The sequence below is a fragment of the Atractosteus spatula genome, chromosome 5 (genome assembly GCF_055471065.1).
Source record: "Atractosteus spatula isolate fAtrSpa1 chromosome 5, fAtrSpa1.hap1, whole genome shotgun sequence".
NCBI classification, from domain to species: Eukaryota; Metazoa; Chordata; class Actinopteri; order Semionotiformes; family Lepisosteidae; genus Atractosteus; species Atractosteus spatula.
The window spans coordinates 53953537-54007505 of NC_142710.1; the positions used below are offsets into that span (position 1 = coordinate 53953537).

General features: G+C 37.2%; 3 protein-coding genes across 7 annotated transcripts; 2 read left to right on the forward strand and 1 right to left on the reverse strand.

Annotated features, from left to right (window-relative positions):
- The first annotated feature begins 349 nt into the window (after positions 1 to 349).
- nr2c2 (nuclear receptor subfamily 2, group C, member 2) lies at positions 350 to 23041 on the forward strand. Of its 5 annotated transcripts, none has more exons than XM_088917021.1 (15): positions 352 to 538; positions 3303 to 3387; positions 10977 to 11087; positions 11498 to 11698; positions 12727 to 12829; positions 13087 to 13266; positions 15537 to 15684; positions 15916 to 16006; positions 16298 to 16431; positions 17506 to 17683; positions 18593 to 18714; positions 18905 to 19044; positions 19432 to 19569; positions 20172 to 20277; positions 20490 to 23041. In XM_088917021.1, exons 2-15 carry the CDS (start codon positions 3328 to 3330, stop codon positions 20662 to 20664), a joined length of 1887 nt encoding a protein of 628 aa, XP_088773147.1. In that variant the 5' UTR covers positions 352 to 538; positions 3303 to 3327; the 3' UTR covers positions 20665 to 23041. The 5 variants fall into 5 exon arrangements, with proteins under 5 accessions (XP_088773151.1, XP_088773147.1, XP_088773149.1 ...); XM_088917023.1 differs by having other exon boundaries at positions 17506 to 17671; XM_088917024.1 differs by having other exon boundaries at positions 13087 to 13224.
- A 2223-nt stretch (positions 23042 to 25264) lies between these two features.
- Positions 25265 to 29347, forward strand: LOC148835275 (small ribosomal subunit protein mS25-like). Its single transcript, XM_088916413.1, has 4 exons — positions 25265 to 25490; positions 25721 to 25827; positions 26744 to 26831; positions 28778 to 29347. The coding sequence occupies exons 1-4, from the start codon at positions 25357 to 25359 to the stop codon at positions 28965 to 28967; spliced, it is 519 nt and encodes a 172-aa protein (XP_088772539.1). The 5' UTR covers positions 25265 to 25356; the 3' UTR covers positions 28968 to 29347.
- Positions 29348 to 29487: 140 nt separating this feature from the next.
- Positions 29488 to 41910, reverse strand: LOC148835276 (rabenosyn-5-like). The gene is made up of 12 exons (XM_088916412.1): positions 41794 to 41910; positions 39200 to 39525; positions 38064 to 38198; positions 36621 to 36721; positions 36003 to 36048; positions 35755 to 35916; positions 34341 to 34585; positions 33812 to 33882; positions 33574 to 33660; positions 33076 to 33178; positions 32561 to 32665; positions 29488 to 32300 (listed from the first exon to the last, which is right to left on the reverse strand). The coding sequence occupies exons 2-12, from the start codon at positions 39360 to 39362 to the stop codon at positions 31179 to 31181; spliced, it is 2340 nt and encodes a 779-aa protein (XP_088772538.1). The 5' UTR covers positions 39363 to 39525; positions 41794 to 41910; the 3' UTR covers positions 29488 to 31178.
- Positions 41911 to 53969: the final 12059 nt, after the last annotated feature.

Sequence of the window (53969 nt, forward strand, 5' to 3'; positions counted from 1 at the left end):
TGGGATGCTTCTGCTTTTTCTCTCCGTTTTGTCATCAGTTCTGTCATGGAGAAGTACTGCGAAAAATAGATGTGTTCTCTATGCATATCACACAACCGCTTTTCCAGATCCTCCTTCTCGTTGTGGGCTCTCTCTTGACCTTGATATTTTTGCTAGTCAACGCCTGTTTTTTTTTACTCTCACTAGGTCTTTCTAGTTCTCCCAAACGCAAAGACAATATCCACTGACTCTCGCGTCCTTCCACACACACATAGAAAAAAAACTTGCATCATAAAGAATGAAAAGAAAGACATAGACGAATAGGTCGCGGCCAATCAGCGGCGGCCCACCCGTGGCAGACAGGCTGACGTCAGCGCTGTCTGGCTCTCGCTGCTCGGTGAGCGAGGAAGGAGAAGAGCGCTGGAGGAGGAAGAAGAAAAAACTCCCGGCACGCTGGCGGAACGGGGTCACGAACTATGACCTTTCACAGAAGAAAAACAATAACAAATAATTTTTTAAAAACCTGAGAACTAAAAACAACGCGGTTTCCCCCCAGGAGGTAAGACTTCACATCACTTTCATGCCCGTTTAATGGTATATTGAAACGCGTCGCGGCGAAAGGTGGTTAATTTCACTTTTAGTAGTCCCCCAGCTCCGGGAAGCTCTGCGCCAGGTCCGGTCGTTAAGGTTTTATAAACTGCTGTCCGGTCAGATTTTAGTTGAAACACTTAAATTGGAGATTTGGGAAGGAGTTTATGGGACAAACCCACGAAAATGCGTTTTAGTACGCGAAACGAAGGCAGAAGGGAGAGTCGGGCTGCGTTTGGTTTAAGACGCATCTGAACCCGACCCTTTTACCTTTGCCATCCCGGGGACAGGGGGCTGGTTTGCAGAGGTTGTATGCATAAACAGAGGCGGACGCAAGCCACTGTCTGCCAGGCTTTTCTCACGAAAAACGACACGTAGGACCACGGGCGTCTTGTGATTTTTACACGCATTTTTAAAATGCACACTTCAATGGCTGCTCGGCGCCACTTGGCGTTGTGCCAGATTCTCCATTTTGTTCTTTTTTTTGTCTTTGCATGCGATTTAAACTCGGCAGGGACAGATTGTTGAAGCAGTCCATGCATCCCACCAATCGCATAACGCTTGTATGGTGGCTATGAAAGCTTAAAACACCAATGACAGAGGCCGTAATAACGCAGTGTAGGAGCGATTATGGCTGTATTGACCCCTCCCAGTTTTTCGAAAATATGTATTTTGCTGCTCCCGTGCAGAAGAATGCGTTTTGACGAATAATTTATCAGATTCTATTGCATGTCACTTGTGCTGCAATTGAAACCGCATTTTTTTTTCCAGAAGAGAGACTCGAGCAGTTATTAAGCGAATCAGTGGAGTAATCTGACAGGGCAAAGTTGTACGCCAAGTTTGAATTATGATTCTGCTCCCTGTTAGTGAAATCGTTAGGTTTGATGTGTACAGATTAAAAACAAATGCTCTTGAATTAGAAACAACACAATTGTGTGTGATTAAGTAAAATCATCCCTCTTTTGGGAAACAAAAGAAATCGACCCATTTGACTGCCGATGCTCTTTTCTATTACATGTACTATGTCTAGTCTGTTACAAGTGAGTGTGCATTAAAGAGAACGAGAAAACAATTTACAGTAATTTATTGTCACGCATCTCGGTGAGTAGATGTATTTTTATTTTGATGAGCAAAAGAACTTTATGTTTAAGACCCACGAGAACCATTTGGCCTATTTCTTTTTCAGTTTTCCCCTAGAATAATTTATTAATGAAAGCTGTGGCATCTTACTTATGTTGCCATCTTGATAAACTGTAAGGTGAGAGGCTGCTTGGTTTATTTGCAGCGCTGAAGTGTGAAACTCTTGCCCTATGATATAATTCGTTTTGCACTTCGTTATATCAAGACTTTCTGTTTTCTTTGCAGTCTAACAGGATATAGCCCGTTATATATATTTAAACACTTAATATATTTTCATTGTAAAATGTGTAATATCAAAGCAGAGCAGAGACTGGTTTACGGTTCTTTTGACCCTGCAGTCTATGATAAGTCATATAACACACCACTATACTATTGTTCACTGTAAATATATAGGTCTGTATCTGTGAATTAACATACAAACATCTGCTATTGATTTAGAGCTATACAGACAGTACAATCACACGGCTATAGTGTGGGAGCAAAAAAACATGACTGAATCCTATTTATAAGGATATACACTATCCAAAAGTATCATGAGCTCAACTAGAACAAGCTTGTGTAAAATTGTGGATATGGCATAATAAGCTGCCACACCTCCTGACAGATCTAAAGCCTTTAGTGATACTAAAGACGTTTTATTTGTGAGAGGAGCTGATAATTAGTTTTCTCTTCTGGTCTTTTTTTTTAACCACTAATCAGGAAATCTATCAGCCTTGCATGAGGTCAGATACGAATTTAATATGCAAATTACATTTTATTGACTGAACCCTCTATAAGAGGATCCTGTGAAGAAGACAACCGTCAGAAGAGATGTTAATGAATTTAGCAGTGTGCAGAGTAGAAAAAATGGGGGAATACTACACGACGTTGTGAAAAGGAATCAGAGCTGACAAACGGAAGGACAAGGTCGATCCACAGGAATTACTGAAGTAGTGCGAGAAGCAATGGAAAATACTATAGACAACTAGTAGACAGTTGCAGAACTGGGTACAGACACTAAGCTTTGGCAGCAGAAGTACATAACTGGATAGAAGGCTGCGAAGGAGGAAGACCATACAGAAAGCAGCCAAGTGAAAATGACTTTGCATAATCCAAGGCCTCATGTGCATAATGCATAATTGCATTCATTATTAAAATGCATTGCAATGATTTCTTGCTGACATGAATGCTAGTGACTATACAGTGAAATGAACAATGTTTTGTGGTCAAGCCATTAATTCAAATAACAGGTGGGGAGGGCACTGTCACTTTATCCTTGAGCTTTACCCACATGGTTTCACCAAAACCACAAAACCACTCATCTGTATACATGGGTACCAAAATTTGGTTAAAAATTGATACAAGAATCAGCCAAATTAATAATAAAAATAACTTTAAAGTTCGTCAGTGTAGCACAGTGGAGGAATCGATTAGAGAGTTTAAAGAAGGTCCGTAGATTTTAATTCCTGCATTTAGATCTTCCGTCTAGGGTTTCTAAATATTGTGGTTAATTCTTACTTTTGACCAATGAAAGTGTTGTAGGATACTGTAAAGAAGAACCATACCAGCATAATTTTGCTTTGGCTGATAGAAGCTGCTGGCTTCTTTCCAAACAGGTTTCGCTAATGATCTTGCATCGCCATGGCAACCAATATGGAGGTGCTAGCTCAGCAGATAGTGGACACAGAGCAGGTGGCTGAGGTGAGTGACAGATGATACAGTACAAGTTGAAACACCTTGGGCTTCATTAGGATGGATATTCACAATGCATAGTGGTGCTGTGGCATTTTGTTTAGGTCTCCCATACATCTTTTTAAAAACTGTCTACCAATACAACACCGCTGCCAAATCTGAGTCGTGTCTTGGTATGATCTATGTGGGCAGATGAGCTTACTACAGTTAAGCTAGATATTACGGTTCCTGCAAAGTTGTTTTGTGGAGTCACGCAAAGCATAACATTAACGCATCAGTTAATGTTTAGTTTCCAGATTTCACAAGCAATACATATATTTTAAGCACATCACTTGAATTTGATACTGTTGCATTGTCTCTTTCATGTTGTCCATGCTGTAAAATTTTAATTTGCCCAGATGTCTAAGTCATATTGTGATGGTAGATTATGAATGTCCTGATCTACATTCTGCCTCAGGAGTGACAGTGATCCCAAACCCGTGTTTCTTATCTTGAATCTGATGTTTGAATACAACTTGATGGGGTCTAGTGAAACTTTTTTCTTAGGAGAGGTTCTGCATGCATTTGGTTGTCGCTCAGAGAGGATTGTTAACTGCAAATGCTGTGCGGTGTTTGAAAGTTTACTTAGCTCTCGAAAATGTCGTGTGTAGGATTATAATTCTTTTAGGTTTCCTATAAGGAAATTGCTACTTAAAAGAAAGAAAAGTGCAAATGGGAAGAGTGCAGTCTTACATCAATCTGATTCCAAGCAAGCTACAGTTAAATGGGAATTAACTGCTCAGTATAGAGCATCTGCAGAATAACATGGAACTTTAATGGCCTTTAATGCCCTGCCTTGTTTGAGGTCCCATTTTGTTAGACAGTAATTTTACTGCAGTGCTTTCTATTATTACCAACAAGGTGAGACTCATCTGACAAGACTATTATAGGCTTCATTAGCTTTGTAGGACATAGTGACTTCCTAACCATCACCATGCTGTTTTGTTTTGCTTCCTGTAGCTTTTGTGCTGTCTCATCAACTTAACAAGGAATTGAAAAAAAGGGGGTGGTTTGGAAAGATCAAGTTTCTGTCTTACGGAGGAGCCTGATGATTAAATTAACCTACAGATCATATATGTTTTACTCGTAAGACACACACGGGATACACTTTCTCGATCCAGTACCCAAAGCTGGGAGGAAGACCGTGCATGAAAATACATAATTGTATTTGATGCAGTGCTGCACTACAGAGAAAAAAATATTTTTCAGATTGTTAATACAATTTCACTTGGTGAAGGAATTAAATGTGTTGCAATTGGAAACAATAAGCTGATAACTTCCGTTAAGGTCTAATTGAGCAGAAAGACTTTTGTTTTTCCTCTGTGTGTAAGAGGTACATGTGTGTGCCTTTGATGGATCAGCTCCCTGCCCAGGGTTTAGTCCTGTTTTGCTCCTTAAAGCATCTGGAATATTATCCTCATGTGAAATTAGTAGCTTTCTGATTATGATTGGGTTTGTAAGAGTAATTACCTTGACCTGTGTTGTTTCCATTTTTCTGAAAATATATATTAAGAAAACAAAAGGTTTTGTTTAGGAAAAAAAAAACAGAATGAAGCCTGCCGTATATTATGTGATTACTGCTTGACCACATGGTTGTTTTATTTTTGATAGCGAAATGGTTTATAGGAAATTTAAATGTTTTGTCTTTGAATATTAACATTTATATTGTAACCCCATAGAGAAGGCACCCTGTTCATTTCTGTGAATAGTCCTTAGATGTGCTATGTATTAAATATTCTGAATTAATCAAGCCTGATAGATTTGCTTTGAAATGAATTCCAGCATGGCTGAGAACATATTTCATTTTTTATATTTGATTAATTATATTTGTTTCTTGTCTAACGTTGCTTTGTACTCCAAAGGATCTGCATATGATCAAGGTAATGCATCATGGAGCATTTATCCTAAGTATACGGGTTTAACAGATGTGTGTAATGTGGTGTGTGGTGTGACAGTAATGAGTTAAGACTCATGGAAGTAGAATGTGGAGAAATGATAGTGCTTTGCCTTTGCTATAGCAAGCAGGTGGAGAAGAGATCCATTTATTTGTCTTAGTCTGGAATGGATTGTAGCAGAGAATGCCTAAATGTTTTGTTACTTCTCTTCAGCTGTTTTTGTTTTCTGTATCAGTGTTCAATACTCAAAGGCTGTGTGTTAATGCAATTAGCTTCAAAACAAGCAAAGAGGATTTAATTTAAAACGCTTGAATAAACTGAATTTGAATAAAAGACCTTTCCCTGTATGTAGGGAATGTGACTTTGGATTTCTGTTACATATATATTTATAAGCCTTTTAAAGCCGAGGCTTCAGGTCTTTGAAATTAGATTCATTACATAAGTTATCGGTGTCTAGAAGTTAGTATTTTTGAAGTATGTGCTTCTGGACAGTGCTATTCCAGATAATTATAATGATGTATGCAATAAATGACGCCTCTACTACTTCATGAAAATTGGAATATTTCCATGTATACAAATGAGTTATCAGCCATGGATTAGCCATTCTTTGTCTGGTATAATAAGCTTGCATTTAATACCTGTCTCTGGGGAGCAGCTATGAGCAGCAGAGATGCTATGATTTGTCTTTGAGCAGGAACAGCAGCATGATTTTGCTCTCCTGCTGCATGAAATTTTCCTTCAAAATCAATTCCTTAGCCTATTTTAATTTTCACCGTTTCAATGGACTTGTAATTTGCATGCTTTTTTAATGGATTTATTACCAGGAAACCTGTCAGGAGTTAATTTTGACTATTTACAATTTCCATTAGCAAATAAGTCCAAAAGGGAAACTAAAACGAGCTAAATTCAGCTGGTAGTTTATAGGTAAATATGCCACGTTTCTTGCTTTCGGTGCATTATCTCTTTACCTTATTAAAATAATGTTGATTGCAGTAAGAGTTTAAGATGGAACAGAAAATCTAACCCTTTTTGTTCCCTGTAAAAGACCCCATTATAAGAATAACCTCCCCTGGAAATCCTGCAGGTGAAAATATCCAGAGCCACGGTGACCTGAGCTGATTCTCCCCAGATGAAATTAATCACATTATTAGACAAATTGCTTCAGCAGCTGGCAAAATAGGAGGAACACGTCGATTCTGCTTCCTTGGTTACCAGGGACTGATAGTGCACTTGACCTTCAGAGGAACAGGGTCACAGAGAGGGCATATTTGAACAATTCTGTCTGCTTTCCTGGGCTCTGTACTTTAAGCATATGGACAGCCAAAACAAGGATTATTATTGCAACCCAGCTGATAAAGCATTTATTTGGACATCTGGCTTTTTCATCTTGAAACATTTCACTGAGAAATATATGCCGTCCTGCAGAAGGCTTCTGACGCTGTAAGTACTGTAACCTCTACGCAGCCTTTCAGTTCCTGGAAGCACAATAGAGGAGTCTATAGGAAGCTTAACTGTTCATTCTGCAGTGCAAACCCTGCACAAGGCAAGCTATTTAGTACATGCTTAATTAAGGGGCACATACGATGACATGACTAGTATGGTCCTTGTAGCTTTGTTTTGTGGGCGAAATTGTTTTTTATTGTAAGTGAACAGAACAACAATAGAAGGATTCTGTAGTATGTAGGCAATAATGATTTTGAGAATGTATTACCACTAGTATAAGACGTTTCAAGAAAAAATCAATCTTTAAGATAGAACAAAAATATTTTAGGTAGAGTTTGTAATTTCAGCTTAAAGATTGTATAGGGATACATAATATCCCTGTAGATATTGTATATTTGTGCGTGCGCTGCTCATACAGAGTAATGTACAAGACCTAGGTCTTGAAAATTACCAGCTTCTGAAAATAAATCCGGCTATTCGTTAACTTGTTCCAGGGTATAATTTATATGTGGCAAAATTAAGCTAATGGACGTGGTTGTGAAAAGCCTTGCATTCAATTTCATTGCATGCCCATGAACATCGAATTGTTTCATAGGCATTTTCAGAAACAGCAAATGTAAAATTGGAGGCTTCTTCTGCTTATGATGATAAATACCTTTTACTATACACTGGGTAGTCACCTCTTGTGGCTTTGAAATTTATCTTTACTCAAAGGTCTGATAATAGCATGTACTGTAGAAAGTGACATAAAATATCTGCTGTCTTCTTGGTATTAGAATTTTCTGTCAGTGGGTTAAACAAAAGATTCTTTCCATGTTTTTATATAGCAGTGTCAACTGATATACAGTATGCATAATGTTACCATGGAGAAAAAATTTGGTAATAACAACAGTTTAATTAAGAAGCACGTATTGAGAGATTGTGACACATCTGAACAGAGATCAGAATTCTCGGAAGACCTCTGCATGACTCTGAGGCTTATTTGTTCAGACACAACTATCTTCTGGGCTGACGGCAGCACTTTCTAAATATTTCACTGCCAATTCCTTTTTACCAGGCTTAGACGTTTTATCTAAGAATAGAGAAATATATCCATATTTATAGTAAATCGTGTACAGAAATCATCATAGTAAGGGAAGTGTCTTTTTATGTTACTTTTTTGCACACTTTGATGTAACTGGTGTTTTTTGAAAATCACATGCAGGTGTCTTTATTTCAAGGTATTTAAAATTTGTCATTTGTGGTACAGTGACCATTACTGAAATTCTAAACAACAGTCAATGTGTTAGGCACTCTCAGTTATCGCCTTGGTACTGTACTTTTGACACTAAGCAGTATTGGTTAGAATTCAGCACACGTACATGTACTTGACCACATCCATCTATTGATTAATTGTTGTTCAATTTTAAAATTGAGATGTTTGCATTATCATTTTAGTTTGGAGTTTGTACCACCAAGTGTTAATGATACTTGCCGTTTAGCTTTGATGAAAGCTATTAGAGCTCTCAAAAATAGACATTAACTGTGTATATGATTGCTGCTTTTCTGGACCTGAACAATTCGTAATGATTTGTAATTTGTAACTGTTGACCTGTGTTCAGATGTATATATACAATCTGGCAATAGAGGTAGATATTCCATATTAACATGCTTAGCACTTTACATGAGATTTGCCTATTTTTATTTACCAATCTTGTATCCATTTCCAAACAACGATTTTTTTATTTCCTTAGTGTTACGTCCCAGTGTGGTCCGTGTATACACCAGCTGTTAGTTTTGTATCATAAAGTTGGTATGAAAGCATAAGTGCATTCCAAGATTAGTTCTGGGACCCTGGCCTTTGTTCTTTGTTCACCAGCATATTAGCAACATTATTTAACTTACATAGAATTGAAGTAGAGTACCGTCTGTTGAGTCAATAAAAACAAATTCTCTGCCTTTTAAAAAGTAAGAGCAGTTCTTCAACTTTTACTAAAAAATAGTAATGACATTAGCAATAATTATGAAAAGAGTAAAATTTAAGTTAACAGGATTTCCTCTAACTTCACCAGATTCAGTCCCAGTTCTTACCTGAGTCACTCAGCTAAGATGGATGCTAACATGCCACCACTGTTAGGACCATTCTGCACAAGATCTAATCCTATACTTCCATTTGGGATTAGGGCAACACCAAGGACCCAACCAACCAAGGAAAACTTTTGAAACTCTTAGCACTGCTACTCTCTGCTGCAGTGCTTGTCCCCCTGAGAACATCTAGCATCTTTGGCTAGTTCCACTCCCACAGCTGTGTCCAATTAATATTCTTTTTTCTCTTGGTACTGCAGGCTTACATGGTAATAAAATACCTTTCTTAACTACGTCACACAAAGCTATGCATACTCTCACACACTACTGGGGAAAAGTTTAGAAATAACTGGTGAGTCATAGAGGGGCTGTGGGAAGGGTAATATTGCCTTCTCTTGTTTACCATAATGCTTGACAGGCTTATATATTGGCAGCCCTGAATACACAACTGCCTTTGCTTTGAAAGTACACTTAGGCATTGATGAAAATGATGGCTCAAAAAAAGTAACGGTAGCTCCATTCATCTATTTTTTATTAAAAGTGGTAGAGTGAGGAGGAATTGTATTGGTTGATAAAAAACAATTATGTGGTTTTGTTGCAAAATGAATACATTAGCTTTTATGAACAGGGAAATGTCATGTCTTTCCAGTGATGGAGAGGATTTTAAAGAGGTATCTTTGCCAGAATAAGAGCCTCACAGTTTTTAATGCAAACAATATACACATTTGCAGTGATGATCATATTCTTCTACTGAACATCAGTGCTAAAACGTGCCAGCACTTTTAGTTATTTCTGTGTGTTTCTTTGCAAATAAAAGAAGACCTTCAGAGAGTAATACTCAATAAAGCTAATAGCCCTTGTGGCATGTTACATATAAAGCAATAGTGGAAAATACCTTCTCAATAACTTCTATTTGCCACATGAAAACCTGTTGCTTTTGCAAAAAACTGTAATTAACACCACCATAGGATAAACCTGATATAAAAGATTGAAACATCTGGGTTTGGCAGCTTGGTAATCTGTGATATGTGTTTTAAGGCTTTTTTGCATTGTTAATATCAGCAGAAGGTGAAGAATGCTTTTCATTAAATAGAAAAGGTTAGTTTCAGAACCACAGCAGGATGAAAGTGGTATATTAAGTAAGTTATGTTTACTTTTAAAAGCAGTCCATGTCTATTAGCTTAAATTAAAATAGTCTCCAAAAACTGAAATAATAAATTGTTAACTAATTCATAGCTGGTACGCTGTTGTTAAGGTATATTAAATGTTTGACCTGTAATACATATTAGTCCAGTCCAGTTACCTGTTCCAGCAGAAGAGCAACTTTTTGTACTTTTTTATTTCACAACTTTGACAGAACTGCTGTCCTTTCTATAACTCCCTAGCAACTGTTCATTTCCAACTTATCTTTTTTCTGTCTGGAACCTTTAGCAAAACAGTCTAAATAACCATGAAGGAAGTTAAACTCTTGTAGTCCTAAAGGTATGCAGATTATGCATGAGGCACTCAAAGTTTATTTTGCAGTTAATAGGGACTCCTCTCCACCACCACCTATGTGTAGTATGATGATGCAATCATCACAGCCAAAGTGACGTTCATTACACGTCAGCTGTCAGTGGACAGAAGAACAGAGTAATAAAGCCAGTTAGTACATGGGTATTATTAGGAGCCTGTGACTGGTAAAGGCCAAGGGGAGGTTTGGACAGGACACTGGGGATAACACATCTACTCTTTTTAAGAAATAAACTGAGATTTTTGATGTCGAGAGAGAGTCAGGACCACAGTTTTATACCTCACCTGAGGACTGTGCCATTTTTTTTACAATTTAGTGTCCACATCACTATACTGGGGCATTAGGACTCACACAGACCACAGGTTGAGCTCCCCCTGCTGTCCCCACTAAAACCTCTTCCAACAGCAGCCTTAGTTTTCCCAAGAGATCTCCCATCCAGGTACTAGCAGTGGGGTAGATTACTGAACACCGCTGAACATCATAGATGAGACATAAAATTACAGAATTGCAATATGTATATTGTCACTTGTTACATACATAAAGTTTTACATTTGTGTCTTTAAAAGGAACACATGGCCCATACTGGAAAAAAAACGTTTAAATAATGTGAGATTGACCTGTCTCTCTTGTGTGCTCATCTGCAGGTCCAGACTGTGCAGACCTCCACTCCAGACTCCTCAGTGATGAGCAGCTCCCCTCAGAGAATTCAGATCATTTCAGCTGACTCTGCAGTCACCTCTCCACAGCGCATACAGGTGTGACAGGGCTACCAGCTGAAGACCCATTAATCAATTTTTTGACTACATGTATACTTTGAACACCAAGCATAATATATGTTCTAAATGAACAGAAATCCATTTTTTTCTTTGCTTATTGGTATTATTTACATTCACTGTTCCATCTTATTTTTTAAAAAGCCTATTAATGTAATTAAGATTAATTTGATTGATGTTTTTATTCACAGAGACCTACATTTCTACCTATGTATATGAAATCCTATGCATTTTACTGAAGCAATGAGTAATGTATATTGCTCAAAGTTACAACAGTGGTACAGTGCTCTATCTAGGATTTGAACCTGCCTACAACATTCCAATTGAGAGTCCTAACCATTACTTCACACTGTCTTATAAGTGACAAATAGGTTAATTGTTTTGCCTTCCAGATTGTAACTGACCAGCAAACAGGCCAGAAGATACAGATCGTCACAGCAGTGGATCCGTCAAGCACTTCCAAACAGCAGTTTATATTGGCCACTCCCGATGGAGCTGGTGCAGGAAAGGTGATCCTGGCATCCCCAGAGACCTCAAACACAAAACAGCTCATTTTCACCACCACCGATAACATTGTGCCAGGTAGAATACAGGTAAGTTAAACTCCTCCTTCATTTAAAAAACAACATGAAGGACTTGACTGCCATGCTAATCAAAACAACTAAAGAAAAGCACCTGCCTTAAGGGGAACTGCAGTCCCAATTTCTCAGACCAGTTATCGAATCTCGGTTACAAAAATTCATTGATGGTATAGGAAAAAAAAATCAATTTTTGAATTAAGCACAATATTGTGAGCTTTGTGAAAGCACTGTAAGTCACCATGTTGTCTCAAACCCCTGGTCTTGCCGTGGGTGAGAGCATGAGTTCCCATTTAGTGGGACGTTATGCGGCTCTTCCTGCTCGCTAGTCACTGTAATAATATAATGTGATGTACAAGCGAATTAAGTACAGGTTGTGCAGCAGATATTTCACTGCAGAAAGTTTCCAAAGTAATCTGCATGCAGAGTTAACAAGCAAGTTCCATTTATCAGCCAAAACGTCTTTTTAAACCAACAGCAATATTTCTGTTGGATTAAAAGAGCATTATTCACAAGACTGGTTCTTTACAAAGTAATAGGGCTGCTTCACCTCACCATGCATAAGATTGGTTATATCAGGTATGCACAGCAGAATATGGTGCTGTGCATACCAGGGAATTTTGCTTATTTTGCAATGTAAATTGGATGTTTTAGAAGTTACTGTATACATTTTACTTTTATTGTGGTTTGAAATACACTCAATCAATGCTAATTCTTTCTAATCCCGAAATATAAAAATAGTTGAAGTTCATCTTGTAAGTGTCAGTCGCCAGTAATTGTTGTGGAAAAAAAAAACAAGTTCTCTTTTGATTTTGGTTGAAAGACCATCAGTTTTATTTTTGACACTATTAAGATGCAAAATAAGCTTCAAGCATAACAGCTTTCACAGAAATCCCTGCCTTACAAGAATAATATTTAACAGCGTAAATGAATGTGTGTGTCACTTACAAACAGATTAACAGATACTGTAGCAGGATATTTGTATTTTAGAGGTGCTAGATTAGCGTTTTTCTCCCAGTTGATAGGAAGTTGTGGTGTTTCAGATTGTGACCGATGCGGCTTCAGTGGAGCGTTTGCTGGGGAAAGCAGATGTGGGCCGGTCACAGCCTGTGGAGTACTGCGTCGTCTGTGGAGACAAGGCGTCAGGTAAGAAGGCAGCCCTGTCCACGCCAGAATGGGCATGACAGAAGCACCTTGCTAATCGCAGATTAATTCACAGTCAGTTAAGGGCAGTGACAGGTGAGCAGGATGGATGGCATTTTTTTGTGAATGTGCTTGCTTTCCAGAAACGCAGTGCAAGAATCCTGGTTCCCTTGGGGCGTTAGAAAATATGTATGGCGGTGTCATCTTGTAGTAAAGAGGCATACAGCTGATTTTTTTTTTGTTGTCTCTTTTGTTGATAGGTCGCCATTACGGTGCAGTGAGCTGCGAGGGGTGCAAGGGCTTCTTTAAGAGAAGCGTGAGGAAGAACCTAACCTACAGTTGCCGTAGCAACCAAGACTGCATTGTCAATAAGCACCACCGCAACCGCTGCCAGTTCTGTAGGCTGAAAAAGTGCTTAGAAATGGGCATGAAAATGGAATGTGAGTTCTGTCGCGGCACTACAAGCTGGCATCTAATAACAAACAGTGTTCATGAAGTTTCTTGAAGACACCAAGCAGACTTATCAGCCCCGTGGCTCATTTCTATTTGATCATTGTTTAAGAAGGAAATTTGAATATATATATCAAGGTGTTATTTTTATTTTGTCATTCCGTTTAACATATTAAATATATCATCTTGAGAGCTATGAAGACTGATATCCACCTGTTGTTCCCTTCCAAAAGTTGGTTTAACTTCTTTTTGTAATAAATTCATTTTTTTCCATTAAACAGAGGCAATTTGGGGATTATGAAGGTTATTGATGTATAATTATATAATGGTGTTATATAGATTAACTTAGCTCATAACAATACCATCTGTTCCTATTTTTATTAGTATTTTTGATGCTTTAGTTTGCTATTTTTGATATTTAGTTTGCAGTATAGTTACAGTTTCCTTCTTTAACTTACTGTTTTATTTGACACTCACAGTCACCCTGTTAATATGTTTTAGCACTAATGTCAGTGTTAAATAGTTTAAATAATTATGGCTTTATTGTGAGTGTACATTAACGTAATGTAAAATAGTTTCAAATTAACAATTGCACAATAATTACCTGTAGAAAATGGCAGAACTATATTATGAAGCACTGTATGGGACTTTGTAGACACTTCCTGGTGAGTGGCCATCAGGAAAGTACACACCTTCACAAATAATTAAAAGAATCTTCTCAAAATTATAAAAAGGATGAAAGTCAAATTAACTGAATATGTGAATATAAGATTGATTTAGGTTCTGCAGTTACTTTTAAAAAATTCATGAGCAAGTGTGGTACTGCGCTTATATGTACATGGTACCTGACTTATGTATAACATACTTGCAAGTACTAATTCTCATTGACTACTTAAAACCAGTCAGAGTCATAAGGATCTTATTAACCTATGTGTAATATGAGCTTTGCAGTGACAAATACTAATTACTACTTATAAAAAGTATTCAGATGCACTCACAAGCATGCCATCCTACTCCTCTAAACTATCTGTAACTGCTTAGGTTTTAGCAGCAAAATATGATGCTCAGATCACATTATAAAAGGTGCAGAGAGGCATATACCCAATTAGATTATGTAGAAATCATTAGATACATTTTCATACCACTGATTTCTGTAGTTCAGGGCAGAATCACATTGGTGTTCAAAGGCTGTTGTGGTGACCCACTGGAACCCCACTGAAACATTGAACAGTTAAGGTGAATTTTAGGGATTTGCATAGATCACCACACATATTTTTATAAGGAGAAAGGAGAATGAAGTCATATAAGAAATTATGTGGATTTAGGCACAGGGAGAGAATGACGACCAGAAGGGTGGAATTGGAACTGCTGAAAAAAATCTGAGTGGAGTTTGTGTTTTAGTATCAGTGTTTTTATTAGAACAATTTATTTTCGTATGCTGTCAGATGGCATGCCTAGAGTCATATACAAAACTGTACATATATGCTTCTTTTCCATGGATATGCTGTGAAGTTGGTGGTGAGCTTGTCATTATGAACCTCTGACTGGCCTTGTTGCTGGATTTGAAAGATTTAATGTGAAAGGCAATTAGCAGATAAAACTTTTATCTGTTAATTACTATAAAAAATTAAGCCATGCTCCTTGCTACAAATAGTATTTGGTAGACTATTTATCAATGGTGTTCAGCATTTCTCTGTATAACAAGACAACTGAAATGCAAACATATTTGTCTTTACCTTTTTAATTGTAATCCCTAAAATTAGATCACAGAAGATAATAACCTGTTTATGAGCACCAAATTAAAAACTGCTGGTGGTGCTAAATTTATATTCCTTGCAGGTTTTTAAGTATGATACTGTTACCTGACCCATACTCAACCAGGTAAAAATGCAGACAATGCATCCCCTTTGTAGAAACACATAGCTAATGGGAGAAATCATTATTGAGTAATCAAGTGTAAAGTTTAACATATTTATTTGACTAGCTATTTAGGTACAAATCATAAACACCAATGCAACCAAACCAGGACAGAAGATTTTAATATTCCAGTATATAACATCTAGCATATAGTTTTCACATTCCTTTTTTTCTGAAGTATTACATAGAAAATTAACATTAATCTAATCGGATTATGTGATGAATGAAAAGAAGTAACTGTATCAGTGTTCAGTTATTCCTTTATCATACCTCTACATGTTAACATACATGTTAGTGTTTTATAAGGTTGCATTGACAGCATTTTTTTTCTCCTTTTTTGTAGCTGTGCAAAGTGAGAGAAAGCCAATAGACTTGCCAAGAGAAAAGCCAGCTAACTGTGCAGCCTCAACGGAGAAAATCTACATAAGGAAGGACCTGCGGAGTCCCCTCATTGCAACCCCTACATTCATCACAGAGAAAGATGGTTCAAGGTAATAACGTTCTGGTGTATTGTTTCAATTTCAGAGTTTGAATTTCAGATGTTATCTGCATTGATGCCAATATAGAAGTATATTGCAGTGTCAATTTAAATGTTATAACAAGGCATATTGTTATTGCTGGTAATTCAATATTTGTGATCTTAAACTTGCAAAAGCGATCCTTAAGGAGATTCTCATTGTTGCATTTTTGACTGAAAGGAATCTTGTTTTAATTCATTTTAGGTCCAGCCTCTTGGATCCTGGTATGTTGGTGAACATTCAACAGCCATTAATACAAGCAGATGGAACATTGCTTTTAGCTACAGACTCAAAGGTAAGCAAAATATGTTAAGCCACTCTTGTTTAATTTATTCCGGATCCCTATTTTGAACACGGCTAACGACCCTGTCCAGTAAAAAACTAATGTTATGGAAATCTACATGCCAGAAGGCATAATGGGCAAACATCCATACTCTTTTGTAATCTTGCAATTTTAAAGTGCATGTTTTCTAGTAAATTTTTATCATAATTTATATATAATTTAATTTCTATAGTATAATTTCTTATATAATGTTGTTACAGTTGTATTGTACATGGAAATCTAAATCATTTGTTTTTGTTTAAGGCTGAATCGAGTCAAGGGGATTTGGGTACTTTAGCAAATGTGGTCACTTCACTTGCCAACCTTAACGAATCGCTTAACAATGGAGATGCCTCAGAAATGCAGCAGGAGGACCAATCTGCCAGTGAGATCACACGGTATTTACTATCCTAAATATGTTTGACATTTTCCATGGGGTTCACATTCTGGGTGGGACACTGCTGTTATGCCCTAACGCAAGGTACTGCATACAGATTACCCTTGTAAAGCGCCCAGCTGTATGAATGAGTAAAAATATAAGTTGCTTAAACAAAGTAAGTTAATATACCAATGTTGGTAGATACTTAGAAGGCTCTGTAAAATTTTATGAAAATTCAAACTCATAGATGTGCTTGTGTTGAGTGCGGCTCTCCCTTCTCCTGCGTGGATAGAATCCCAGTCAGTCATGGGGCTCCAAGCATGCACAGCTCTGCTTCCCAGACAGTGAACATCTCCACCATGCCAAAAGTCTCTGCCTGGACAGAGTACTCCAACTGTACATTTCAGGGAGGGGTGGTGTCACTTCTGCAGTCACCCAGTGTATGGAACCCTGCACTCTGCCCTGAGTTGGACTCTTCCCATCAAAATTTCCTTCTCCTCATAGACTGATAGACATCAACCTGGAAAACCTGAGTCATGGTCCCAGTATGACAAATGTAGCTCTGCCTGTGCTTGCCAGAATTCTATCCTAGTTACTTGCGAGCTCTGAGCACACACAATAGGCAGCAGATAACCGCACTACACCAAAAGACCAGTCCCCTGCTGCCACAGACTTCTGCAGTGTCTAGATTTCTGATTGGGGGGTAACATCAGGTCTGTAAATCATTCTGTGCTCTCAGCCCTGTTACATAATATAAGAAGCAATTAACTTTTTCAACTTTTGAATTTGGGGAGCATAGTGGTACAATGGTTGCCTTGCAGTGCTGGGGCCCTGGGTTCAGTTCCAGACCTGGGGAGCTATATACATGGAGTTTGTATGTTCTCTCCATGTTCATATGTGTTCACTCCAGGTGCTCCGGTTTCAACCCGCAGTGGTAGGTTAACTGTCTTGTGTAAAACCGGACCTGGTGTGAGTATGTGTGTGTGAATTGACTGTCACTAACTTTGCACCACCTGGGCTTCAGTTGTGGAAATGAAGAGGAAGAGCCCCATTTCTCATTTATGTTGTGATTTTTTTTCCTACCTATTTGCAGTGCCTTTGACACTTTAGCAAAAGCACTGAATCCCACAGACACCACTGCGGTGCAGAACCTCACAGAGGGGACTGACACAGGAGGGGGCGCCAGCATCCAGGTGATCAGCAGAGACCAGTCCACTCCCATCATTGAAGTAGAAGGACCTCTCCTCACTGACACTCATGTTAGTTTTAAGGTTTGTATTCCTATGATGAGAGCATTGTGCTGTGTTTTGTAAATGTGTGCAACAACAGGAAATAGATAGTTAAACTGCTTGAATTGGACACCTTAATAATGTCTGTGTTAGAAATAGCATGACTGTCTTCAAACACATTAAGGTGTCAGATTTCTAGTTAAAGCAGTTATTTCACTTTTTCAAAATTATGGTTATATTTCAGATTTTTGTGAAGTTACACTGACAAAAGACCATTGAGTTTAACTATACTGTTTAAAGGGAAAGTTTGTTTCAAAGGGGAATGGTTCAAATCACTAGAAATCCCCTGTCACATTAACCTTAAAGGAAGAAGTGAGTGAATATTGTTTTTTGTGAAATGTCTGAATTTTACGTTTTCTAACATTTAAATCTTTAATTTCAAAGTGTTGTAATGAAACACATATTCTTCTGTGTGGTCCAATGCAGTTATTGATATATCTTTTTCTTTTGAATCCACACTTTTAAATTTCGCTCACTCTCACACTGGTTCAGATCCCCATACGTTATTAGAAGAAACACACCACAATATGCCAGTATTTACCATTTACTGAATAGAGGTTTGTGTGGGGATTCATTGTAGTCAGGTGGCAAAAGACCCTTTAGCAATGTTCACTTCACAATAAGCATTTTTCAATTCAAATGGATTTCTGCATTAAAACACAAAGCCTTGCCTTCAACAAACAAGTTAATTCACCGGATGTCAGTGTTGTAAACAGTACAGACCAGATTTCTCCATGGAGACGAGATTTCACGGCAAATGCCACATTTTACACAGCTGCAAAATTGATAGGGTTTTAATTGTAGCTCTTATAGGGTCTTATGATTATCTATAATTATTTATAATAATTTAATGACTTGTCAGACTAACATAAGTTTTTTTTTCTGTTGTAGCTGACAATGCCAAGTCCCATGCCAGAATATCTGAATGTACATTATATCTGTGAATCTGCCTCTCGATTGCTGTTTCTTTCCATGCACTGGGCCAGGTCCATTCCTGCATTCCAAGCCCTGGGGTAGGAATTGTATGGTTACAATAGTAAATGAAGCAAAGTGGTACTAAATAGTTCCTGTTTGTTCTATTGGAGTTATTTTAACTGCACTCTGCACTTTGGTTTTTGGAGTACTTTTGATGTAGTTGTGACATTATACATGATGAATCTGCAGAAATTGAGAGATGTGACTCTCCAAATGTTTTCTCAACAGCCAGGATTGCAATACCAGTCTTGTCCGTGCCTGCTGGAATGAACTGTTTACACTAGGCTTGGCACAGTGTGCACAGGTTATGAGTCTTTCAACAATCCTTGCAGCTATTGTCAACCACCTACAAAATAGCATTCAAGATGGTATGTTGCCGTTTTTACTTTGTAAGCACAGAGCTGAAAATTGTTTTACCCTTTATAACAGCTGTAAACCTGACATTTTAAAACATGATCATTTTCATTACAGTTAAACACAATGTTGTATGTAGTAGCTCTGAAATCTGTTTTAGAATGATTTTGTGGATGCTTGGGCAAATGAGCTACTACACATAGCATAGCGAGACATTGCATTAGAATATTGGAAAAGACTAAAGATTTTGTGTAAATATGTACAAATACTCTATTGTTCATGCACAGCTTCTCTTAAATGTACATTTTTCCATATTTCACTGTACACCCTGGGGTGCTTACTCGATAGCTTAAACCTTTTGACCTCGGTATGTTTACGTGCTATATTTTGTTTTATTCTAGATAAGTTGTCAGGGGATAGGATAAAACTGGTGATGGAGCATATCTGGAAGCTACAAGAGTTTTGTAACAGCATGGCTAAATTGGAAATAGATGGATATGAGTATGCATATCTTAAGGCTATTGTATTGTTCAGTCCTGGTAAGTAATTCACTTCCAAATATGAACCTATATAAATATTTCTAATTTTATTTATATGTTTAATCTTATTTCCAACTATTTGTTTCTATCCAATGTCTTATAATAAAACATCTAAATCACTTATATTGTGTACAAAATTAAATAGTAAAGTTTAATAATATGTCATTCTGAACAAGTTTTTGAATACAAAAAGTGAACTGTAATTCAGTTTCAAAGTTTTCAAACAAGTACATACATGGGCAAAATGTATAATTTGTTCTTGTTTTGCGCTTGCCTTGTTTTGACCCTATTGTGGTGTCCTCTTGGATCTGGTATAGTGTGTATAGTCTTTTTTATAATCAACTGTATAAAATACTTTTTTTTCCCAAAGGAAATCTGAGTACGCTGTTTCATTGCTTCACTTCTCTATTACCTTCCAAATCATCTTTTTACTTGTATTATCATCATTTTTGATTTTCAACTTCACATGAGCAACATTTTGAGAAATCAGTGAGAATTAAACTGAATTGTTTCTATCTGCTTCTAAAAATAACAGAGAAAATCAAAACCGTAAAGACTGTGGAATGAGTCTTTAATCATGGTAAATAATTGCATTCCTTCAGATCACCCAGGTCTAAGCAGTACAAACCAGATTGAAAAGTTTCAAGAAAAGGCACAGATGGAGTTACAGGATTATGTGCAGAAGACATATCCAGATGACACATACAGGTATGGCCATAAGCATTGTTTTAAAGTACTGTGAGGATCATACACTTTTCCCAAGATATACAGTATATGAGTATAATCAAGGCTCTAGTTCTTCAAGGGTAGTTGGCAGAATATAGTGGGTTTACCATAAGTTTACAAGTAAAATGAGAAAAATGTAGAAAAATTACAACCTGGATTTTTGATCGTTCTAATTCTTATTTCTTCATTTCTAGATTAGCACGTATACTGATGCGCCTCCCAGCACTTCGGCTCATGAGCTCTGGCATAACAGAAGAGTTGTTCTTCACCGGCCTCATAGGAAATGTTCCTATTGACAGTATAATCCCCTACATTCTGAAAATGGAAACTGCAGAATACAACAGCCAGATCACAGGGACATCTGCATAGTCTGTAACTTTTAACAATTAGCCACTGTTTAAAGATGGCATTTCTATTTATTTTTTAAAATGTCTTCGGTTCTTTTTGCTTGAGGCAAAGAAGAGAAAAATATGTATCAGGGCTAGAATCAACAAGTCATTTTTTCGACATGTACACTCTTACAGTGTCCAAACTATTGTAAAGTGGAAACATGTTTTCCTGTTGTGAATACTATGTTATAAAATATGTTATAAAATAAGATAAAATAATGGAGATAGAAGATTCCTTCTGCACCTTTACTTAAAATTCCATGGATGGACCAGATTTTGAGTTTATACTTTGTATCAAAAAAGGAATTAATCTCATCAAGTGATGCTATTGCCTTTTTGTTCATTTTTTAATAATTCTGTAGCGACCATTGGCAGCAACAAAATTAATAATGAAACTTCAGTTTGTTAAGCCTTTTTAAAAGTTTTTCTTAACTTTTTTTATAAATAATACTAACAGTCCACATTTTAATTCTGCTAACAATAGCAACAAAATGCAAACACATATAGCAGCCATAGGGTAGATAAACATTTCAATGCCATTTACCAAACTCAGTGAAAAGTGACAAAATGACAAGATGTAAATGTTTTAGTTTTGAACTTTGTAAACAGAAATCCAAATATGGATTGTTTACCCTAAAATAAAAAAAATAGGAATATTGAACTTCTAATCATATAAGCCCTTTTGTGTGATTTTATTGCTGTTTTCCGTTAGGTTAATCATATGCAGGGCACGGCCTATGCAGAAACTAGCAGGCTGACTAGTGTTGGAAATTATGTGTGGAGTAGATTTGTGTTGAAATTCACCTCAGCCTTGGTATACAATACAGTGTGTTCTTGTTTAAAGTAAGAATGTTAAAATTGACAACAGCCTTGAAATGAATCTGTTCTTGTTCATTATGAGAATGTCTAGCGATCTTGGTAATTTCCTTACAGCCATTCATTTTCTAACCGTTTTGTCCAATACAGGGTCATTTATTTCATGTTTTTAACAGATAACATCAACAGCTTTCTCTAAAAGTAACCACAGAAATATACGTGGAGTTCCATTTAAATACTGAAAAAAAACGTTGCATTTCTATAGGTAATTATCAAAAAAGGTGAATAACTTAATTGATGAATACTTCATTATAAGGCTCAACAAAGACACATAAGTAGTGTGTTTCTATGAATATATTCACCTATAAGTACACATTTGAGAATAAATGTAGACAATTACATAATTGGATGTGGAATTTTTAATTGCCAACTGTACGTTTGTTCCATATACGTTTGTATTCACATGTCCATCAAATTCTCACCTTGTTTCCCAGATGGGAAATGTAAGTATCCTAATTTTAAACAATGGCCTTTTTGTTTGCATGACATGTTCACAGCTAACTTTTCATTTGCTGCCATGACAATCAAATGCTGTATGAGATGCTCGCTATTTTGTGAAAGATTTGCAGTTTCTTGTTTGTTATTTTTGTTTCATTTTTAGACATTTTGAGGCTAGTTTCTTCACAGAAACAAAATAAAAGTAAAGGATTTGCACACTAGTAAGCCTTTCTACAACAGCTAGGTGCAGTGTTTCAAGGCTCTATAAGAGTGACAAACACTGTGGGTCTTATGTGAAGACATGCTTTTTCTATTATCCTGTATTCCTATATATTGCAAACAAGATCTCAAAGATAGTCTCTAAATTATAGTGTTGTATGTTGGTATTTGTCAGCTTTCTGATGGTTTTGTTTTTTTTTTTGCATAGCAAATGATTTCATATTAACAATTAGTAGCTGTTACCTTCAAAATTGTTATTAGTTGCAAATCTGATGTTAAAGATGCACGCTGTATATGAAGAAATGGTAACATTATATTTATAGATTTAAAAATGGTAACTTGTTTTGCCTTTCCAAAGTAAATCTGTGCATAGAAATGTGTAACTCTGCAAATCAACATGTAATGATGCCCATAAAGCCATGTCCATCCATAAAATCCACAGTATTTGGTACAACAGAATTGATGTATAACTTAATTTTAACCTGAATTGTATGTATGTTAATAATCTGATCTTTAGGTTTTTAAAACCTGCCAAGACTGTTGTTTATCTCTTTTCTTTTATGTGAATTTGGCTTTGTACTGTACATGTAATTTCATTGAAAATGAGTGCATGTTCTTTTTTAATCAGAATCTTTTATAATCTGGTCTGTGTCTTCAATCCTGAAGAAAAGTTGCATTGTTGTTTTTGTATATAGAGCATTGCAGTGCATGGATTAGCTTATGCATTTTATTAAATGCTGTAAAAATGTGGAGTTACAACATTGTGGCTAAAAAGATACTACTATCTGAAAGAGCAGTTTATACAATTAAAAGTACTTAATGCAGTTTTGTGATGCCTTGTTTCCTGTGTGGTTTTAATTGGTTTTGTATGACTTGGATACATAATTGTGTTCTTCAGTCTACATTGCCCTAAGTGTGTGGTTTAATTTACATGCAAAGGTAGTTGCAAGAATCTTAAAAACATGATCTATGTATCATATATGTAACATATGATATGCTAATGTTACCCACATGATCTGTTGTTAACTATGGCCCCCTGCTGTGTGTCCCAGGCTAATGCATGCACAACATAGAAGTCACACTCACCTCACCTTTTGTGCACAACACCTGGATATTCAGTCTACAGAGCAAGAGTAGGCAATTCCAGTTCTCAAGGGCTGCAGGGTCCATTGTTTTTCATCTAACTTCTGGTACTAATTACTGAATTGAAAAAGCTGTTTGCTTAGAAGTCAGGTAACCTGTTGTTTTTTAGATCTTAATCGCCTGCTGTTTGAAAAAGTATAATGGACAAGGGTAGCCAACTGTGGTCCATGCAGTTCAGTACTGTATGTCTTATGAGTCACTGTCAAAACAATTTCTAAAGGCACCTGTCTGTTGTGATACATATTTCTTTTAACTGAGAAAATCGGGAATGACCAGTTCTAGGCCGTGAGTGCTACTTGGTGTTGGTATACTAATTTCATGTCTCGGCTACTTAAAGCACAATTCAGCCACTTCAGAGGTAAAAAATGAAATAGTTCCAAGTGTACAGATACTAGTGATATAATGGTGACCAATAAAAGCATCTGGATTTTGGTTTTCCAGGACCATGTCCTAGACCAGGAGATCTCCGTCCTGTCAAAGAGGCCAGCCTTTGCTTGAAATTTTTATTTCATTTCACTTCGCTTAAAATGCTTTCGCTTTTAAGATATTTTTGGGAATACCAGTATTCACAATATTACAACCCAATATTATAACAATATATTTATTTGTGCAGACCTACCCAAATATGGAATGCAATTCTGACAAGTGCCTGATTCTGTGTTGATCTTGGTATAGACTAATAAAAAGCGACTTCTCCTTCAGTTTGACCAGATTATGAGAAGCATATGTCAAAATAACGGTATAGCTTAGAAAAACAGAAGTTTGAGATAACATTATTTTGAAATAATATGTTGTAATTATGCCAATTGTCTCAAAAAAATTGTTTTTACAATATATTTTTTACTGTATTCACAACTACTATACTAGTGTATAATAGGTCAAGGTGTAGAATGTGTTTAGATTTAATTTTGAAGATTTGTATGTTCTTATGTAGGTAGTTAATAAAACACCACAAACAGTAAAACTATACATTCTGGCCTGTTAAGAGGAAGGCAGAGTCAATCTTGGGCAGGGAGACTCATTTGGGTCAGATCTAGAGCAAATTGAAATTAAAAGGGCCCTGACCAATAACACACCAACATCTGAAACTCATCTCTATTGTAGGCAGAGATGATGGTTAACATGGAAACCTTCGTAATAGCCAACACCAACAGGAGTATGGAGCCCAGGAGTTCCCAGAAAACCTCAGTCAAAGCTTTCAGGACTAAAAAAATGTTTGAAGAACTAACTGGTGTCAGGCAGGCCTGGCTAATGAAAGTTTTTCTTCATTGCTATTCAGTCTTTAGTTTGAAATAACTAAATCTTGATTAAATACATTCTGCAGTAAACCCACTGAATTACAAAACCGTCTGGCTTTCAAATTTATGTATGCAGGTGTATATACAGTATATATAATATATATTCTGAGATATTTCAAATGCAACAAATGATATTGGTTCCATTCATTGTGTTTTAAATGCCTCTTAGTATATTCCTGGTTCTGAGTTATTGAGTTACGATATGAGAGAATATCTAGATCTTCCTTAAAGTTTGATATTAATTGAATATGTAATTTAATAGACGTCTGAGAACGAAGAATAGAACCACTGTCAAGCACACCTTCGTATCCAGCCCTTGCCAAAGAAAATACACGCAACATTATTTTAATACACACATTCGGCTCCGCCGGAAACTGGTGAAATTGAGGCATTGTGGTTAATGTAGTTCAGTGAAAGCATAATGATTCGTGAAATGAAATTATAATAATGCTTGTTTACGATCTATTTTAATTTTTATAACATAAGATGGAAAAAACTTTTAAGCGAAAAAGGATTTTCATTAAGGTACAAATTTGTGATATCCCGAAAGATGTCCCGAAAGCCATTGAACTACAATGACAATAATGCAGTTTGATTCATGTTTTACCCGCAGGTCAAAGGTAGTGAGGCATGTATTGTAAGTAGAGAGTGTATGTTTTTTTGTTTTGTGTTTCTGCATGTAAAATTAGCTAATAACAATGCCTATGAAAGGAAGGTTTCCCATTAGGAGAACACTGGAATATCTTCAGAAGGGAGATGTAGTATTTAAAAACTCCGTGAAAATAATGACTGTGAATTACAACACGCATGGAGAGCTGAGCGATGGCGCAAGGTCAGTGCGGAGAAGACTGCATCTATAATAAGATACTGTACAAAACAAACACAAAAGTATTTGTATGTTATTAAGGGTTTTTTTTCAGTCGGATAAGAATTAATTTAGGACAAAAATGTCCATTTATTAAACGTTGTCTTAATATTGTCTTAAAGCTTTTAGAAAGTGTGCCACTATAATCAATTAAAATAAGTTTTGTGTCACTAAACTTATTTTATTTTTTCCTCCAGAAAGTTTGTATTTTTTAAAATTCCTCAAATCCAGTATAAAAACCCTTGGGTCCAGATCGTGATGTATAAAAATCTAACTCCGTCCCCATTTGTGAAGTTTTATCTTGGTAAGTATTTTTCTAAAGAATGAAATTAGTCTGGATACGGCATGGTTTTGAACTGCGTAAGCTGCATTTAACTTACTATTCTGTTATATAACGGGCGGTGTTTTGTAAGCACTGGGAGCTGTAAATCATTGAATTTATCCAAAGTGGTCACAGCAATAAATATACAATAAAAACGATGTTGTATATATGACATATAATATTAAAAAACGGCAAAGCACACTCAAAGGTGTTGAGGTGCTGTTCAATGAGAATCTTATCAACAAAAGTCTAGCACATGACTTGGCTTGGTGAGGATGTTTATAGACCATATTTAACAAAACCTGCTTGTTTCCCTATATGCAACCTATTCTCTCAAGACTTTTTCAAGAGAGATATATAAGAACCGCGGGCTTATAGTTAAGTTCCCTTGGCCTGGCGTTTTTTTTTGGGATGGTTTAATACAGTAGATTTCTTCTATAGAGAGAAGAATTTCAAAATCTTAAAATTTAACAGATTTTAATATTTTTTCCAGTCTTTTTTTAATGTGTATATTTTATTATGTTGTAAATTCCTATTGATCCCTAAAAGCTCTCGGACCTGCTCTCTTTCTTACGTTAGTCCTCCTAAAATGCTAAGGCAGTTCTGCTGTGTCAATCTCAATAAAGTCATGTGAATGGAAGACAGCACTGTATTACATATTTTCTTCTAGCTTTTAATTAAAAGGGATTTAAAATACATTTAGGTCCACATCTGGATACAAAGCTTAACTGTTATGAAAGGTTAATAAATGTAGAATACACAATATGGAAAATAACCATACAGGATTAGTTAAAACATTGTAATAAAGAGAAAAAATCAATAAAATTGTAAGACGCAGTGGAATGTGTTTAGACAAGGGTGCTTCCTGCTTTCCTAACTGTTTTTCCTGCCTGTGCAGATGACGGCGAACAGGTTTTGGTGGATGTAGAAGGAAAGGATCACATACAGATAACGCATCATGTCAAGAAGATTCTGGGCAAATCTCAGTGAGTAATGGCAAACTTGAAGATTTTCTCAATCAAGGTTTATCCCAGTGAAGTCTACACTTTGTCAAGAAAAAAGGCCGAGGTTTTTAGTTTATCCCTCACAAATGTTTAAAAACATAAGAAAGGTTGCAGGTGAGAGGAGGCCATTTGACCCATTTTACTTTTTGATAGTTCGGTAGCCAAGTGAATCTAAAATTTAATTTAGATGTTTGTTAATAATAAGTCAGATACTGGTACTCAACCTCCTGATAGTGAAACCTATTTTAGACCACACCAAGATTTCTTGTAAAGAAGTGTTTCCTGTTCTCCCAAATGAATTCCCTTTTGGTTTATACTCCTGGCCCTAAGATCTGTAATCATTGTTGGTACTTGTTGGAAATTCCTGATTTTATTCTTAAGGCTGTAATCTTTTTGTGGTCAGGTGACCAAAAATGAACTCAAAAATTCGAAAATTCTTGCTAGTGCATTGTAAAGCTTAAGTATAACTTGCCACAACTTAAATTCACACATTTATCAATATGCCCAAGCATTTTTTACTTTTTTATTCCTACCACCATGAATAATAAATGCCAAAATCCCTTAGTGAGTTTGAGAGAGTGGCTTTGTGAGCCATCTGTTAATTGGAAAAACCTGTATAATGAGACATACCTGGTCCGATTGACCAACTAGCATTCAGGAGGAGTGAAATTCCTCATGAGGAAGAAGAGGTGTCAGGATAGGCTCCTTGTAGAATTAGCCACTCCTCTGGGTTAAAGAAGAGTCTTTATAAGAACAGCCAGGAGGGAAAAGGTTTCATTCTGTACCTAAGCTCTGGTGTGAAATGATAGAGAGTGAGAGCCCCAAAGGGGGAAAGTCCTCATTAGTAATGAGTTGAGTTGGCTTACAGGCCTGAAGGACTCAGTGAGTTAGAGGTGCTTGAGGGAAATACAGGTGTGAAACAGGCAGACTCCATAGTTGTCTGCCAGGTTCAATGGGGTTGAAGCAAGAGAGGGAAAATGATAAAACTTGCTGCTGCTGTGTCAGGGAAGCAAGCATTGTTACAAAAAGCTTCACTGGCCAAACAGGATCAGCTGGGATAGTTAATGAGAAGAAAAGTTAATGCTAGTTAGTGAAGACCTGATGTTTGCTAAAGAACAAGAACAAGAGCAAAGAGTTGAGTTTGTTATTGAATGTAGATTCAGACTGGGTGGAACAGATTGAGTCTAAATAAATACTTTAATGGATTTAAGGTGATGTGAGTGCTAGTTTTATGAGCCCCATCCTTTTATGGTTTTGTGAAGTTCAGTCACATTTGCACTTGGGTTGTATGTGTTCCCAGTTTCTGGCTTGATTGAGTTTGACTCACCAGTGTTAAACTTCATTTGTCTAGTGTCTGCCCAATCTGTGATTTTGTGTTAAGTCTTAGCAGCAAAGAAATTACAATGTTTCAGAAACCAATCCCCCTGTTTTTGTGTAACTAGTTTGCAAACTTGAGAGATCAGGAACAGCAATGTGCCTGAAAAAGATTCCTATACTACACCACAGCTTACATCTTCCCAATGAGAAGTTTTGCTGCTAAAATTCACACTTTCTTCAATTTCTGTACATAAAAGAAAAACAACTGCATTTGCTTGTTTACTAAGCAACTACAGTGTCAGTAGCTCCATGTTTTTTTAAATATTTAATAGATCTCGGCACTGCATGTTGTACAAGTTCTGCTTTTTATTTTTTGCCCATTTATATTTATATATTTTAAATCCCAAAATTTCTAAACAGTTTGCTGTATGTTTGTAAGTCATGGGAGATATACAAAAACACCCTTGATACAGCTTAAAATTACTTTTTTAATTTAAAGCTTTATTGACGTTGAAAATTGCATCTATTCTCAGTACCTGCTGCACTGGACAGAAAGGTTTTTTCTCCTGTTCTTCTCGTCACCTCCTTCTCCCTCTCCTCCCCTCACTCAGGGAGGTTTTGCAGGCTGAGGAAATGGCTCGGATGGTGGCGTCCAACCCTGCCCATTTCGGTCCCAAGAAGTACTGTCTGAAGGAGTGCATGTGTGAGGTGGAGGGCCAGGTGCCCTGTCCTGGCCTGGTACCCTTGCCCAAGGAAATGACGGGCAAATATAAGGCACAGATGAAGTCAGCTGAGGACTGATCACACATGCCTGGGACTCTTGTATATATGTTGTGGCTCTTCATTTGATGGAATTTTGTGTCTGTTTAAAGGAGATCTGAAAGTGCTGATTTTTTTATACAAAGAAGTTTAAGCTGTTTTAGTTCATTTACTACCACTGGTAGTGCTGATCCCCAGGATTTTTTTGTACCATCTGAGATGTTGAAGGAGCGCAAAGCCATCTCCTGAGCCTTTTGGGTCCCTGAAAGAAGACTTACTGTCACATGGGGTTATCGTGATATGTGTATCTAGAAAGCCTTTACATTCCTAGAAAAGGAGAAGATCATATTCGATAAACATTACAAAATCATAACTTAAAAAATCTTTTTGTCATAAAAATAAAAAGCACTGAAAGTTCTAAATTATTTTATTTGTGTACCTTAATTAGATAACAGATTTCATCATTGATCTTTCGATGATCAACCAATTTAAGGGCTGTAATGCCAATGCTGGTGGTGATAACAGATGATAACATCACTTAAAGAAAAAATAAGTTTTACACTTTCTTGGGCAGAAGCCAGTTTTATTAGTGCAGAATGACATCAACCCCGATCATGAAAGGAGTACAGGCAGTATATTCAAAGCTACATTATTAATCTTCAACATTTAACACAAGCATTTACAATGTGTACTGTTTATAGTCTATAGCTTTTCTTTAGTGGTAAATTTTGATAGTGTACATACAGTACTGGACTTGATTAATGTCAGCTTGGTTTAAACAAGGTCTCAAAAAGCTAAACTGCATAAGAGCGGTCTAAAAACATGTCTAAATAATTTTTTCAAGATGTATCACTGATATCCATAATACTTTTTTGGTTAGTGTTACAGTTTTAAAACAAGAAGAAAGTCAGTTTTACTACATATGTTTTAAAAAGTTAGGCTGAAGAGAAAGATTTTATATATATATACAAAAAAAAATTAAGTTTACTAGTTCCATAATTCTGCGGCTCCATTTTTCCAACACTTCTTCTATAACACAAACTTGTGCTTCCAGTGGAGGTATTGGGGAAATTTTAGTACAGAAGGTGAGCTAATCTGATTCCAATACAATGGGAATGACAAAGCAGGTGGCAATATGAGGTCCTGGGAAAAGTACTCCCTTTTTTAATGGAATTTGTCTCTACAGATTAAGGAAGCTACCCATTAATGAGTGAATTCTTTCAATTAAACACTAAAGGACAAAGCTAAAGAAGCCAGAGAAATTATGTATTTTTATGGACAAATTACTGATTTATTGAGGTGAATGAAGGGAGCCATACTGGGACATGTTTGGTTTAAAATGATTTGGACAAAAACTGACAAAGCTATTGTTCAGCATGTTCATGAAAATTGTATGAAATATCGCTCAGAGGGCCGTCACACTGCTAGCATGTAACAGTCAAGGCACCTGATTACAGAGAACCATCTAAATAATTCAGTTTTCACTACATACAGATTGTGGCAGACTGGACAGTTGCCTTCTTGAATTTAAGCCATACAGCTAACCTAATGTAGATGAATGAAAAGGGACAAAGCAGAATAGACGGCACTAGAAGAAAATAAATGCTTCGCTAAAGTGAAACATTGTTTTTAAGACGGAGCTAAACCTATAGGTAGTGAAAGCAAAATATTACTGATGGCATCAATGTATATAAAAGGTAGCTAATACTTTACAGCAATAGAAGCAGTGGTACAGAGTTTTTAACATTTTGCCAATCATCCTGCAACATTAACATCTTTAAATATACAATAGTTTGGGCTAGCTTCTGGCTTGATTTGATTTTTTTAATGAAGTATTTCTGCAAGACATTTTCTGTGTATGCTATTAAGACATTCCTAAAATTATAAAACAATCATTCACATAGTCGTTTTTCAGTTCTGAAATGAGATATTTAGTATAAAACACTGCCCTGCCTAAATGACCATTCTTACGGTGTGTACCCACTTCTCAAGAACTAAATTTAAGTCACTGAATGTGAAGGAAATCAAAGTATAAAGACATAAACAGAATAATATTCAGTGTATTTCAAATTTAACTCATTTTACTAATTGAAGAAAGAATTTGGTGTACTTTTTCCAATATTGTGCTTTTTGTGGCAAATGTCAACAGAAGGGTCTGCAGATGATAATACACTCGAGTACATTGGTGTACAAGACAAAAAACAGTATAGGACTGATCCCCCACCCTTCCAGACAAATACACACAAAAAAAAATTAGTGCGTTTTTCTTTTCTGCTCTTGTAGAGTGCGCTGTAGTTCTCGTAGGTTCTCCGACAGCAATTCCACTTCGTCAGCCCGGCCACTCTGCTTGGCATCAAAAATGTACGCTCTGATATTATCAATCTGCTGGATCAGCAGCTCTTCCTCAATGACGTTTTCATCAATAGCATCATCGGTGTCAAAGGGATTGGTGGATGCGCTCTCGGCGACTGGTGTGGTTCGTGCTTCGCTGAAAGGATTGCCGTTGTCCTCCTCGTCGAATGGGTTCAGGTACCCCTTGATCTCGCCATGGCCACTGGATCCCACCTCCTCCTCCTCGTCTTCAAATGGGTTGTATTCCTTTTCACCGTTCGGAAGCTTCCTTATTGAGGCGGACTGTTCTTTTGAAATTTCTTCTGCGAAAGGGTTCGAGGGGTCATCTTCAATGGGCGTGGAGTCTTCATCTTCGAACGGGTTTAAAGAGGTAGCAGGCTTGTTCTGTTCTGGTTTTGAACGGTGTCTCAGTTCATCCTGCTGCGGCAGAGGAGGAGTCTTTTCCCGGCTAGGCAGGTGATGGAAAGCTTTCATGGACTGCGTTTTGGATAAGGGGCTGATCTTTGTTGTGGCGGCACCTAAGCTTTCACTGTCTGTGGCACGTTTCCCAGAATCCTCTCCCTGAAAGGGCGAGGCCTCCCGAAAATCTAAAGAGCGTGTTCGCATGTTTTGCGATGCCTTACAGTGCTCTCGCTCCCATTCCTTCTCCTCCAGGACCTGGAGCTGCTTCTGCTGCATGGCCTCCTCTTCGGCCATCTGCTTGGACAGCCTAATGGCCAGCATGGTCTGCTGCTGGTCGTACTCGTCCTGCAGCTGACGGAGGTTCTCCTCCAGCATGTTGACTTCGTCTACCTTATTAGCCGCTTTGGCCTGGCGGATGAAGGATTTGATGTTGTCTATTTGCTGGAGGAGAGGATCCTTGATCTCCTGGGTGTGCAGAACGCTGGAGTTGGGCAGCCATCCACTCGCTTTGGTCATGGAGGGCTTGGGCAATGGCGTGGCTTCGCCGTTGGTGCTGGCAGCCAGACGGAACTGATCTCGGGGCTTCTCTTCGGCTCTCCTTTTTTGCGTCTCGAGCGCAGCCTAGAACAAAAACAAATGTGGTTTTACGTAACTGGATGTGCTATCATTCATTTCACTCTTAACAGCAGAGCCAGTGTACAGTGTCTCATATCTCAGATGACCATTTGTTTCAATATTAAGGAAATGCATTCAAACCGAGAAGCATGTTTTTAATGATTTATGCAATTTTTCAATATTTTTCCACTTATAAAAAGATGAAGAAACAGATCTGAAAGGGATAACAGAAATATACGAGTTACAGTTTGGTGAAACCTTCTCACCTGTCTCTCCAGCTGCAACTTCCTCTCGATCTCCTGCTTCCGTTTCTCCTTCAGCTCGTCGTATTTTTCTTTTGTAGGCAGGGACATCAGCCCCAGCAATTTTTCCTAAAAAATACAGCAGGAGTTTTCAGAGATGGTATTGAAAGAGGCTTTTTTTTGGCCCTGCAGATTCAGAAAGAGGAAATCTTAAGAAAACACTTGAAAACAAACAGCACAGAAATTCAAAATAGGGTCTGAAATCCCTTAATTTATACATTTGCATCATCTTGACCTGTGTATTGGGTATTGAGATAAACAATATTTCTGACCTGCCTTTCTCTCATTTTAGTTATCTTTGCTACTTTTTAAAAAGACAAAAAAACAAAGATTTTACATTCCAGTTTCCACTCTCCGTGTCAAATGTCCTTCAGATAACTAACAGAAGGTTTTGTGAAAAGGGAGTATCTGGAGTAGAGAGTAAAACAATAATTAAAAACGCATATGACCTTCCCTCCTCACCCCCATTCCAGTCCTACCTGTACAAAGAGTGTGGCTGAGTATCTAATCATCCGCTGTAGCTGCTGGGTCTTCGGATGTGGCTTTGGCTCCTCATTCATGCCTAGTGTGAGAATTTTCTTACTGCATTAAGAAAAGTAGTATATCTAAATTACTGACATTATGACAAATTCATACAAGAAAAAAATAATGGTTGTTGCGTTTGCTGTTGCATTTTATAAATGTAGAATCTCCTGACAGTATCAGGGACCAGCAGGCTATAAAGTTGTTATTTTTTAAAACTGTAAAGTATGCAACAGAGAGCACAACTGTATTGATTTTATTAAACAGAAAAAAGTAAACAACCATTCTCTTCTCAACAGCTCCCTTCAACAGATTAACAATAATAGGACTATATACTGTATTTACAGGCGAAAAAAAACATTGCTACCTGTGTTGCTGCACTGCAATTATAATGCCTGAAGAATAAAGTCAGTTAATATCCAGTCATCCGAAAAGTATTTTCTTGTGGGATATACCTTAGTGCATCTATCAGCTCATAGTACTTCTGGACCTCCAGCCTGAGGCCATTGGCATGCTCTAAATTGTAGGTTGTCTCCCCAGCACTGAAAGTAAATAAAGGGATAAATTGGCAGAAAAAAAAATCATTAGTAAAAATGATTAAGGTGGCTAAAGTGTTTGAAAACCAATATTGTTCTTCAAAGCACCGGCTACAATACTTTGGATTTTGTTATAAATCATGCAGATATTACTTACTTTAATGATTCTGCCATTTTTATATACTCAGGAGCCTTCTGATCCACTTTCTCAATGCAAATTCTCAGTTTCTAGAAAAAAGAGGAGGAAAAAATAATTTAGCAGTAGATAGAAATCATTCTCAGGATCGTTCTGAAAATATGCTGTCACTTCTCATTACATTGATTTCAGAAATGCATCTGGCAGTGAATAATGATATGGTTAACATATAATACTACTCATAATAACTGGATAAGGAGTGATATTAGCTCAAGCTACGGTTATTTCAGTCTTCACAGATCTTTCACAGTGACAGGAAATGGAAGCTGGTAGCAAGTCTTCTGTTTGTTCTGCATTCAAACATTGGAAGTGTGATCACTGAGAAAAGGCTCACAGTGTGACCACAAAACTACCCGGAAGCAAATTCAGGGGTGGTCACAGACATCATATGGTGTTATCAGTGGGATTTGAACCCATGCCTCCAAAAAAAGACCAGACCACTTGTGTACAGTACGTCACAGAACAAAGAGAGACCAGACCGCTAATGTACCTCATAGAGCTTGACGATATCGGGCACGTGGTCTTTCTCTTCCAGCTTCTGCTGGCGCTTCAAAAGCACGTCCATGCAGTGGCGACAGCAACGGATACGGTCTTCGTCCTTCTCCTCCAGCACTGAGCTCACGCTACTCAGGCTGCTGATGCTTCCACGGCGGGAGCTCTGCACACTGACACTGGATGACTGGCCGGGGCTACCTGGGGCACACAGGGCCTCCCTGGTGCCGCTTGTTAGCTTGTCTGACATGGGAAAAGCACAACAGCTCTAACCCCAGACCCTGCCTGCACACAGTTTATTTCATTCCAGGATTGAAAATCCTGAAAGGAGCTGGCAAAGTTAGCTTAACCAAAAACTTCAACCTCAGCCTTCATCAGCTTGAGTACAAGCATCTGGTAAAATAATAACGCCCCCCCCCCCCCATCAGTCAGAGAAATTTTCTGTGAACTGTTTGGTGGTTGAGAAATAATTAAGCAAAGTATTTGTTTAAAAAAAGAACTAAAATGAGACACAAACTAATGTTTATATGATTGTATCCAGTTGGTTCCAAAGCCTGTGCACACTTAAATACTAACACTAACAAACCCTAATGTACTCAGAAACTGATCTTTTATATATGCATACCTATTTTCAATAAATAATCCTCCCCTGGGGAGCTGGCATTCTAAACCAAAGCAAAAAGGACAACTACATGCATGTGCTCAGTAACAAACTGGGGGTTTATTGATTCATTAAATATTTACTCTATTTTCCTTGAATTCTCTGATCATTAATTCTGAGTCCCATCAGTTCCTAATACATTACAGATTCAGTTCATCATTGAAGAATGAACTTATTCCAATATCTCTTTCTCCTACTTTTTCTTTCTTTTAAAGTCTTTTGTTCTTAGTTGTACTGGTCTTGTAAGTGCAGTCTTTGTTGTATGATCTGGCAGGCCAGCTCTGCAAAACTTCCTTCTGCTCTCCACTCAAATGGGATTATACAACTTAATTTCTGCAAAAGCGCTCTGACAGATATTTTCCTGCTCTATCCAGCAATTCTGATTTCACCCACTACCACCATCAGAGCACTTAAATAATCAATGCAGTCACCCAAGATGAGGGAAAAGTGGCGTACACATCCAAAATATACCTGATACTTAATATTAGTTAGGACAAACAGTACAATATCCTTCTTCAAACAAAGAACTGTAGGGGTTTAGTACAGATCCACACATTTTGTGCAGGCTGATCCTAAAATATCCTGTAAGGATGTTCAAAAGAAGAATTCAATACAATCTAAGCAACCTCAATGGACCAGCAGATCTCTTCTCATATCTCTCTTTGCTATGTACAGACAACACAGCATACAATGTGAGCAGATGCCCACAGCCAGGCCACAGGGAGGGGCTTCCAGAAAGGTGGTCACTCACGTGCCAGGGGTAGGGTTACAAACTCCATGCACTTCTTGCACATGATGGATCCACAGAGACGGCAGTGGTGGCGTCTGTTTCGAATGTTGAACTTGTTGCCACAGTCAGGGCAGAATGGCACATCTTGGTCATTTACCCACGAAACAACAGACTTTTCAATTGCTAAAGAAGAGAATTATAATAACCAACAGTTAAAAAACAGGGCGACTGAATATATCATTTAAAAGACTGACGAGTCTTCTACTCACCTCTAATTGTGGCAGCATCTGCATTGGTCCTATCAAATGCTGTTAACTAATAGTGAGAAGGAAATAAAAGACTTATGTATTGCTTAATGAACACATTTTCACATTTGTCACTTCTCATTATATTGATTTCAGAAATGTAATTCTTAGGGAATAAAGCAGATCTGTACAAACGTGCAAAACTGTGACTGTGATAGTTCATCCTTTAGTGTATTGTATCACATAGTGTACTGTATCAGATACAATGAAACACCAAGAATTAAAATCTACACCTGGACGACCCGTCAAAGACATAACGGTTTACATACAGTATATACATACTTTAAAAAAAAATTTTAATTTGTAGCATCTAGAGATAATTCGTTATTCACAACACAGAGATTGAGAGTTAAAAATGTCTCTGTGCTATAAAAGTGTGTTGATGAAATATTGTATTTTATCCACCTAGTTTATCTGATGACACATGAAATTGAAAGTTTGTTAGTCTACCAATAGGCATGAAACAAATTAAGTACAGAACTTGTTTTTGTTTGAGCTACACATCAGAGAATCTCCACAACAACTTTCAGTATTTTATCTCAGGAATGTCAGCAAACCCCTTTACAATGAAATACCACTCACCTTTTCCAATCTGATTATTAATTTATTTACTTCAATAACATAGTGGTCAATTCGTGCAGCTCTGTGTTTCTTGAAGCTTTCTAGGTGACATCTGGTTGCACCTAGACATGGGAAAAAGTATGTTGGCTGAATTATAATGTACTGTATGTAGTATAAATGAACAGATCCAGTCCTCTAGGATAACCCTAACCCTGCTACTGAGGAAACACAGCCTGCTGGTTTCCATGCCAGTTGAGCTCTCAGCTGGTTTTCAGTGCCAGGTAATGACTTAATTGATCAGCTTGCTTGTTTAGACTTTTATCAGATTTGTTTCTCCTGTCAATCCTGAGTGTCAAGAATTCTCTACTGCAAAGGGTGCTGTTTCCAACTTCAGCATGCAGAGTTTAGAGTCCCTCCTCAACGGGCTTGCTGTTATTTCTGACTAAACAGCTCTTTTACTTGTTTGTGACTTGATGATGAAAAGACACAGGTGGGAATGACACTATATAAGACATACTCTGTATCAGGAGTGAAGTCCAATTGGTTATATTCAGTGGAAAAATACAGGTACAGGGTTGATACCAATTATAGATCCCATTTGATCTTTAATGATCCGAAAGCAAATTTATAAACATACCGCAAATAGAAAACTGAACTCCATTAGCTAGTGTTTTAAGGACAATTAAAACAGAGCAAAAAATATGACATACTGTAGTGTTCCTCCAGGACCAGGGCTGAGAACCACTGATCTAGGGCTACAGGGTTCTTTGGTCTTACCTATACAACTATCTGATTATTTAGATAAAAAGGGCTTGTTTTGTATGAATTACTAATGAAAAAGTAACAATGAAATGTGCAGGGCTCCAGCAAGTGAAAGTCTTCTACTTTTACACTTGTGAACTATCATAACTTATGATATGACATAAGGTTGTCTGCTTAGCAAGTAATTAACAACAACAACAAACACAATAGTGAAATCTTTATCTGCAGCCACATTTTTTATTCAACTGTGTGTAATTTAACCATCCCCCACAAGTATTAAAACACATAAAGTGTTAATAAAAGAACCTAAATTCTACAAGTAATAATACTGAATTTATCTCTGTAGTCCACCTGAGCCCGGTGGTTAAATAGTCATTAAATACGGTGATCTAATGGTTCAAGCATTTTTCCTTTTACAATTCATTTTGACTAACAACCTCATTGACTTATTTTGAAGCATTATCAAACTGAGTTAACCGATTCATTCTGACTGCAAACTGTCACTCTCATTTTTGAAGCAATATTTATTTTTGCAAAATTCCTCACCCACTCTTAGTGCTATAAGGAGGCATGCATTTTAGTTTGCATTTTGGCAAGTACTTCATATGATTTGTCTATTTTCACGTTTTAATACATATTTTGAATGAGTCAGCTATACAGATACTGACTGCAGGGCATTTGTTAAAAGTGTTTCAGTCTTACCCAGTTCTTGGGGTTCCCACATATATGGATCAACTCCTCCATAGTAGAAAGACTCATAGCTCCCAGATTCAGCTCGGTCTTCCCCATCACGCTTCAGGAGCTTGTCTTTGGCTTTCTTGGCTTTCTGCACCAGACCTTACAGGAGAGGAGAGACACCCGGAGGATTGACATTTAAATCAGGAGTCCTTCATTAGTTAAGAGGGAGTAACAGAAATGCCATGAATGAAGGTATAAATGGCTGAGCAAACAGCGATAGAATTGAATAAAATAGGGAAACCCAGGCAGCAAATAAGCCTGAAATGCACGGAGGCTGTTGTCATCCAAGGATGTCTCTCTTATTATGTTTAAAAAAGTCATGAAGCCACGCCTTCACTTCACCCCCGTCTCAACATGGCAACATCCAAACCATCCAAACGTACAACAGGCCCAGAAAAGTAATAAGTAATGTTTGAACAGGACAAAAAAGTTTGACATTAGCTTGTTTGAACAGGACACGTGCTAATAAAAGTTTGACATTAGCTCCTTTCTCACAAAAAGAAAAAAGATCAACTGAAACCTCAGCTGGAGAAGAAAAAACTAACTTTGAGGATTAATTGATTAATAAAAATTCCTTACACTTACATAGTGCTTGACAGATAATAGGGACTCCATTACCAACAATATGTGGCCCCCACCTGGATGATGCAACAGCAGCCAAAGTGTGCCGGTACACTCACCACACATTGGCTATCAGTGGGGAGGAGAATAGAGTGATGAAGCCCCATAGATGGGGATTATGAGGCCATGACCGGTAAAGACCAAGGAAATTTGGCCAAGACACAAGTGTACATCCTGGGATTTTTAATCACACGGAGTGTTGGGAACATGGTTTTATATCTCATCCAAAGGACAGTGCCTTTTTTTTTTTACAGTGTCCCCATCACTATAATGGGGAATTAGGAGCCACACACACTGTAGGGTAAGCACCCCTTACTGGTCCCACTAACAACTCTTCCAGCAGCAACCTTAGCTTTTCCCAGGAGGTCTCCCATCCAGGTACTGGCCAGGCTTACACCTGCTTAGCTTGTCAGTTATGAGTTACAGGGTGATAGAGCTCCTGGCCTAACCTAACCTAAGGTTTTAAAGCTGGCTCTTACTTTTTATCTGTCCCTTGACGTCCCTGTCTTCCCCAGAGTGCTCGTCCTCGTAGTGTGCCTGGAGCTGGTAGAAGGACTGCAGGTCCTTCAGGCACAGCGGACAGAGAAAGCCTTCCCTCACCTCCCCCTGCTCCTCGAACGGAGGTGGGTAGCTGGATGCCATTTTTGAAATGCGGGCTGCTGGTGGACAAAAGCTGTGGAGAAACGGAACTGCTGGTGCCAGAGAGAGGCTCCCCCAGAGTAATATGGCTGCCTCATAGTGCTCCAAGCCAGAGGAAAACTTTAGCCTTTAGGTATTCCATGGCCATAAGCCACCCACATAGAACCTAAAAAAACATCAAGACATTCAGTAAAAATAACCTACATTTTCTTTATGAGCTTCTGCATTCATGATTTTCTTACTTTTAAAATATTCAATATTTTACAGTGTGGGTGATAAGCACAGGACAGGTCGAATGAAGAACTTGTAAAAATGCTCTAAAATCAAAATTCAATAAGGCATTCAACAATCAGACAGCACTGCCCTGCTTAGACAGCAGTTTCATTTTTGCAACATTAAGTATTAAAACAGAAACAAATGCCTCTATGCATTACATTTTCCAATTGGGAGTTTTCCAATTGTTCTCCAAGTGGGAGTGTGAGTCATTTACTTCCTGCAATGCACTTCCATTATGGAATTATATCAGGAAACCTTAAATGAATAAACCAGTCAAGAAAGCATGATTTTAACAGTAAATACAAATTGTTAGTTTTCAGCTTGTGACTATGATGTAACTAGAATCACAGACACTTCACTTCCACTGCAATAATTCAGTATTAATATTTTTTCAGTACTGCTGTATCCAACGAAAAGTAAATAATGAGATCGAAGTAAATAATTGTTTTAGCAATAATGTGAAACTCTTAAAACATGATACAGAAATGGTTGATATACAAAATTAACATTTCACTGAGCTGTTTACCATGAAAATAAATGACAACAAGAACTCTTTAATTTAGAGCATTAAAATAGTTTAAACATACAGGATACAGAAGTTTTAGAAGTTCTATGGATACCTGAAAAAAACTAATTCTGACTGTGTCAGGCACTGTGGAGCCTGAAGTACACTGAATTAATGAGTAAGGATTGGTAAAGGATTTGTTGCCAATAGCCAAGTTTTTTTAAAAATTGGTAATTAAAAATTGGGAAGGTGTATCATAAACAATAATTGGCAATTCCAGATTAAAATAAAAAAATCAAGGCAATGGTTTAGAAATACACCACACAACTATTGGTGTGTTTTCTCCTAATCTGTTTGATCTAATAGCACTAAAAAGTCTTCCTTATCTTCATCACAGACTAGAAAAAAAGAGACAGCTGCTCTTAATTTAACATTGTCCCTGTTATATTTAATCCCTTGGGCCTGCTGGAGAAATCAGAGCTGCCAGGCTTCAGCACGCCTTAAAAGGGTGCAATATAAGAGGGTCACTAACAGCAGGGGGGAACAGAATACTGGAACAGAAAAGGTTGTACAGATGTTAAAAGCCTCAGCTGAGTTTCTCATAATTAAACGCTTGTAAGGTCCACACCTCTCAATGGCTTCTAAATGGCCTTCTTTTGACGTGAAACGCAGGCGTGTAGGCACACCCAAAGAAATTAAAACAATTTAATTTTTATTCTATCAGCTGAAGTGTTCAGTGTTTTAACTCAACACAGCATGTCAATACTTTAACTTGATTTTAAAATGAAAAAAGAAAAACCATTTAGCGAAAAGCGCTACACAAAAGCCTTATAATCACGAAAGGCCAGGACAGCTGCTCCAAACGAGCACAATTTGAAGGAGGTAGCATGAGGCTTGACTCGTACTCTTCGGTCAGTTACCGAGGGGCATGGGGTGGCTGACTGATTTTGTTTCACTTGGTGAATACTTCACAGTATCGCCTCCTTAAAGAGTCGTGCAAATCTTCTGTAACCCTCAACACAACATGGTTACTGTGTGAAATAAGGCTTGAAGGCTTAAAAAAATGGAGATGAACAAGACAAGTAAGTAGTCCTTGACTGTCGATTACAACAAGGACGTGTTCTCGGATGTCTTGGGATCCGCTGTTTCTTAAGCGTTTTGTTCTAATCACTGTACTTTTAGATTATTTTACACTCACTTACTAAAACCACAAAAACAATCCAAAGATCTATTATCAACACTCACGAAGCATTTCGCGTGACATGTTTAAAAGCATATAATCATTATTGTCTTGGGTCTATAGTAATATTAAATATGTATGGCAAACTCTTGATGGGATTTAATCAAGTTAAATTTACAAAATGTTATTGGTTAATCGTGTAACAGAAACAAACACTGTGTTGCAAACACAATAATAAAAGAGACATAATCGGTCTAGTGCACAGCTTTCAGCATCAGAATATTTGAAAAATTAATCAAACCGATAAGGAAAACCCTGGCTAATATACACTGTAGTGCTCTTTCGCTGAACTGGATCTGTTACTACACACAATGCAGAAATCACACAACAGAAAATAACCCGATCCAGGCGAGAAAAGCAATCATCCGTCATACATACAAAACGGATAAATTAATCAATGCGCTAATACTCACAAATCACGCTGTATAGATCTTTTTTACTGATAGTACAGTATATTTTGACAGCTGCCGATCGCTGGCTACATAGAATACACTCTCCACAGGTGAAAGGTTACCCACAGCCCTGCCAGTCACATGACGTGCCACGTGATTACAGTGCAGCGCAGTGTAGCGGATAGGAAGGCAGAGAGGACATACAGCACTAAAACATCTTTTCTGGGGTCTTCTGTTGCATGTGGATTAACAGTTGATCTTTATATCATGTTTGACTTCTTTCAGAAAGAATTTTTGCATTAGAATATATCTGCATGAGAATACATCTCTGGTTTAAAAAAGGCATATTACATTTTTTATGTCAAAACAGGATTTCAAAATAATTTCTGCACTGTACTGTATAGCTCGCACTGATGTAATACGGTTAATAACCTCTTTGCTTTGGTTATAACCCTGGAAGCAGTATTTTGTACAGTCTGGATAAAAATGACTTGGAATGTCAGAGAATATGACATTCTATTAAACAATAAGGAAAGGAGAATATCTTATTTTGCAGTATTGCCAGGGTAATAAAACGCTTTAGTTATTGCTTATAATATGAAGTTCAAAAGAAAGAACTGTGTCAAAAATTACACTTGTGAGGCTGTCAGCAGTTCCTGCAAAGCATTGCTTAGTTTTTTTAACCCAGCATTGTTTCTACATTTGTTTTATCCACTTTAATATTTTTAAACATCTATTGCTTAAAATCAGCAACAACAGCAAGAGATTGCCTTCTGTAATGTAATGAACAGAACTGTTTGCAATGCTTGCAAGAGATTCAGAGAGAAAATAAATATTAAGAGTGAATTTACTGCAAGGCAACTGTAACCATTGTTATCCCTTTGATCATGGTACTTTTATGCAACCAATTCTTCATTTGGTCGTATTTACAGTATACTGATCCTTCTAATTATTAAATAATTCCAGAGATAGTTGCAGAAAAAATTGGAACGATGGAGTGGATTATTGGTGTCGGGGGTTAAGTTGGCCTGATGTTTTGTAATGAAACTAAGAGATAAGCATTCTCAAGCAGAAGTTTAAACACGTAAGACTGAGAGAGCCCCTTAAACTCTATAGCAGGAATGCCCATATCCAGTTTTACAGGGCTGCTGACTCTCAAGGGTTTCATTCCAGCTCAGGTTTTAACACCCAAATCGAACTAATCATTGGATTATTTGCAATAGTTTAGCAGCAGTTTCCCATCTTTGTCCCTCCAAGCCTGAACTTGGGCACCCCTGTTCTGTGGTCTACATGGGGTATATCCAATCCTAGCCGTGCAGGGCCTGTGTGTCTACAAATACTTGTGGATGCATCCTCCACTTTCTTCCCACAGTCCAATACATATTTAAGGCGAGCAAAAGGTGGTTATAAGACAATTCTTGTTGGTAAGCCATTTATACATGGTATTTTTATATATATATATTTTATTTTAGTCTGAAAAAAATCATCATAATAATTGCTGTGAGGTGGCTCAGTGGCACAGTGGTTAGTATTGCTGCCTCACAGTGCTGGGGCCCTGGGTTCAATTCCAGACTTGGGGATCTATCTGTGTGGAGTTTGTACTGTATCTTCTCGCCAGGTTCATGTGAATTTCCTCTGGGGTGCTCCATTTTCCTCCCACAGTCCAAAGACATACTGATAGATTAATCGGATTCTGGGAAAACTGGCCCTGGTGTGAGTGTGAACGTGCACATGGGTCTGTGTGTACCTTGAGATGGACTTGCATCCCGCCCGTGGGGGTATCCCGACTTACACCCCTTGTTTGCCAGATAGTGTCCAGCTCCAGTGTCCAGAAACCCTGTATTGGATACAGCAGTGAGAAAATTGGTGGATGAATATTTGATGTGACCAGTTCATTCATTACCAGCTTGTCCCAGCTCTTCATTCGTCAGCCCTGCAGAACCAGGATTAACACAGGAGACCAGCTGACAGCAACTTGGCTGCGTCTCTGTCTGTCCAATTTAATTGGAAGTCTTAAAGACTTAAAACCCTTTCTTACTTCTTTAAGTCAATATTAAATTTTGTGTTTATTGAGCATTCAAATTGAATTTCTGTTGTGAGGGTTGTTTTCTCGTCTCACACCAGAAAGACTGCCCTCTTGTCGAAGACGGTTCCTGAAGAAGTCAGCCTGCAAATCTCTACTAATGAGGAGTGCAAAATCATAACAATGTGAGTTCTTCACAGAATATAAAAGGATTTGTATTATGCACTGTTCGTATTAAGCAAACATACCACTTTGTGCAGCATGATGCATTGTGGAAATTTCTTTCCACAGAAGTACAACCAAGAGAGGTTGTACCAAGAAAGGCGTCATGTCTCACTGACACTCAGAACCTAAGTGTTCCGCAGAACAAGTCCACAGCAATTCAGACAGGTCAGAGTAATAAAGTGAGCATTTTGTTAATGAAATGGATAATGCTGGGTTAACTGGCTAACTGGTTAACTCTACATGTGTTTGGGAGGGTAGAGGTTGTTGATGAAACCCTCTGTGAAGGTGGGGAGAACAAAACAAACTTCACGCAGACAAGAGCCTCCAACTGGATTTCAACTGGAATGAAGTTAAGGATCCTGGAGCTGTGGCAGTGGTACTAACCAATAAAATCAATAAAACTCCTGATGAATTGAACAGTATTCTGTCATACAGTACATGCAGATCTTGTGGGTTCTGCATTATACTTTCTCCATTTAATTTTATACACTTACACAGACCCTAGATTCTGAATTTGACTGGGTTTGTCCTGAAAAGTTTAGAGTTGTAATGTAAGAATAAATCCTCTAACTAACCTGCACTCATTGTTTGGATTTGGAAATACAATAATGGTTAGAAAGGAAAGATACATTTTGGTCTTAACTGAAAATGGCTGCTTTCCGAAGGCTTCTTGAGGGGATACACTATAACTAGTTTACACTTTATAAATGCGCCTTTTAAAAACTGGAAATCCAAAGGACTTGTTGAAATGGTCTGTGGCAAAGAAAAAATGAGAAGCTGGAAACATTATTGGAGCATCCCTTCCTTCCATTCATGTCATCTTTCACAAACGCTGTATGCACAAGGCGTCCAGTATAGTAGATGACCCCTCCCACCCCTCCCATAAATTCTTTGCCCTCCTACCATCTGGAAAAAGATATCGCAGTATACGGGCTAGCTCCCCAGATTCTGTAACAGCTTTTTCCCACAGGCTGTTAGGCTTCTCAACACCCTGGTACCTACTTGCACCCACTCCAATTCCAGAAACAAGGTTTAAAATCCCCCAGTGTTTAGTGTATTTTGTGTGATATATTTTTTTATACTATTCTGTAACGATTAAATTACACTATGTGTATATCCTGTGTACATGGCCACTGTCTTAGTTTGCACAATCGTATTTATTAATATTAGTATTGCTAGTCCTGTCTACATTGTCTATGTCAGTGTCTTGTCTGTAATTGCACCGTGGACCAGGAGGAATGATATTTCATTCCACTGTATACTTGTATATGGCTGGAATGACGAACTCGAACTTGAACTTGATCTCTGTCTATATAACCTGTTAAACTCTTCTTCAACCACTGGGTGGCAGCATTTGTTCAAGTTGCAAAAGGCTGCCACTGTGAAGCACCGCTGAGGTACAGTATATATTCGTGAGCTGGTGGAATTTAAAAAGCCCCATCAATCATTTTAGACCCCGGACTAATTTCCGCTTTTCTGTCCTGAAGACCAGCAATAGGTGATAATAATACAATTTTTGTTTGGCAACGCAAATAATACTTGGCATTTTTAGAGTTTTCATGGTATTTAATCTGCGTGTTTAGGACAAGACAGCAAATCAACAGAATTCAAAACTATGCTTCTGAAATTGTATTGAGCTTGTAAGGAATAATGTTAAACTACTGAATGCTGTCATTTGTGGCTTTGTACTAAGAAGAAACTGTTGGAACTTTTGTTAACTGAAGATAGAGCTTTTCAGATACCATGTTACAACAATATTTAAATTGCAGAAATATGGCATATCCATACCTTTATTGTTTGGGAGCATTTAATGTCATCATTCTTTTTTGTCTTAAATATGATATCATAAAAATTGCTGCCAGGAAGCATAGTGGTACAGTCATGAGCATTGCTGCCTCACAGTGCTGGTTTAATTAATGACCTGGGGTGCTATGTGTGTGGAGTTTGTATGTTCTCGCAGTGTTTGCATGTGTTTCCTCCCAGTGTCCAAAGATAAACTGGTAGGTTAATTGGCTTCTGGGAATATTGCTCTTAGTGTGAGTATGTGCATGCCTGTCTGTACCCAGCAATGGGCTGGTGTCCCATCCAGGGTGTATCCTGCCTTGTGCCCATTGCTTACTAGGTTAGGCAACCCTGAATTGGACGAAGCAGTTAGAAAATGAGTGGATGGATAAACACTGACTGGTTTTGTTAGGAGAAATATTTGTTCTGCACATTCAGAATGGCAATAAATATTTTGAACACTCAGTCATGTTTTTTGTCTTTGATGAAATGGTTAGAAAGAACAGTGATATGATTTATCTGCAACATCTTCAAATACACAGTAACTAGACAATATTTGCAAATCTCCTATTTAGTGCTTTCATATATGATCCTGAATGAAACTTGCATTGAGTTGAATTCTGTTAAAAAAGTGCTTTAAATACATCTTTGTTGCTGAACTATGTTTATATGAAATTCTTTGAATTTTAGGAGGAATAGAATGTTTGTTTGGGAGCTTGAACATTGTGCATTAACAACTGTGTAGTCCTTAGTTGTACAGTACCTAGATTAGCAAAATGAATAGTAGTAAAAAACAAATAGTTTGCAAAAGGTGAATGGTAGCAAAAATGAATTAATTCTATAGATATGGAACATAATTATTAATATTGCAATATATGTTTTATTATCTATTTTTTCACATAGTTCTCATTCAATTTTCTTATTTTAATTTCTAAAGTTAATGGAACGTTTTTTACCTTATCTTTGATCCTGATTGTTTAAGTATTTTTCGGAGCATGGTTTCTATATCCTGGAAGGTGCGATTCAAAAACCACCGACAAGTAAATTAAAATTAATTGGATGCTATTTGCAATGCTCATTTAGAAAAGGGTAGTTGGAAATTAGCATAGGAAAGTCTCTCTCTCCTGAGGATTTGGAGGCAGGGGTGAATAGCTTGTAAATGTATGCACCTGCCCACACTTCAGGCATCTGCCTGAAGAAATGATAAATTCTAAGAGGCTTGTCTTTCATTCTCTCCTCAGAGATATTGCGGAAGGTATGATACTCTAAATTTTCAGTGAATGAGGCATAGGCTTGGGAAAACTTTATCCAGTTTGCTAAAGGCTTACCTACAGTACAAAGCTTACATATATTACATGAACAGTAGGTAAGAGAGTAGGATAAAGACTGATATTCCAATCCAGGAGCAAACAATTTGTCATATATCATGTTTTGGTTAATATCTGACAAGTACTGTGATTTCCTAAGGCTATGGATTAGTTTTAAGTTAATCAAACGTAATTTTCCAACAGTCCAAAACTTGGAATGGAATAAAGATGCTGGCAGTGAATGGTTAATAACCACCTTCAATACATTGTCCACCTTCAGGCTATAAGACATGAAAATTGCCTCCTGTTTAACCAGTACCTTTGCTTTAATTATAATCCTTCAGTATGTCAGGAGTGGAGACTACAATGTCCTGATTGGTGTGTCTAGTACAGATGCTTCGTGTTTTCTATACACTGCTTTGCAGTATTAAATTGAAAGGAGAGCACAGTATGCCTAATAACATGCAATTAGTTTTGATTTACATAGACAGAGAGGTGCAGTAGTTGCTCATCTGATTTAGCTGCAGACCTTTCATATAATATTGGGAGGTGGTAATTTTCAGCCTTCCACCACAATGTGAGTGTGAGTTTGTAGTTCAGTTATTATTTATTTTATTGCTGATATCCATTTAAGAAATTCACTAAGAAAGCAAAATGACAAAATTTCCATTCGGAATACTGAAATTGTGTCTAGTACATTTACAGTTTACTCTTTGGTGGACTCTAAGAGTTCCTTAATAGTATATAGAGTCTGTCAAAATTGTCTGTTGTTCATTAGAAAGCTGCTTTATGTCCAGCACAGACATATGCTCCAAGGAAAGAAGTATAGTATTCTTGGTCTTTGGATCTTAAAAAGAGATCCGGAAGAGAAGTTAAATTCCAAAGTACTGCTTAAGAAAGGCTTCAGGAGTAGTTCATTTATAAGGTACTCAAGGGTTGTCTCAGACAAGATACTATGGATTTTTCTGTCCCATTGAAAAGCATGGTTTACTAATTCAAAATCCAGAACAGTTCATTGTGGTTAAATCTTTGTGGTTGTGTGCTCTTGTGAAGGGATGATGATAGTCTCAATCGGGTAGTAGGTTTTTACTGTGTATCATAACAAATAGAAGGAATAATGTGCTTTCATAAATGTTGATATCTTAGCAACCTTCCTGGAGAAATCGTATTTGCAAAAGCTGGCTCTAATGTTCCAGCCTTCCTTTATGGAAGTGCTCTTGAAGAAAAATAAATCATGTATGGACCCATATAGTGAGGTGTTCCAGGCAGATGAACTGGGAGTTGTAGGACTTTCTGCTGTACATACTTTGAATTAATGTCCATATCAGACTTCCTAATTGTTTTAATAGATTTACCATCTTTTATTTTTCCCTGAAATGTCACCTTTTGAAATGTCAGGTTTTTATCTCTAAATAATCTGCAAGTCCATTCAATTTCTTTGTCAATTCCATAAATACATATACAGTATTTATAGTATCCTACGAAAAATAGAACAAAATGCCTTATAAAGGGTTGGTCCATTTCTAGCAGTCATACAGCTGCAACATGTAATAGCATCAATTCTAAGAACATCTGATCTAGTAGAACTGGTCCAGAAGTCACAGAGGTACTCCAGGAACAATGTCTGAGAAGCAATGCACTGCCTAATTCACTGAGCTGTATGTGGAGATATACTGTAGGAACATTCAGCCAGCAGCAGATCACACAGCTTTGAAAGAGATGAGGGTAGTAGTTCAGTACCTTCATGGAGCCTAAAGTGTCCATACTGTTAATGTAATGTCAAAAGCCCTTGTGGATGTATAGATTGACATGTTAGCCAGGTATGCTGCTATCTTTAGCAATACATCAGAGAAATCTGTACCAGCAGATAAGCCTGTTGTGAAGTGACATACATCAGCCTTCTTTCCTTATCCCACTGAAGTAAAGGCATGGTCTTCTGCTACTTTTGTAAGATTCGTGGGATGTACTATATGGTGGGCCATTCCCACTTATTTGGACAGGATGGGTGACCCCTAATTCTAATATTTTGGAGTGCTGGGATATAATACTGTAGCTTATTAAAAGTACATTGAACACCAGAAATCTCCAGTTCCAGAGCATTATTTTAGTATGATCCTGCTCATTATTATTTAAAACAGATATAATTGTGATACACAGTAAAACCTCAGTCAAATTTGTTAATTGTATAAAAGAAAATCAAATAAGTTCCTGCAACTAGTTTAGAGAAATTGTTCCATGAAACCAGGACTCAATTGATAAATACAGTACATTGAAAATCCCTAACTCTATTTGTTTATTACATGTTATCTTCATATCCTGTAATTGACTTGCTTATATTCTGCAGACTTGCTTAATAAGTTGTCAGCTGTCTGCCTTTGATGCTTCTCATACACAGCTGAGAACGCTCACATGACAGAACTAAAAGACTAAAGACTTCCATTTCTGGTGCAATTTTGTGACAAAACAGAAGTACAAAAGAACAAATAAGTGTATCTGGTGAAGTTAATAGCTAAGTTAGAAGCAGGTAAGAGAAACAGACTGTAGATGAGTAGTGCGGTGTTGTTTCTTTTTCTGTTGGCGTGGAAACTGATCTGCAGCTTGATTAGTCTGTGGTTTGGTAGATGAATTAAGTGCTTGACACTGAATTTGTATATTTAATGGTTCAGTGGTTTGTAAACTACAAAAAGCAATAGGATATTATTTACTAATAATTATTTACAATGTTTTGCAAACCTCACTGTTTGAGTGGCAGATAAGAGATCTCATATGCACTGACAGCACATCACAGTTAACATCTTACTAGCACCCTGCCTCCTACTACCTTACTAGAAATCGTGGGATACATAAACTGCTTGTGTTAAATATTTTAAGTACAATCCCTGCCCATTGGCGCTGTTGTACAATCCCAAGCATACTAATTCATCTGTATTATATTTTGCACCACCATTTAACTGTAATTAAAGAGTGACTACAACCCCTTTCAAGCTCATTCTTTATGTATTAAGTATTGTTACCAGAACAAATAGTAGGATAGACCAGCTGGAATCCATTTTTTTCATCCATTCATTTTTGCAGAACTCTGTGAAACAGCACAGTACATTATCATTTACACAGTCCATTTTTAAGTTACATTAAAACAAGTTTGAATGAATAAAATGATACTTGCTTTGTTTGGTGGTATAACTCGCCTTACATTTAAGATCCTGTAAATAACGCAGCACCACTCGCTACAGTTGGATATCCTATAGTTGTTAGCATTACATTTTGATTACATTTACAAAGACACTGGAGAAATTCAAGTTCCATCTTTGCTTTTTTGCCTCCTCCATATCAATTATTTTGAATGGCTTTTGAATGTTCAGAAATAAGTCAAGATTCGGTAGGACAGAAGTCTTATTTCAGTCCCTGAAGTATCTTCCCTTCCAGGGGAGTGTGTTTCTGGAGTGGTCTTCCTGTCGTAGAAGGGACTTGTGATCTCACTACTCCACATGCTGCACATAAACCTTTGAGACTGTCTCGCCCTGTCTGGACATGTGCCCAGCAGAATAATAAGGGCTGCTAGAAGCTTTTAAAATTGATTCCTTGGCCTCGCATTTGCCTTAGTACCACCATCACTCTTCTCTTAGTGCAGCTGATCTATACCTTGAGTAGAGGTCAAACTTGGCAATAATTGAGCCATGCTAAGTAAAGGTTGTGACTTTTTCCCCCACTAATCCTTCCAGTCTCTGTCTCTTGTTAGTGTCACATTAATCCTTATACTGTACTTTGAGCATTACATGGAATTCTAGACAATTGGGAAGGATCTTGTAATAAACATGTCTATAAAATAAAGCAATTTAAAATAAGTACGATACACCTCAATTTTCAAATTGTTAGAAACGTAACCAGCCTTTATACCTTGATTTAGGTGTTTAATAGTGGGAAAATTGAAGGATAATTTAAAATAAACCCTTTGAAAATGTGACTATACAGAATTGGCCATACAAAAAAAAACGTCTGAATGATATTTTATTTGTTTTGAATGAATGAAGTGATGAAACAGGAACAAGAAAGAAAATGTGTTGGCGTGATAGAGTGAGGAAAAAGTAGTCTTTTTAAAATACCAGTTATTCTTAAAATACTTAGAATCCTCATTAAGTGTTTCTCAATTACTTAAGAGCTGTATGTGTGTGCACTGTAGTAGAAGATGTTAGAGAAGGAAAATCGGTTTGGATTTATGACACCCAGATGTAGAAAAATACATTTTTTTCTTCCAAATCATTGTGGAACAGGTGTAGTTTTGAAGGTCTCATTTTCAGCCTTGTTTATGTATCTTCTTGCTTGAAAACTGAGCATTGGGGGATAATCTTCAACCGTCATTTTGGCCTTCAAAAGCATACTCAGAAGGTACCATTTCTGCTTGGCTTATAGATCAACCTAGAGCACCATATCCTGTTGGCAGAGGCAGAATGTATTAGACGAAGAAAAACGCCTGTGTGTTTTATGCACATGACCAATATGTACTGTATAAATTAAGATCTTAAGAGATAATGCTCTTATTTGAAGTCCATGGTAGAAAACTTCATTTGTGCCCTTTTGCAGCTGGATATTACATTCATATGAGCCTGTGCTGGGCTAATCCACACTAAGCACTATCAGTAAAGTGATTTTATATATGACATTGGTCACAACCTCTGCCCCCTTCCCCCTTGTTAAAAAAACAGATGGAGTGCACCAATTCTGTTTCTAAGCATTTTGTTCCGTTCAGAAGCTTTTTAGCATTTGCAGGTAGTGCTTTTACAGCCACAAAAAAACATCCATTAACTCCAGCTTTTGTACAAATGAATGAATGAACTTATTCAGTTGGGCTGACCTGAATTTGTTTTTTCTTTACATACAGAACACCTTGTTCACTGACAGAGTAATTAGAGGGGTACGGTAAACTCATCAAAGCACCAGACACTCTTTGATAGTGCTCACGTAGTATAAGACGTACTGTAGAAACGCCAAGACCTATGTGTCTTTTTTACAGTAAACTTCAAAAAGAATTTAAAGCTGTGACTGTTAGAGAAAGTAATAAGGAAAAGGCTAAATCTGGTGATACTGTCCCATTTACTAAGCACTTACATTTTTAATGTTAACATAACTTAACAACAACTTATTGCTATATGCACTCAAATAAATCTATTGAATGTTATATGAAAATATGATTATATTCTGTTCAACATAACCTGTTCTATGACCAAATATAAGATCCTATTTAAAACTATTGGAAATTCCACCACTCCTGTTATTCCTGCCTATATCTTGTCTGGACCACAATTTTTTAAATATTTGCATACAAATATATGATTGTAATGATCTATGTCTGTAGTTGTTGTGTACCAAATACTGGATTTAGTTGTATGTTTCATTTCTTTAGTGTTTTACCTCCCTTGTAAAAGACTGAGATATTCTGATAAAAGGTGCTTCATACAGTAGAAATAAAATATTCCTTTTGATCTATTACTCAAGTTTACTAAATGAAGATTATTTTTTTTACTTTACTGTACACTTTCACACCCGGGAGGTAAACTGTAAAATAACTGTAAAATAACAAACCCCTACAAAAAAGCAGAATTTAAAAGATGTGATGTGTGTCACCTTAAAAGGTAAAAAGAGGTAAATAAACATAGTTTCAGAATATTTAACTTATTTTATATAGAAATTATATTTATATATTTCACTGGATACATACTGGTTATATACTCAATATATGTATGAGGTGAATACTTGATTAATATTTATATACAGTGTTTTGTAACACTGCACGATAGTGTGCTACAGTATGAAGGATGCCTTCCTTGAATAATGAGTTACTGTATATAAAATATTGAGTTTGCTTGATCCTGCTATTGATATGACTGGATAACTTGGACATTTTAAAAAATGTGTTCTCATTATACTGTGGTGTTTCTATTTTGGTAATGCCACAAAGCTAATGTCTTGCAATAATGCATTGGTGTTAATCCTTATTGCTGGATGTGCTGATGCCTGGTTTTACCTGAAACAAAAGGTTAAACAATTTGCTTCCTGAAGGTGATTAACGATTGTAAGGTGTGTAGTCTTTTTCATCTTGTTTACTGACATAATTATAGCTGTGCTAAATCATAAATATCCTAGGTCCAATGTTGCTCACTTTGATTCCTTGTAGTATTGATATTGGTGTGTAAATATAAAGCTTTTTGGAATTGCAAATGTACAAATTATGTATGTATATATGCACACACTTATCAGGAACCCACTAGATTAATGTTGATGTGTTTTAACTAAGTGATTGACTGTCAGGTTTAATTGAGTGAACAATTTGTTTTCTCTGAAGACCTGGGAAGTGTTAAGGTTCACACCTATTTATAAATTCAGTTGTCTGCTTTGATGCAAAATTCTGCTCCAGTGGATCTGCGTAGAACCATTAATTTATTGAGCTCTATTAAAGAATGGACAGCTAAACAGTATACATTTCCATTAGCATGCTAAGCCTGATTACAGCCCAATTGCCTTTTCTAAGGAGCAACAATCAATAGCCTTTGCATTTCTGAACAGGGGATCATCCCACATTCAAAGTCAGTCTTTCTTGTGGTTTAGTCATGGACCTCTTGAACTGGATTTGTCATTTTTTAAAACTCTTTGTACCCGTCCTTGTTCTCATTTATTTTTCATTAATGTTGCTGTAGATGCTGTGAGAACTTAGTATAACAAAAGATTGTTGTCACCCTTTTTATTTTTGGATGATTTGGGAGATATATGTTGAATAGGTGAGTGTGTATTTGACTACTTATTGAAAACAAAGTGTAGATCAACCATTAATTAAGTAGACACCTGTGGCTATTTGTAACTTCTGA

What these genes read in the sequence shown, in the direction of transcription:
- nr2c2 (XM_088917021.1), top strand. Translation starts at nt 3,328, where the DNA reads ATGGCAACCAATATGGAGGTGCTAGCTCAGCAGATAGTGGACACAGAG. An exon ending in ACACAGAGCAGGTGGCTGAG is followed by an intron (nt 3,388 to 10,976) that starts GTGAGTGACAGA and finishes GCTCATCTGCAG; the next exon opens with GTCCAGACTGTGCAGACCTC. An exon ending in CTGTGGAGACAAGGCGTCAG is followed by an intron (nt 12,830 to 13,086) that starts GTAAGAAGGCAG and finishes TTTTGTTGATAG; the next exon opens with GTCGCCATTACGGTGCAGTG.
- LOC148835275 (XM_088916413.1), top strand. Translation starts at nt 25,357, where the DNA reads ATGCCTATGAAAGGAAGGTTTCCCATTAGGAGAACACTGGAATATCTT. An exon ending in GAGCTGAGCGATGGCGCAAG is followed by an intron (nt 25,491 to 25,720) that starts GTCAGTGCGGAG and finishes TTTTTCCTCCAG; the next exon opens with AAAGTTTGTATTTTTTAAAA. An exon ending in ATTTGTGAAGTTTTATCTTG is followed by an intron (nt 25,828 to 26,743) that starts GTAAGTATTTTT and finishes CTGCCTGTGCAG; the next exon opens with ATGACGGCGAACAGGTTTTG.
- LOC148835276 (XM_088916412.1), bottom strand. Translation starts at nt 39,362, where the DNA reads ATGGCATCCAGCTACCCACCTCCGTTCGAGGAGCAGGGGGAGGTGAGG. An exon ending in TAATAATCAGATTGGAAAAG is followed by an intron (nt 36,049 to 36,620) that starts GTGAGTGGTATT and finishes TCTCACTATTAG; the next exon opens with TTAACAGCATTTGATAGGAC. An exon ending in CAGCCACACTCTTTGTACAG is followed by an intron (nt 32,666 to 33,075) that starts GTAGGACTGGAA and finishes TGTATTTTTTAG; the next exon opens with GAAAAATTGCTGGGGCTGAT.